A 72,089-nucleotide genomic window follows, 5' to 3' on the forward strand; every position below is an offset into this window, starting at 1 on the left:
AGTAGGCGTTGTGCTGAGTGCTTTACTTGCTAACTCATTTCCTTGTTGAGAAACCAAGGTTCCAAAAGATCAGAGAGTGTCAAACCTAGGTGTGCCTGACTTCAAAGGTCATGCTCTCAACCACTTGACTACATAGTTAGGTACTAGATGTGTGTACAGTTAGTGGTTTGCAACTTCTCCCCAGCAAGTACTCCTTTTTGTCTTTCCCCACAAGAACCATATTTTGAAAAATTCTGTATGTTAATTTTTTTCATTAACCAAAGATAATTGTAACAGCTGATAGCTTTGAGCTAACCTCTTTGCCTCTTTGGATTTATATAGTTCCAGCCAAATAATGCAACTTAATATTTTATTTAACATATTTTGGCATCATTTTGGGATACTGAAGCATAACCCACTTTGTAGATGCCTAGGAGTTCAGAGAAGAAGGAGATCAATGGGGGTGGGTGGAGCAGTCAGAAGAAATAGGGTCTGACTTCAGTCTCAAAGAAGCAGAAATTTCAGATAGACTAGAGAAGAGAGAAGATCATGAATGAGAAGTGAGAACAAGTACATGTAGGAATGAGACATAGGGAGCTTGTTAGGAGAACTGGAAAAAAGAAATTAAAGAAGAATAAATAAAACATTGAGGCTTTGAAAGATAGGTAAATAAAGTTAAATTTAACCAGACAGGAAAATGCAGAAGCTGGAAAATTTCTGAGCAGGAGCCCTTGGGCTTGGGGAGATTAATCGGCTAGAACAAAGAGCATGAAAGGAGGAAGTGAGAGACTGGCAATTGTAATTCACCTTCCAGGAGGGAAATTGGTGGCTGGGAGGCATAGAGAGGGGTAGAGACTAACTTTTCACTATACCCCTTTTGATTCTCCTAAATTTTATACAATCTACATGTATGAACTAATGTAATATATAGATACACATGTAATACATACACACATGTAATGTATATAATGTATAAGTAACATATAGAAGCAGACATGTATGTAAGACTATCATTACTGACCCAAAATACCATATAATAAAACTACACATCTACTTTTAGCACACTTAAGAATTAAGGATAAACCACTCCTCAGTTGTACTCTGCACCCCGCAACGCCTGCCCTGAGTAGAGCAACTTCAGTGATTTTCTCATTGGTTTAAAAAATTGATCCTTTAGTCTCTGTCTACCTACCTCATCCTAAGCATCAACTCCAGGTTGGGCTGCTGCCCAAGCAATTATATATTGCTCTTACATGTTTGCCCAACTTGAACGAGAACCTACTTCAGAACTGACTCAGAAATCTCACAGGATGTTGTCATTCACCCCCAGGATCAATGATCAATAAGAGAGTTATAAGGTCTATTCCTCCTGACCCAGCTCAACATCCTGACTCAGACAATGCCTGCTAGCTGGCCTCATCCCCACACCCTAGGCTCCACTTCATCACCAGTGTATTGGCATCAATATTTATCTTTTCAAAGGAAATTTTTTATCTCATAAATCAATAGGTATCCTGTTGTTATCAGTTGTTTTGTTTTTAAGAGCTAATTAATGAAATAACTTCATCAACGATTTTGTGGGAAGATGTTGAACCTTTGTACTTTCTGAATAATCTATGTTTTATTTGTAGTGTTAGAAAGCTCAGCAGTGAAAGCAAGTACCCCATAATGCCCAGGCACACAACCTGCTGCATTAGTGCTCTGAGCAGTAACTGAGACAAATGGAGAACTATAGAATTATTCTAATGTTTTGAGGTTTAGGGAGAGTTGCATTAGAAAACAATTCCTTAGTCATACTGTGACTTCATTACATTCAAAGCCATAGTGGCTAGCTCTTATAGTTTAGAAGTTATACATGAAGATTACATAAATAAATACAAGATACAGCAGGCAGAGGAGAGAGATAATAAACCAAAACTGACTGACACAGCTAGATCCTAAAAGCCAGTTTGGTTACTCTTTGAACATTTTTTTGCAATTTTCATGTGTAAGATAACATGCTATATTGTACGAATGAAAGTGTTACATCTAATTATTTGATCTGCCTGTCTTATGTTAGTCAGTGGAGAAATATTTATTGAGCTCCACACAGATGAGTAATTTTAGAAACCATGTTAGTAGGGAAACATCCAAGGGTGGAATAAGTGCTAAGCCTCTAAAAACTGTTCTCTCTTTTCTTAAAACTCCTGGGAGGCAGGAAATACCCTGTGTTTTTCTATATGTGCCTTGTCCAGTGTTCACCCTCAAATGACACTAAACTAGAATAAAGAAAACCTTAAAGAAGAGCCATGATTCAAAACTAAAATTAATTAGTATGTCACAGTTCATAAAGTACTTCCCTTACGGATGAGGAAAGCAAGTTTCAGTAAGGATAAGCAATGCAGGTACTAAAATAGAGACTGGGGTTAAAACCAAACATGATCTTGTTAACGTGTTTTTATATGTGTGATTAAGGCCAAGCCTTTGCCCATCTACCCACAAATTATAGATAAGATGTTACAAACTCATATTATGGAACCTGACTCTTAAAACATTTTATTGCCCAGAGTGTAGTGAGGTACAGACTTCATTCACCATGCTATTGCTTCTTTGCAACATACACACCCACCAGTTGTCCTGGTGGGACATGGTTCTCATTCTTGGATTTTGTAGCCCTCTCTAAAATGTAACAAAAACTCTCTGGAAACAGCTAAAAATGATTCTCTCCTTTGAACTGACCTTCAGGTCACCTCTTTCTGTAAGTTTTTCTCAATCATTTACACTCTACAAAATAATAGTGATTAAATTCCTCATTCACTAACTCTCTGGTAACCTCCATACTGCAGCATGAATATAATTGAACCTCTTTACTGTGTTTCTGTTAAATATTTGTGTGCATAAACATATGTACACTCTGCTACGTTTCCAATGATAGCTTCTTAATAACAGATATTTCAGGCATTTAATTCAGATGTATGCACCATTTGAGTACTCACTAAATAAAAATATATACAATGCTTTTATTCTAATAAGTTCATTACCTCATCACAAAGCAAATATAAAGAAAGCTGCAAATTTATGATAGTCGGCTCTGACTTTTACATGTATAGGTCCTGGTTTTACTGTGATTCTAGGATACTATATTGTGTACCTCATTAATAAGGGCCCTCTGATAAACCTGAAATAAACCATCTGGTTTACTCCCAGTTCTATCACCTTTTACTTGTAATACTTGAAGCTAGTCAATCTACTCTTAGACTTAGTTTTCCCATCTTTAAAATGGGAATTGTTGGGGAGAACACTTACCACCATCCCCTCATTCCAGGTATTTTCTTCCAGGAGGAGTTCTTTCACTGGAATAACGTACCCAGGCTCTCGCTGTACCATCCATTCCCCTTCCCTCATCAGGCCAGTACTCCTTCCTAGGGGAAGAGAAGTATCTTACCTGACTTGTAGGTTTGGTAACATAGTACCTCATCTTTTTTTCTTTGGAATCTTCCTGCCTTTATAATAGCATTTATTAGCCCCATCATATCTTTGGAATCTTCCTGCCTTTATAATAGCATTTATTAGCCCCATCATATCTCAATAGGGGTAATAGTTACAACACAAGCTTGTCTTAATGATATTGTATTTGGTAGAATGTAAAACATTTTTATGCGTGAGAAGTTAGTATTTCAATTTTAATACTTCTTTCATCTATTTCATAATAAGTTTTTAAAGAAGATTGATATATTCATTCAATCAGATGACTAAGTTTTCACTAAATCTACTAAAAGGAATAAACTTAATACCTAATTATGCTTGAAATAAAATATCTTCCATCCAACATATTCAGTTGTACATGGTTTCTTTAATAATATTTTAATTTTCTAAATAGGTGAAAGAAAATACTACTGCTACTTAGCCTACAGTCTAAGAGTTTAGAGATACAGTTTTAGATTTAGAGAGTTATCAGAATATTGGCTGCAAAGATTTTTAAAAATCTGGTACTTTTGTCATAATTTTACCTTTGTGTTGGTGTATTAAGTGAGTTACTCTATGGAAATTGCTTAGAAGAGTCCCTGACACGTAGCAAGCATTATATAAGTGTTAGGTTGTTGTTTGTTTTTTTTTAATTAATTAATTTATTTATTTATTGGCTGCATTGTGTCTTCGTTGCTGTGCGCGGTCTTTCTCTAGTTGCGGTGAGAGGCAGCTACTCTTTGTTGCGGTGTGTGGGCTTCTCATTGCGGTGGCTTCTCTTTGCTGTGGAGCACAGGTACTAGGCACGTGGGCTGCAGTAGTTGTGGCACGTGGGCTCAGTAGTTGTGACTTGCAGGCTCTAGAGAGCTGGCTCAGTAGTTGTAGTGCACGAGCTTAGTTGCTCCACAGCATATGGGATCTTCCCGCACCAGGGCTTGAACCCATACCCCCTGCATTCGCAGGCGGATTCTTAACCTATAAGTCTTAGTTATTATTGCTGTTGTCGATATTGTTGTTGTTGTTGCTGTTTTAGAAATTCAGTACCTCATGTCCATATCTCCATAATCCACAAAGGACTTGAAGGGTGATATGGTCAACCAGAATCTCTTCCTCAGGAGTTCTGGGCTATGAAAAAGAAACTACACCATAGCTAAGTCCCTAGAGAAGTTAGAGGAGCCAGTTCTTTAACTGAAATGCAGACAGTGAGGGCTCCAGGCTGGGTAATAACTGCTCTATGAATCTGCCAATGTCTTCTATCCAAAGATCACCAGGAACACATCTGCAGTTCTATAAATCTGGGTTTACTGACTCATTGCAAGCAGGAGTTATGTGTACCATGAGGAATCAGGACATCTCAGTAAGAGGATGTTAGAAATAATTTATTATAGGATTTGGACTTCTTGTAGGTGATTCTGAGGAGCATTCAAGGAAACGGGTATCTTCCCTGCATTGGATGCTGTCTGGAAGCAGGAGTGATCCTCTGATCAGGTATCTCAATAATTTATATCTAGACAGTGAGAATAATGAAATTGAGATAAAGCTATAATTGGTAAAGAAGAAGCAGGCACTTATTATTAGCCAGGAAAGGGCAATGTTTGCTCATTTTTGTGGTTTGAACAATGTTTTTACCTCTGTCTGTTCAAACATGATAATGAAGTGGTCTTATTTTTTCTTGCTCCACTACAGTGACAAAATAGTCCTATCTGAGGTTGGTGTTCTATGAAAGTGTTTATATTGAACAGGAGAATGCCACAGATTCACTGGGAGTGCCAGGCCAGCTCCCAGCTAATAAGGGCTGCTTTTCTCTTTCTTAAACTAGGTAAGAATGTTGCTTGAAGGGCAGAGATGGCCAGGATAATAACTATTATTATTATTATTTACATAGATTGACAGGTTTATAACTTATAAAGTTCTTTTATATTCATTGTATAACTTGAGTCTCTCAGAACAATCCTGGGAGACAGGTAGGCTATAGGGCCTCCACATCGCACAATTCTCGGGGGCCCATTCATAATGTATTCCACGTGAATGGCACCTCCCCAGTGTGAACAGTGTCCTTGGCAGGAGTTGTGCAACAAGGTTTCCCTGGCAGGGCAGACATTTCTATTCCTTTTTACAATTATAAAAATTAAGTCAAAGAAGCTTCCTGAGTGTTCCTTAGTTCCCAATAAACCTTAAGAGTTCTCTCTGGCAACCTGTTCAGCTGCTGACATTGGATCCCTGCTTCAGTCATGTTTCTGATTCCAAATTGCACCAGCTGGCACTGTTATGACCTAGACCAGTGGTCCCCAACCTTTTTGGCACCAGGGACCGGTTTTGTGAAACACAATTTTTCCCCGGACTGGGTGGGGGGGATGGCGAGCAATGGGGAGCAGCAGATGAAGCTCCGCTCGCTTGCCAGCCGCTCACCTCCTGCTGCGCGGCCCAGGTCCTAACAGGCCTGTGCACCTGTACCAGTCTGCGGCCCGGGGGTTGGGGACTCCTGAACTAGACTATTGGCTACTACAATAAGAAAAGCTCTGCCTTCTTCCACAACTTTGTCTATGCTTGCCCAAAAAAGGATACTAAAAATGGTACTGAACTTATAATCTCTTTCATATAGCCACTGCCTAAAGCAGAAAAAAAAAAGTGTGTCTTTGTGTGTGTGTGTGTGTGTGTGTGTGTGTGTATGTGTATTGCCTAAAAACTATATCTTAGTATATTTTGCCTACAAGCTAGGAGTGACAGATGGAGAAAATGATTTTGAGTTCTGAAGACATTTGAAAAAGCAATATCCTGTTTAATTCAGGAGCTAAAATTTTTAAATGCAGACTGAGTTACTGGTAACACATCTTTCCACACTCTTGGAAACCTGCCAAGTAAAATGTCAAAAGAAAATGGAATTTCCCACGAAATGTCCATTAATAATAAATTTTTGTCCATCACTGTCTTTTTGTAGCTGGGAAATTCCCTCTTGCTACTAAATTCCTCTCCTGAGACATCATATAAAGTGAAACTGAAAATGTAATACCCTAGTGATACAGCAAGCACTTCCCGGAAAGAATATGAGCTTTAATTCAAATAGATTTGTGCAGGAATCATGTCTCTGTAGTTCAAAAACTCTATGACTTTGGGCAGTTTGCCTTACCTCTCTTCATTAAATTACCATGCAGTCTTCTTTCCCCTAATTTCTGAGTGTGCCCTGGACTTCTCTATCAGAACATTTATCACACTCTACTGTAATTGTATGCTTAGGTTCTCTCTCCCTTAGAACATTAAAAGCATTTTAAGGACAGAGACCATGTGTCTTTTGTTATCCCTGTATTTCCAGCACCTAGCATTATGGCACATAATATTTGTTAAGTTTATTTATTGTCTTAGGGAAGGTGAACTGGAGATCTGAAGAATCAGGAAGCCTTACTTCTCATTTACATACCTTTTTATAATTCTTGTGGTTCTTTGTTATGGCAGTCCCTGGAAACTAATACACCCAGGTACAGCTTTTTAAAACTTTTTATTTGGAGATAATAATAGACTCACAGGAAGTTGTAAAAATAATACAGAGAGGTCCCACATATCCTTCACCCATTTTCCCCCAATGGTTACCAGATGCTTTCAGACCAAAGAATAGAAAAAACTAGAATATGAGATGTTTTAAATTCTTGCATTTGTACTTTTTTAAGTGGTTTATTTTTCAACTTTTCTGTCTTGTTTCTAATTTAAAAGACTATGAGATATATCCCCTCTTTTTTTGGATTTCCTTCCCATTTAGGTCACCACAGAGCATTGAGTAGAGTTCCTTGAGCTATATACAGTAGGTTCTCATTAGTTATCTATTTTATACATAGTAGTAATAGTGTATATATGTCAATCCCAATCTCCCAATTCATCCCACCCCCCCCACTTCCTCCCTTGGTGTCAATACATTTGTCCTCTACATCTGTGTCTCTATTTCTGCTTTGCAAATAAGATCATCTATACCATTTTTCTAGATTCCACATATAAACGTTAATATATGATATCTGTTTTTCTCTTTCTGACTTACTTCACTCTTTATGACAGTCTCTGGCTCCATCCACGTCTCTACAAATGACCCAATTTCATTCCTTTTTATGGCTGAATAATATTCCATTGTATATATATACCACATCTGTTTTATCCATTCCTCTGTCCATGGACATTATATGTATACATATAGCTGATTCACTTTGCTGTACAGTAGAAATTAACACAACATTGTAAAGCAACTATACTCCAATAAAAATTAATTTTTTAAAAAATTAGAAAAATAAATAAATAAAAAGAACTTACAGGAATAAAAGGCATTGAAGTTAAAAAAAACAAGCAAAACAAAAAAACAGACTATGAGAGATTTCAAGCATGCCATTTCAAGCTACCATGTCCCTAAAACAGCACATGCAGATATAAATAACCTTTATTCTCAGTAAATGGAAAATATGACTTAATATGATTCTACAGAATTTTGAATAGATGAATTCAACATATAGGTGTGAGGCTTGTTTTTTAGCCTGATTTGCATAATTATTCTCATGTTTTTTGTTTCTCATTTAGTTGATGTAGTTTAGCATCAGTAATCTTTAGGTTTCCTGTCATTAGCCATTCATTATGGGCATTAATTAAACAATGTACATATCACTAAGAATACATATTTTTTAAGCTGTATAATGGTGAAACTATCATGAAAGCTAAAGTTTGAGGTTGTGATAAAAAAATTGAAGCCAGATATTTAGAAGGTCTGCAATAAAAAGAATCTTAGCATTTAAATGAGTTTAGAAGCACTGAAATACAGGAATCAGCAGATCAATATTATACTATCTATCTCGAAAAGAAATGAAAGAAGGTGTGTGGAAAAACAGCACTCTCATTTGTCTGCAGAAAAAGAAAACTGGAACAACCTCAGTGAAGGTCAATTCAACAATACAAACCAAAATTACAAATGAACATAACTCTTTTGTCCAGCAGTTCAGCTTCTAGGGCATATATATGGATACACTTACACATGTATGAAATGACATATGTAATGATTACTTATTGCAGCATAATTTGTAACAGTAAATATGTGGAAACCAGCTAAGTGTCCACCAATGAGGGGTAAATTATGGCATATCCATCATTTAAAAAAAAAAAAAGTTGAGAAAGCTTTTTATGCATTTGTATGGAAAGATATCTGAAATAGATTACTAAGTGAAAGACAAGCAAGTTGAACAGGTATATACTGTAATACTAATTAAATAAAAGTAAGAGACATAATATACACCCACATGTATTATTTATTTTGTATTTAAACCTATTAACCTTTTATTGAAGTATAACATATATATATATACAGAAAAGTGCACATTGTGTAACCTCAAAGAATTTTCATAACTGAACATACCCATGCAACTGGCACCAACAGTCTAGGTCCTAGATAAAGAAACAGAACATTTCTATCACCCCAGAGGCCTCATCCTGTCCCTTCTAGTCACTATGACCACTCTACAAGAGTAGACATTATCCGGATTTCTAAAAGCATAGGCTAGTTTTGCTTGTTTTTGTACTTAATAGGAATTGACTCATAAAATGTATACTCTTCTGTGTCTAGCTTTTTCATCCAGTATTGTATTTGTGCAATTCATCAATATTGCACACTGCTCAATATCATTGCTGTTTAGTATCCCACTGTGTAAAAAAATGGGCCACAAATCATTTACCCATTCTACTATTTATGGATATTTGGGTAATTTCCAGTTTGAAGCTATTATAAATAGCACTACTATGAACTTTCTAGTATATGCATATGCATGTCCATATACCTAGGCAAGGAATTGCTGAGGATCTGCATATCTGCAATTTTAATAGTACTGCCATACAGTTTGCAAAATTGATTGTACCAATTGACACGCCCACCAGCAATGTGCAAGAGCTCCAATTGTTACAAAACCTCACCCACACTTGCTATATTCTGTCTTTTTAATTTTAATTATTCTTGTATTTGTGTAGTGATACTGCACTGTGGTTTTAACTGGCAGTTCTCTAATGACTGATGAGGTCGAGCACCTTTTCACATTCATTTACTATTTGCTATTTAGATATACCTTTGTGTGAAGTATCTAGGTGTTTTGCCTAATTTTCTATTGAATTATCTGTCTGTTACACTTTTAAATTTTGAACCATGTGAATACTAATTTTCAAAAATTTTAAAGTAATGTAATTAAAAATATATATAAATTTTATAGTGCTCTATGCTGCATGTTCTCTCCTTCGAGATTTATAATATACTAGTATTTCAGAAGCTCTAAAAAGTCTTAAAATTTTCACCACACAACAGTCGGAGAAACGCTGTTTCCATTCTTGTCTAATTTTTAGTTTTCATGGAATTAATAATTGCTTCCTTTTTTTACTTGCTTATATTTTTAAGTTCTCTCGAATTTTATCACGTATTTCATTAGATCTATCAAACATCTATCAATATAACTACCCAAATACTCAAAATTAGTAATCTAAATAAATTCAATTACACTAACCAGTCTTTCTTCTTGGAGTCTGCCATCTTCCTTCTCCGGTGAAAATGACTGCTCTCTAATTCTGCCACATATCTTTCACCCTGGAATTTCCCTTCACATTCTCCTGGTCCTTTTTTCTGGGTCCCACGTCTTTCTCTTTCTTGTCTTGCTCTCATGTTTCGTTGGAGCACATCCTCTAGTAACTTTCCCTTAAAAAAAAAAAAAAAAGGCGGATGGATGGATGGAAAATAAATGTTTTCATCCTTGTGTATGTGAAAATGTTTTTATTCTACTCTTACTCTTGATGGATAGTTTGACTATAGGATTCTAGGTTGGAAGTTATTGTCTTACAAAACTTGAAATTTCACTGTAGTGTTTTAGCATAAAAGTGTTATTGTTGAGAAACCCAATGCCATTCTAATTCTCATCCGTTTATTCCTGCTTCTTCCCTCTGAAAACTTTTATTCTTAGTTTTCTGATCTTTTTAATGGTGTGCTTTAACATAGGTCCTTTTTCAGTCACTGTGGGTAGCTGGTGGGTCCTTTAAATATGAAGGATTTTATTTATTCATTATTCTCTTTATTCTTAGTGTTCTCTTTATTCTTAGTGTTCTGATCTTTTTAATGGTGTGCTTTAACATAGGTCCTTTTTCAGTCACTGTGGGTAGCTGGTGGGTCCTTTAAATATGAACATCTTTGTCTTTTGGTCCTGGAAGAAATTCTTGAATTATTATTTTGATCATTTCCTCCCTTCTTAATTTTTGTTCTCTTTCTCTAGAATTCTGTTTGTAAACTGACTGGATGAATGAATGAATGAATGGGAAAAGTTTTCCGAGCACTCTGTAGCAAAAAGCTTATTAAGGAATGAACCACAGATTATCAGACCATATGTTTAAAGCTAAGTATTTTATTTTAAATTATCAAATTTTAAAACACACTCTTTCATTACAGCTTCCATTTATTGTAAAATATAACACTGCTACTCTCATTTCAGGCAATACAAAAATACAGGAAGCACTGATTTTCTGTAGGCAGAAATCCCTGATTGAAGTCAGGCATTCCCTATTACTTTTGCTTTAGAATTCATTAAATGCCTAGCATGGACTTGGTATTGTGTATAATATTGGCACCACACTTTGCAAAATAGCCATTTCAGGTGTAGAAAAGTGTTTGTTTAAGGTAAAAAGATCTTTGCAGTCTTTTTTGGTTGGCATTAAACACCGCATTCTTCCCAGATCTATAAGAAAGAAATGTTTGCAGTCTTACCTGGAATCAAGGGAGGGACTCTCTCAAGGTTACTTTTCAATCTCTGTCTGTAATTATGGACGTCAGGAGAGAAAAAAAAAAGTCAGAAAAATAGGTCCCTAGTAGAGAAGCACTCAACAGGAACTAAACATCTGAACGTTTAGACAGGATTAAACTCTGACAGGGCTTATCAGCCACCCCCACACGACTGAAGTAGTTGGAAGTGAGGTTAGACTGGAGTCCAGGTAAGCAAGTGAATCTACACCCCTACCTGACTCACCGGGCTGAGAAGCGCGGAGCCCTAGTAAGTCACCACCGCACGTCCTCAAAGGGCTTTCCGCGCAGGAAATGGCAGCTGCCACACCCACCCCGCTACCTCTGTCTGGTGTTTGGCGACTCCCGGAAGACGCGCCGATGGGACCAGGGGAGATTCCTCCTGGGTGGGAGGGTCCGCTGACTGGGTGTGAAGCTGCGGAGAGGAAATTTCCCCACAAGAAAACCTTTCCAACCTTGTGGGTTGCGGGGAGAGAAGACAAATTGAGCGCCCCTGGCTCACTTCCCCACTCCCAAGCCCCCGCCCGAGCCCCGCCGGTGTGGCACACGTCGTCTGGTCGCCACAAGGCGGAGATCTCGGGCCTGAGGCCGAGGCCGGAGCCTTGCTGGCAGGATCGCGGGCCAGTGGCCCTCATCCCCGCCTCGGCATCCGCCGCTGACGTCGCGTGAGAAGCCTGGGGAGGGAGGAGCTCCGAAAGGCGGGCTCGGGTGGCTGGCAGCGCCTGGGAGGGCCAGGTCGGAGAGAGGAAGCTCCTCCCCTGTGCGCCCCGCCGCCGCAGAGTTGACCAGTCTCTAGAAGAGAAGAGTCCGCTCCGGCTCCGGATAAGCAGCGGCTTGGCGTGCGCTGCGCGGAGAATGGACGGCCTCGTGACCTCATGTCCGGCAGGCTGTAGTGCCTGCCGAGCCGGCTCGCGCAGGGGGTGGAGCCGCGGGAGCGGCGGGCACTTCCGGAATCGATCGGCTGCTTGAGTGCCCGCGCCACCCGCTACCATGAACGAGGAGGCCATCTGCAGCGTCCTGCCCACCATCCCGTACCACAAGCTCGCCGACTTGCGCTACCTGAGCCGCGGCGCGTCCGGCACCGTGTCTTCTGCCCGCCACGCAGACTGGCGCGTTCGGGTGGCCGTGAAACACCTGCACATTCACAGCCCGCTGCTCGACCGGTAGGGCGCCCTGGCGGCTCCACCGCGGAGCCCCGAAATCTGCGTTCCCCACCCCACTGGCTCTAACCCCCGGCAAGCGGGCTCTGAAGCCCAAGCGACGGTGACCACTTGGGATCGGCCGCACACCTCGTCACCTCTAGGCAGCCGTTCAACGCTTGGGCTAACATGTTGGGGAGAGCAGGCTTCTCTGGAGATGCAGCAATCACGCTTCTTTTCACTGCCCTCTCCTTTTTTTCTTACTCCTGGGCCTCCTTTCTCCAGACACCAAAAATCAGCAATCACAGCCCAACTCTAAACGTCCTCTTTATTGAAGTTGGGTTCTGTTTGCTTTGTTTTTCCCTTTTTTTTTTTTCTTTTTTGAAGTCGAATTCTAGGGCTGCACTGCCCAATAGGTAGCTCTTAGCCATAGGTGGCTATTAACTTTTTTTAAAAGTGGCTATTAGAAAATTTCAAATTGTATATGTGGTTCACATTATATTTTTATTGAACAGCACTGCTGTAGAGTCTGGGACATTTTGGTTTGGGCTTTTTGTTGTTTTTGGTTTACACGTGTAGGCATGAAAGTTTAGATATCAGACTCAATTTAGTTTCTCCTCTTACCGTCACAGGGAAGGAAGCCTGTCTCTAGAGGAAACTTGTATTATTTTTGCTAACAATAAACTGAAATCAGAAAGCTGTTAAATGACCAAAACTTTTGAATGTCTCTCCCATCCTGGACCAAGTTTAGTGCAATGTCCAGATTTCAAGGGAAGGCTAGATTAGTTCCTGTTTTCAGAAAAACCTTTCAACCATATATATTAATCAGTGAGTCTAGTCACTAGTCTTGTGTATTTTCCTTCCAATAGGAATTTAACTAGGCCCTGCATTCAATTCTTAGTGAGTTAACATCCATGACTGCAACATTCTCCTCTCCTCCCCCTATATCTAAAGTGAAAATACATCATGCTAGATGCCTGATTAGCCAGAGGCTGTCAGTATCCAACAGCAGATAAATTCCTCAGCTTCAGCCCTGCTAATGGTATTGACTTTCATCTGCCTGTGGCTTTTACTTGCTCTCTTGCTATCAGGCTTGGATGGGCTAGATCTCACAGTAAGTTTGAGACACCTCTAGAAATTGTTCCCGCTTCTTGTGTACCATAATCCTGATTTAGTGATATACAGGGTATATTTACCCTGGGTCTTGAATTCTGTGGAGCAATTACTGGGAAATTATGTGTATGTAGTCAACTTTGAAGGGTGGTGGTTGATTAGAGAGGGTAGATGTATTTTAGAATCAACTATTAAAATATGTGGAAATCTAGCACTGATGGACTCCTTAGGTATTTTAAAGGAGACTGATCCTCCCATTTTGGATGCTGCTTCTCAAGATTTTAATTTATCTAAGTTTTGTGCCATTTGGGGCCAAGAAATGAAGGGAGTTCCCTCTCGTGCTCATTAACAATTTCATCATCTAAAATTCTTCACTAAATCGGGTAGGAAATTAATTCTGCCGTCAAAGACGCCATAAGGACCAGTGCAACACTCTGGCATTACTGCATCACATTTTTTCTTCCACTTGTTTCCTAGAATGTTAACATTAGCTGTATTTATGTAGTCTGAGCATAGGACTGGGCTCTGCAGTTGACTCACAGGATGTCTTATGTCCTCACTTAATGAAGTGGGAATAACAGATACATGTACTTCTTGGGCTCTGGTGTGGATAATGTTTGCATTGTTCTTTGAGATCACAAAAGAAAACTAAGTTTATGTGCTGTAACATGTTCTTATTTTAGTGATTGGTGAATTATTCTCTGTAACCTGACTTCTGCCCATGAGAGGACCTTCCCCAGCAATCTCCCAACGCCTCATGAATAGGTGAGTCTGATAGGTTCTTCAAATACCTTGTGTAAACAGTGTAACTGTTTTGTAACTGAAATTTGTTATGGGTAATTTTGGTAATATGTCTGTAAAAGCTGTTTTACATTTTTATTTTTTTAATATAAAAACCTAGTTTTAAAGTGTTCTGGCTTTTTCTGTTTTCCCACTCATTCTTCCTGAAATCTGACTTCAAGAATTTTCCTTCTCTGATTAAGCAGTGAGTGGAAAAAACAAAGGCTTTAGCGGCCCACAATTGCAATTCAAATCTGACTCCAAATCTGCCACTTATTGTTGGCATGACCAATAGAAATTATTAATTTATGTGAGCCTTCGTGCTCTCATATATAAAGTAGGGATAATGAAACCAACTGTAGTAAAGTGGCCAACAAATAACAGGATCACAAGAGAAGGAAGAATGCATCATACTCTTCATGGGAGGGGGAATTAGTACATTAAGTATCAATAAGATATCCCCTAGCATGCCCTCTCTATAATTCTTTCTCAGAGTATCCAGGAACCTTCCCAGCAAAGGTGCTACTCAATAACTGTCTTGTTGACCTACATTTCATGAGGCAAATACAGACCTGTTTCAGCTTAGGAAATATAAATTTAATTAAAGCAGGTCTCACAAACTGGTAAAATGGGTTGCCTCACAGTTGGGATATTAAGTGGCTGAAGAGCAGGGAGAAGAAGAGAAACTCTTTATGCATTCTTGAAATTCTTGAATTTTGAAACATGTAAGTATATTACCTCTTCAAAACATAGATGACTAAGATGTTTTTGCTTTATTTTGCTTATTGTTTGTTTTTAAAGGAGGCTTCATAGTCTGGTCTGGAATGTCTGTTGCTTTTCTTATTTCAGCAGCCATTCATCAAGAGCTTGGGTGGTTTAAGCACCAACTAATCATCATTGTTTACCTAATAAGCTTCTCCTAGAGACAGTTCTCTTTCTATCACTGCTGCTACCAATACCAAATCATCCATGGAAAAAAATTGGTGACAAATGCAGTTCCCTTCATATATATGTACACACACACATATGTACACACACACATACATACACACACATATACACATATATATATGTATATACCTCCCTTAGTCAATCAGGTCAATCAGTCAGCCACCAGAGCCTGGGTATTCTATTCAGCTAGTGTTTTTCTTTCTATTTACACTGCAACCTTTATAGTTTCAGACTCTCATTGCTTCACATCTTAACTAGTATTATAATCTTCTAATACCTGGCTTTCAAACTCTACCTCCTTCTGCTGATCCTACACCTTGCTGCCAAGTTAATCATCCTAAAAGTTTGTTCCACTCCTGTCACTCCTGTGCTCAATAACCTGTAGTCATAACTCAGTGACTACCAAATCAAGTGTAAATGCTCTCACCTGGCTTTAAGGCTCTGAGATGAGGCCCTACCCTACCCTATTCACCTTCACTCCCTTTACACACGCTGTTACACATCCTGATTCATATTAAACAATTTGTCATTTTCCAGATATAGCCTGTACTTTAACTTCCTTGAGTTCATTTGATACACATCTATTAGACAAATTCTGTGTGCCAGGTACTGTTCCAGATCCTGGGGAGACACAGATGAAAAAGAAAGGCAAAATCTCTCCCATCTTGGAGAGGGACCACATATCTTGGATGCCCTTTTTCCAGTGGTTGAAATTCTATCCATCCTTAAGGTACTGTTGACATCTCTCTCTAAAGGCTGTAGCAACTCCCTTAGCCCAGATTTACTAGTTCTCTGAGCTCCCTATATTTATTTATTTATTTGCTTGCTTATTTACTTGTTTTTGATGGCGCTTATCATATTCTGCCTTATATTTTAAGTATTTGGTTTTCTTTTTTTATTTGCTTTTCTTATTTTTTAACTTTATTGAGGAATAATTGACAAATATAATCGTATATATTTAAAGTGCAAAACATGATTATTTGCTATACATATACATCATCATGGAATAATTACCAATATCAATATAATTAACACATCCAAAGACATACAAGTGACCAATAGGTATATGAAAAGGTGCTCAACATCACTAATCATTGGAGAAGTGTAAATCAAGACCACAGTGAGTACTTATTTTTCTTAAAACGATTTCTGGACAGTTTGAGGTCACAGACTATGTGTTTTGTTTTTTGGTTTTTTTAAACTTACTAGTCTCCATAATGCTGAGCACAGTTCTTTATTCATAATAAATGTTCAATATTTATTTGTTTTATGAATGAAAAATCAAATGAACCTGGGATCCAGAGTTAGCCCAGGGATCCATTATAAGCATTTACCTGTTCTCAGTGTCCTTTTCCTGTGTTCCAGTATATAATTTCTAAGCATTATTGACCCTTATGCAACTATTATCATCTAGTCATTAAAATCTACAACATTTAAGTGTTTTAATATTCAGGATATTTAGAAAATTTTTACATGGTATGCAACCATAAAATTTAATATAATAGTCTAATCAAATGTGATCATTTTAATACAACATAAACTTAATGTAATTAGTTCAAGCACCTATCATTCTAATATAGACTTTATAAACTTAAACATGGTATTCTTTCCCTTTCCTGAGAAGAGCACAATAATAATCTGTATGTAGCACTTTTTTCTGTCAGTGGCTTATACAGGTATTTTGGTCTCTAAACAGACCTATGGAATATATAGGGTAGATATTATCCCAACTTTAAACACGAAGAAACTAAGAGAAGCTGCATAATTTACATGAGGTCAAAAGCTAATGAATGAAAAAATCCAGGATTAATTAATATTTATGGGCTTGATAATTGTGTATTTTTCCTTACTTTGAAATAATTACACATTTTCTTTCTTTAGTGAAAGAAACGATGTCTTAAGAGAAGCTGAAATTTTACACAAAGCTAGATTTAGTTACATTCTTCCAATTTTGGGAATTTGCAATGAGCCTGAATTTTGGGGAATAGTTACTGAATACATGCCAAATGGGTCATTAAATGAACTCCTACATAGGGTAAGTATTATACATTTTCAGTCGTTATAATTCTGTTATTCAACCTATATAGTACTTTCGTTTTACAAATGATCAGATTATTTGGGGATATATAGATGAATCAAAATAAGAATAATGAAAAACTTCACCATTTATGGCTTCTTTTGTGTTGTTAAAACTACTGTGGGGCTTCCCTGGTGGCACAGTGGTTGAGAGTCCGCCTGCGGAGGCAGGGGACATGGGTTCGTGCCCCGGTCCGGGAGGATCCCACATGCCGCGGAGCGGCTGGGCCCGTGAGCCATGGCCGCTGAGCCTGCGCGTCCGGAGCCTGTGCTCCGCAACGGGAGAGGCCGCAACGGTGAAAGGCCCGGGTACCGCAAAAAAAAAACAAAAAAAAAAATACTGTGGAGTCAGACCCTGCATTCTAAGTGATCTAGATTATTTTGCTTAGGTTACTGTTCCTGAGGTTTACATTGAATTCGAATATCCACATGTATATATATGTAAGAGAGGAACAGGAGAGAGAAAAGATAAACTCGGCACACCATACAATTTATTGTTAGTTTAAGCCAGATTTCATTTTATGTTAAAGACAATGTAGGGTTCAAATTAAATGTTAATAATACCAGTTCATAAAGTTCTGAATTAATAGACCAAATAAATCTGAGTATCAAATACATGAGCTTTTCCAATAATAGACAATGGCATGAGCCATGTATCTTTTTCCCAAGGTATCAGTTATCTGGCTTTAATTGTGAATCCCATCAGTAAACAGATATGGCCCGGTTGTGGGGGGTGTCCAAAATATGTGTATCCATCTATTGTTGTTTGCTTGCTCTCATATTACTAAGATTATCTCTAGCCTGCAGTTTCTGTCAAGAAATATTTTTAAAGAACTCGGTCTCTTTTGTGAGGGGTGCTTTAGTTAAAACTGAGTAGTAACATAATCTGTAAAATCTAGTCACTGAACACTCCTAAATTCTGATACATCTAAATTCTGATACATCACAAACAAGAGAGAATGGGTGCCACTGTCACCACTCATGGAGTGACTTCCTCTGTATTTCGGGATACAACACATTCTGTTTGTGACAGGACCATCTGAAACAAGGGCAGAGTAAAGTAACTAGTGTCAGTGTATAAGATTTGTGTAACCAACACAGCAAGTAAGATACAAATACTAATTAAACACAGTTTCCTTTTGTTAAATGAGTATAAGCATAAATTCTACTGTTGTCTTCCCATACCCCAGCACCACAGTAGATGCTCTGGTACCCAAATTTGGAGCCCATTAGAAATTCTAGAGCCTCCTACAGGGGGATTGCTGACTCCTGGAAGGAATCATAAAATACATAGTGAGCACTCATCTACCTTCCTCTCCATGATCAAAAGCTTCCATATAGCACTATACTGCAGAGAGGCCTTGTTACTTCTTTAAACTATATAATTTTCAGAAAAAGTTACCTTTTTAAAGATTAAAAGATTCAGTTACTCAAGGGGATGGGAATCTGTGTATACAAGAGGAAGTAATGTTGAACATTTGTGTTTTGTGTTTCTTTCGGTGTCCTGTATTATTAGGTCAGGATTTATCTTGAAGCACGTTCCCCCGACCTCACAAAAGATTGTTGAAAAAAATCAAAATACTATGTAAAGACAAGTATTTTGAGCCACTCCCCTGCCAAGTTAGTTAATCAATGAACTATAAGCTGACCCATTTGCAGAAAAAAAATTCCTAAGAACAGTTTTGAGCTCAGTGGAAGCATACTTTTTCATATTATTTAGTAAAATGTACCCAGTGGCATGGTCCCTGATGATTCATAGTTGGATATTCCCAAATTATCTAATTTTTCTGAGTATGTTCATTCTCCTGGGAAGCTGTATTAACTTTTATGTTCAGAAAACATTTAAGAAAGTTCAGATGACTGTCACTTGTAAGTACCAGGAAATAGAAAACATTACATTTTTAATGTTTCTATGTTATATATACTTAGAAATGAAGATGATTTTTGTCTCCTTCACAAAAGCAAAACTCCCAAATGCTAATTTTTCAAGCTGAAATGCAAGTAAATATATGATTTAAAAATATGAAGTATTAATGCTTAGTAAGTAAATATATTACGGTCATAATTTTAATTGATGCAGTGGTTATCATCGTAATCAAGTATGGTTTTATATTAATAGGAAACTTAAAATATAAATTTTGAATAGAAACAAATTGTGTGTGTGTGTGTGTGTGTGTGTGTGTGTGTGTGTGTGTATACACACTCATGGGCACAAGTTATTTGATAAGAAGCCATAGAATGGGAAGATGGGTATGAGTATAAATATATGTCTGGGTATTATACAGATAAAAAATAATTTAAAACTGTCTCAACTGAAGAAAGACCCCATACCATGTAGTTGCATTACCAGTATAAACTAAAAGGAAATATCAGTACTGTAAAGTCATTATTTTCTCTAATAATTGAGGAAAGTAAGATACAAGGATGTTAAATAACGTCAAATTGATAATATAAGAAAATGAGTATTTTTTGCCCTGAATTTAATTATACCAGATATTTAGTTTAATACTATATTTCCTCATGGAATATTTCATTTTCTAAGTGGAAATAAATTTGGCCACTAATTTTAGTTTTGTTTCTTTCCACATATATGAAGAAAAATGAATATCCTGATGTTCCTTGGCCATTAAGATTTCGTATTCTGCATGAAATTGCACTAGGTGTAAATGACCTGCACAATATGAATCCTCCTCTACTTCATCATGACCTGAAGGCTCAGAATATCTTATTGGATAATGAATTTCACGTTAAGGTAGTTACTTTTTTTAAAAAAAAAAGCTTATCTGCATCCTTGTGTTTAATAGTTTTAAAGACTTTTTAGTTATTTCTTCTATCTTACCAATTTAATATCTCTGCCTTTTCCATAGCCCCTAATTCAGTGCCACTTCTTCCTGCTGCAGTGAGTTAGTTATTCCTAGACTACAGACATTGGTAAAATTATGGTTCAAAATACAGTCATTCTATTCTTAATTTAAATTGTCGATTATACCTTTGTTAACTTTTTATTTTGAAATTATTATAGATTCATAGATGGTTGCAAAGATAATACAAAGGAGTCCCATGTACCCTTCACCCAATTTCTGCCAGTGGTTACATCACATATAATTATAGTACTATTTCAGGACCAGGAATTTGGCATTGGTACAATGCATGTATATAGTTCTGTATCACTTTATCATGTGTAAATTTGTGTAACCACCACAGCAATCAAGATATAGCACTACTCTGTCACAAGAAAGATATCACTTATGCTACCCCTTTATAGTCATACCTTCTCCCCTCCATCATACCTAACTACTGTCAACCACTAACCTGTCTTCCATCTCTATAATTTTGTCATTTCGAGAATACTACATGAATGGAATCATACAGTGTGTGATATTGTGAGACTGCTTTGTTCACTTAGCATAATGCCTTTGAGATCCATTTAAGTTGTTGCTTGTGTCAACAGTTGGTTCCTTTTTCATTGGTGAATAGTATTCCATGGTATGGGTGTACAAAAGTTGTTTAACCATTCAGCTGTTGAGAGATATTTTGGTTATTTTTAGTCTTTGGCAATTACAATAAAGCTCCTATGAACAGTCCTGTGCAACTTTTTGAACAAACGTAAGTTTTCATTCCTCCTAGATGAATGCCCAAGAGTGTAACTGCTTGGTCATATGGTAAGCATATGTTTAGCTTTTTAAGAAACTACCTAGCTACTTTCCACAGTGGCTGTACCGTCGTATATTCCACCAGCAATGTATGAAAGACCCAGCTTTTCTGCACCCTCACCAGCATTTGGTATTATCTTAGTTTTTTATTCTAGCATTCTAATAGATGTATAGTGATATAGCACCATGGTCTTAATTTTCATTTTCCTATAATGTTGAATATTTTTATTTATTTATTTGCCATCTCTATATCCTTTTCAGTGAAACATCTCTTCATATCTTAAGACCATTTTCTACTTGGATTCTTTGCTTTTATACTATTGGGTTTTAAGAGTTCTGTATATTTTTTAGATATAAGTCCTTAATCAGATATGTAGTTTGCAAAAATTTTCTGCCAATCCAAAGTTTGTTCTTTTCATCCTTTTAACAGGGTCTTTCACAGAGCAAAAGTTGTAATTTATTTCTTTTATGATCATGCTTCTGCTGTCGTGTCTAAGCACTCTTCACGAAGCCACAGGTATTGCAGATTTACTTCTATGTTATCTTCTAAAAGTTCCATAGATTTATGTTTTACATTTAAATCTGTGATCTGTTTTGAATTAATTTTTTGCATAAAGCATAAGATTTAGATACCTAAAGGCACCAGAGCAGTAGTGATTTCAGTTACCCTATATGTAACTGATGACAACAAATAAAAAGTAGTTGCTGAGAAATTAATACTAAATGTAACTCACTTTATTTTTACATAGTATTTTGCTACACTTCAAATAATATACATAATTGAAGATTATTATAAGTATCCAAAAATGTTCAAATAAGTAATAAGGAAGTTGGAACAATAGAAAAATAAATATAAAAAGTGTGAGAAAAGTTAAGTGAAAAAATAAACCTTTATTGAAGGCACTCCCTCTGCCTAGAATAAAATGGAAGGTAAAGGAAGAGAGAAGCAAGCTGCTGCCTCAATACTACTTAAAAAAAAGAGACAAATCTATTACATCAGTTATAGAACCATACAGGTAGAAGTGACCTATTCTAGTCCCCTAATCAGCTGGTCCTCTGAATCCTCACTACAACAATCCCTCATCTCCCAAGGCAGTTACCCTGTGACAAGAGAGTGTTTAAGCTCCGTAACTGAATGACTGTGACATTTTTTTATGCAATCAGTCAAAACTCCTTCTCTGTTGCTTCCACTCATCGGTCCTAGTGATAAAGTGAGTTCAAAGTCCAATTTTATTTCCACCTGACAGTCCTTCTGAGATTTGAAGTTAGCTATAATCCCCTTACTTCTCACATACACTTTTCCCTTATACACATCTTTAGTTTCTTCAGCCAATTTCCTTATTACATAGGTTTTAATCCCAGGTGCTATCTAGATGCATCTGTGTTTAAATCTCTCTTAAATTTTGATCCTCAAAACTAATCAAAGTACCCATATATACCTAACACAAGTTTGTGTGGCCAACACATTAGTGAGGTCAAACAAACCAAAATGTCAGAGTTTGGAGCAGAGAAAGGTTTATTGCAGGGCCAAGCAAGGAGAAGAGGTAGCTCATGCTGAAAAAACCCTAACTACCCAAAGGGTTTCAGCAAAGCATTTTTAAAGGCAAGGTGAGGAAGGGACACACCTTGGGTATGTGGTCAGCTCTTGCACAAATTCTCTGATTGGTTGATGGTGGTCAATCCTTAGGTGCTAGAAGGTCTGGGGATTACGTGCCCATGATCATCAAGTAGTTAATTTCTTCCATTTGTTGGTGGTTTTAGCATCTGAAAAACTCAGGAAATATGCATCAGATACTATTATCTAGGTACTTTAGAGAGGAGCTAAAGCAGTAGATATGTGGGGGGAGGTCTGTCCCAGGAAGGCCTCATAGGGTCCTGGTCAGTTACACCCTTGATGTGGTGTGATAAATGTAGAATCGTCCTTAAATACTTTACTTCGTATTCATAGTTTCTTACTAATTCGTCTTTTGGGGGGCAGTCCTATAACAACATTCAAGTTGGGCTCAGTGTCAACAAGAAACACTGAGAGATTTTCTTTCTTTTTTTTTTTTTTAATGTATTGTTAATTAACTCATGTCTCCTTGTCATGTACTTCACAGGATATTTTCTGGACATCATCAAAGTTTATCTTGTTAGATTTGGGTGATAACTTCAGCTCTTAAGACCTCTTTGAACGTTTTTTCTGTAGCCCAAGGATTTTTAACTTTGTCCTCCAGCTTTGTGTCATCTTCAAATTTAATTAGCTGCTTTTTTGTATCTTCAAGTCATGATTAACTATTAAGCAGTACAGAGCTCAAATCAGAGCTACACAACATGGTCTGAAAACCTCCTTTCAGGTCAATATCAATCCTTTTATTAATTAGGGCTTTTGGAGAATAAGCATTCATTTTGTTTGGAATATTCCTAAAAGAGCTGTTATACAGCCCATATTTCTCCATTTTTTCCCATTAGAATATTACAAAAGTCCTTGCTTGACTGCTTTCCCAGGTGTCCTTGTTACCAAGTCCAAGTTCATACTGCTCACTGCAGGACAGGGCCAGTAAATCAACAGACGAGTTGTTGGGGCAAGGAATAGCAACTTTATTCAGAAAGCCGGTAGACCAAGAAGATGGCGGACTAGTGTCCCAAAGAACCACCTTACCCCAGCTAGAATTCAGACTAAAAGGGGAGAGGGTGTGGTTGGTTGTTGCAAATTTCTTGGACTCCTTTGTTTTTGCAGCAGTCCATGTAGGTCAGATCTTGATGTTCCTGTAAACGTCCAACAAGACAAATGTAATTGTCTGTTCTGTAACTTTTTATCTCTGTATGAATAGAAAAGTGTTATACCCTTAAAGGTCAGAGCCTTGAGAATGGGCTGTCTTGTATATTTCAGGCTATAGGCAACATTCTTAACTTGTAGCAAAAGCAATAGAATACGAAGGTTAAAGTAAAAGAAACAGATCCAATACGGAGTCAGATTTATTCTTCCTTGTTACATACTCATGACTTACTCCCTTTCCTTTTCTTCCTCATTATCAGAGTGGCTTTCCCTGACAACCTGCCTAGTTCCTCTGTATCCTCATACCTTGATTAATGCTTCTCCATAGTATTTTTCACCATCTTACAGAACATTTTTTATTAATATGTTTATTGACCGTCTTCCCCAATTATAATATAATAAGCTTCACAAAGACTAAAGTGTAGTCTGTTTTATTCACTGCCACCTGCTTAGCATATGCCGTATAGAAGCATTCAATAAGTAGTTGTTGAATGAACAAATGAATGAATTCCAGATCTTCTATATATACCCGATAGGTCTGATAATTTAATAGTCAAGGATATTATTAAAGTACCTCAGAATGTTTTATAATATACAAACTGTTTTAACATTTACTCTTTGACAGTAGTACTACTGACAAAAAAGGAAATGAAGTCTGTCATTCCTTTATTAAGTATTTGTGGAGCAACAGTGTTGTGCTAGACATCCCAAGTACTTGGGATATGTCGCATGAGGTCTGAAATTGATCACTGGGCTAATATAATTTTTCATTAGTTCTTTCTGGCTCTTTTATCAATTACTCATAAAGTAACCCTTTCATTAAATTTTTAAACCTGGGATTAAGGGTAGTCTCTGCCAATATATAGATTTGCAAAATCAATATTATTTTCCCTTTTTAAAAATCAGAATGACATTTGCTTTTCTCGTATCCTGTAATACCTTTCCATCACCATGGAGGTATTTGCGAGTATTCTAACTAAACCTGAAATATATGTAAAATGACCTGAGATTTGTACTTTATAAACTTTTCAACCTCCTTGGACTTTATTTTCTTCATCTCAGTCCAGAAACTATTCTTGATACAGAAAACAGAAGCAAAGTAATAGGTGATGATGATCCCTACTTTCTCTTTTTCATTGATCAGTAGGGTACCCATGGTCTTTCTTTGAAATAAATAGAATTTAAACTAGTTTGGCTTTGTGTGTTTTTTTTTAACTTTTATTAGCTTTAACACATACAAAACTGTGACCTTTCTAATACTATTCTTACAAATTATGATACTCTTTTATATGCATCTTGTGTGTCTCTACTTTTTATTTTATAAATGTCCCTTAAAAGTCAAAGTTTATCAGTGATTCATGAAAAAGTAACAGTTACCTGATCTACCTATCTTCTTGGAAGGGCCTTTAAATGAAGTGCAAAAAATCTTTTAAAATACTTAATGAAATTAAATGGAAACACACCTTGCTACAGTTTTTTGAAGTAAATTTTTATACTGGAATGCTAACCAGAAACATAGTATCTAAAAGAAAAACATACTACCAATTAAGATCAACCAGGACTTTTCTACTTTAAAAAGAATACATTCAATTTGTTTATCTGCTGGTCAGTATCAATTAGTGCACCTTAAATACAAATGAACCTGTGGTAGGCTTATTTGAAATAAATGTTTATATGTACCATGTTTGATTTCTCAGCTATTCTGTCCATGATGTGTGGAACTTCTAAGAATACTTAAAGTTATTCCTCATAGCTTCTTACTGATAACTTTATAAATTTACAGACATGGATAGTATTATATAAATGAAAATAGCTATTCTGGTAGGGTAATAAGATTATGGATGAGTTTTATGAATAGTGTGTTTTAATTTCCTCTAGTTTTTTAATCTTTTTTTAAATTGAAGTATAGTTGATTTACAATATTATGTTAGTTTCAGGTGTACAGCAAAGTGATTCAGTTTTATATATTTTTCAGATTATTTTCCTTTATAGGTTATTTTGAGATACTAAATATAGTTTCCTGTGCTAATACAGTAAATTCTTGTTGCTTTTATCATCTTTTTTAGCTAAAAAGAACCTTTACCTTTGAAATGCATGTTAATATCTTGTATAGAATAGAAAAGTTCCTATCCTCTGTCTTCATTGCTGAATGATACCAGGACCCTCAAGAAATCGTGGAACTTGTATTCCTCTCATCATATTCTTCACTTTTTTTTCTTCTCTGGAAGATCCAAATTTAATGAATCGTGTCTTTGGTATATGGTGTTTGTAATAGAGAAGGGGGACAAATATGGTTCCATGTGAAAGCCAAACTAAATTAGCTGATAAAGGGAATTCTGATTAAGTTTTCTAGGTGAGATTTAAGAACATAGATGAAGACCTTAGGTGAAGTGAAAGGAGCACATAAGGAAGCAAGCTCAGAATACATTTTCTCCAGCACTGTATTCAAACCAGTATTTAGCCCAGTAGTTTGCAATTTGTGGGTCAGGTATAAGATGGACCACATCCCAGTTTTTGTTTTTTTTTTTTAACATTTCTCACTGTGGCACAGAAATAAACTTTGCTTCTCATAGTAATGCTTATTATCCTAGCAGATGTGCAGCTGGAGGACTGTTTTCGCTTTTAGAGAATGAGTGGGAGGAATAAGAGTTTGTAGTGGCAAGTAGAAGTAAGTAGGATATACGGTTCCCCAGAGTCTTAATACCACCTCAAAGTGTATTAAAGGCCCTGAAACTATGTACTGTGCTTATTAGTATTGTATGAATAAGAGCAATCTTTAGAGGCTTATTCCCATGTACAAAACATTAATAATACTAACACACAGGGGTCATTTACTATGTGTCAGATACTGTTCTGAGTGCTTCACTTAGAATAACTAGTTTAATATCCTCAGTACAACCCTGTGTTATGTTATTATCCCCAGTTTAAAGATGGGTAATCTGAGGCACAGAGAAATTAGAAAACTTGTCCAAGGTTGCACAGCTAATTAAGGGGTAGAAGTGGAATGTAAATCTAAGTAATCAAGGCTCTAGAACCCATGTTCCAGAACACATATTATATTGCCTTTAGAAATCAATCCAGCTTATCTTCATGTAGTGGCACCATGTTTCCTCTTGGTCTTTTCTAATTATTTTTCTTAGACTTACCCTTTTATTATGATAATGTATGAAAGATTCATATAGGCTACCCCCTCCCTTTTTGGAGTGGGGCCATAATTTTTTTTAATCTCAAATTCATCTAAACACTAAATAACTTATTTCTTCTCTTAAAGCTAGTGAACATTTTAAGAGTTAATTGATTGAACCACAAATGGTGTGCTGGATAGAGCTCGAGCTGTTCCACTCTGTTGACTCCTAAATTGTGCCATGTGAAGGTCTAAGTGATTTAAATGTCTTCAGAGTTTTCCTATACTCTTTTGTTCACTAAATATTGTTTCTGTTCTTACATTTTTGTCTCCCTTTTAAAAAAAACATTGGAACGTTTTAGATACTTAGTTATAAGATATTGTGTATTGATAGCATCTGCACAAAATTTACAAGTGAAGTAAAACTGTAAAGGACATATCAAAAGTACAGAATGTTTGTCACTGATAATGCTTTAGGCACTCCTTGTCATGGACATAAATATGTTTTTTTACTCTTTTTTTTTGGTGGTACGCCGGCCTCTCACTGTCGTGGCCTCTCCCCTTGCAGAGCACAGGCTCCGGACGCGCAGGCCCAGCGGCCATGGCTCACGTGCCCAGCCGCTCCGCGGCACGTGGGATCCTCCCGGACCGGGGCACGAACCCGCGTCCCCCGCATCAGCAGGAGGACTCTCAACCACTGCGCCACCAGGGAAGCCCATAAATATGTTTTATATGCTAACTATACTATTGTTAACAGATATTCTTTTAGTGGTAGGCATAAATCATATAATAATGAGTTATACTATATTGGAATTTTACTTATTTCAAAATTTAAGGATACTATTTTTAGCACATTATAAATAAGAACATATAAACCTGAGTTGTAAACAATACCCAGTGACAATCGTATTAGATATGACTAGTTTAGCAGTTTTGTGAGGTATAGGTAAATTTTGAAAGCACATGATATAAAGCTACTTGTCACAAAAAGTGAAGTGTATATACTCATTCAGAATAAAAGGCAAAAATACTCCTGTTTAAGTTTCCAAAACTTAGTCTCTTAAAATTTGTAATATTATGCTGAACTTCAAGTCAGTTTATATTGCTTTTAGAGTTGTTGGGTTCAGCACTATGGAATCCAATTTGTTAAGAAACTAATAGACTATTATAGAAATAAAATATTAATATATATAGCATTTACTCTGGTCTCATGTCTAAATATAATAAATATAAACAAAAACAATTCTTGAATTTTTTTAAAGAGAAAATATAAAAATTCAATTACTCTTTTCCCTTCCAGATTGCAGATCTTGGCTTATCAAAATGGCGCATGATGTCCCTCTCACAATCACGAAGTAGTAAATCTGCACCAGAAGGAGGGACAATTATCTATATGCCACCTGAAAACTATGAACCTGGACAAAAATCAAGGGCTACTATCAAGCATGATATATACAGGTACAGCATGTTACTTTTGCTCCGAGTTAACCTTGTCTAAAAAACAAGATTAATCAATCCGAATTTTGAAGCTACATTTTAAAAGTATGATTTTTATGCTTCTCTCATAAGTGTGGTGAAAATAAATTAGAGACAGTGGTTAATGTTTTTCATATTAAAGATGCCTTGCTTTGGGAGTTCCCTGGTGGCCTAGTGGTTAGGATCCCGGTTTTCACTGCCGTGGCCCAGGTTCAGTCCCTGGTCAGGGAACTGAGATCCCACAAGCTGTGTGGTGCAGCCAAAAAAAAAAATTAAAAATTAAAAATGTGAAAATAAAGATGCCTTACTTTTTTTTTTAATATTTATTTACTTATTTATTTGGTTGCGGCGGTGGGCTCCTTAGTTGCGGCACATGGGCTCCTGGGTTGCAGCATGCAGGCTCCTCAGTTGCAGAATGCATGTGGGATCTGGTTCTCTGACCAGGGATCAAACTCGTACCCCCTGCATTGGGAGCATGGAGTCTTAACCACTGCGCCACCAGGGAAGTCCTGATGCCTCGCCTTAAGCTACTTTTACATCCTTAAAAATTATTAAAGCATATCTTGTTGTCCTATCAATTTATAATATTCAAGGGTTTTTATCATATGTGACCTTGATAGGGGGAGGGAAACAGTGCAGTTAACATTTAACACTACCAAAAGAGACAGTACTTACACCAGAAAAAGAGTCAATAGAATAGGGCTACATGAGACAGCCTTTTTTATTGCTCTTTATTTTGTGTGAATAATAGAATCATGTAATTAAAGGGCATAGCTTATCTAGGTGTTAGAGAATCATCCACAAGTTATCCTTGCCTATAACTTCAAGTTCTTATTACAGTAATTTCCTAATTTTTCAAATTGAATTAATTCCCTTTCAAAACAAAACTGTATATGAATATTCATCATCTTGGTTCTATATAGTGATTCTTTAAGCAGCATTTCACTACATTATTACTTTAAAAAATGGTATCTCACAGTCAGCTTTTAAAATCAGTACCATTTTAGTTTATTATGAATAGTTTATAAAGTACTATATGTATATTTTTATCTTAAACAGCTATGCAGTTATCACATGGGAAGTCTTATCTAGAAAACAGCCTTTTGAAGGTAAGTGTACTTTGACTTCCTTATTCTAGGTGACATCATATTGGTAAGTCATACTCAGAACTATCTGAATAAAGATCACTTATTTTAAATCTGCCTAACAGTCATTTTGTGGAAAACACACTAGAAAAACAACAATTTGTCATTGTGAATCCACTGTATGATGGAAAGTACTGGATTAAGGATCAGAAAAATGTGTAGATTCTTCTTGTTCTGATAGTAATTAACTCTATTATAAGCCACTAAATCTCTTAAGTCCTCATTTTTTTTATCTGCAAAATAAGAATTTTGAATTCTTATTTCTAAGATTCATTCCAGCTATAAAATCGTTTGTATGAAAATTTAACTAGTGCTTCTTCTAAAGACCAGCAAATACTGAAGAATACTTTTAAAATTTTCTGATAATATTGTTTCTTTCTTTATTTTGAGGTTCATTTAGGTCAGTTTGCTGTGTAACAACCTCAGAATCTCAGTAGTTTACAAACTAAATATTTATTTTTCATTCACGTTGGGTTATTAGTTGCTATGGCCCTTCTTGGCTCTGCTAGGTTCTGCTCAGCTCTGCTGAGCTCTGTTTTACTCTGCTCTCTTCATACTCCATTGGCCAAATCAAATCACATGGCCAAGCCCAGAATTAAACAGGTGAAGATATAAACTCCTCCCACGAGAGGCAGCAAGTCTGGCAATAGCTGGGATCTAAATATTCCTTTGACAGAAAGGGAAGTAATGAATTATTCCTAAGATTTTAAGATTCCCTCACGTTCATTTGGTTGGCTTTAGAATGTATTTAATATATTAAATCATAATATATTTCTAATGAATGAAATATATTTGTTTTGACAGAAATCACCAATCCTTTGCAGATTATGTATAGTGTGTCACAAGGACATCGACCTGATACTAATGAAGAAAGTTTGCCATTTGATATACCCCATCGAGCACTTATGATCTCTCTAATAGAAAGTGGATGGGCACAAAATCCAGATAAAAGACTGTCTTTCTTAAGTTAGTGTACAGTTTTAATCTGGGCCTTTTGAATTACAAAAATAACAAATACACTGTAAATAAAATATTCCTTGAACAACTACGAAAGTTAGCTGACAAGCTCAACGTTTTTTTTTTCTAATTCAAAGTTGTTTTTATTTTATGAGATGAGATTGAAGTGGTAAGGAGAGGCTGTTGACTATCATCATAAAAAGGTTAGAAATTTATTCCAAGTACAATGGAAAGCCATTAAAGTGAGTTTTTCAGGGAAATAACATGATTAAATTTAAGTTTAGGAGATATCACTCACTGCTATGTATAAAATTGATTGGAGAAGGGCAAGAGTAGAATTTCCAGACCAATCCTGGAGATCGAAAAATCAGATAGAATTAAGATTTATTTCAGAAGTAGAATGAATCATCACCTAAATGTAAACATAGAAGAAAATCTTCATGATCTTGGGTTAAGCAAAGAGCTCTTATATATGACATCAGAAACAAGACCTATTAAAAAAATTCTTTGATAATTGAACTTCAAAAAAATTGAAAAATTTTACACTTCAGAAGATGCTATAGAAAATGAAAAGACAAGCTGTAGACTGGGAATCTTCTTTCCAACTAAAAAAAGAAAACCAAATATATTTTCCATTCAAAACTTATGTCTAGTGCTCATCAGCATTGTATTTAAAAAAAATCAAAAGTTGCTATAATAATGGATTAACATCTTATCTCTTATCTCCCAGAACCATGTAATAGGGTGTGTGTGTGTGTGTGTGTGTGTGTGTGTGTGTGTGTGTATGTGTATATATATGTACATATATGTGTGTATGTATTGGCTTGGCCAAAAAGTTTGTTTGGCTTCTTCTATAAGATCTTACAAAAACCTGTACGAACTTTTTGGCCATCCCAATACATATCTCCTTTGTCCCCAGTGCCACTTCCAAACTATAATTTCTTCTCCATTCCCTAAAGACTCTAGCTCTTCTGAAGATCATGCCATTAGGCAGTACTTCTCTACAAACTTCCTGGTTTTTCCCTATTGTTCATTGCAGAACAATGGCTTTTGGCTTACTTACTTCTACATCCTGCATTGATCAGTGCTGCTGAATATTTGAGAGGAGCGCTCTGCGGATCTCTGGAGTTCTCTGTCTGTGTACTTCTCCTCTTTGGTGCTCTGTCCTATAAACTCTATCTGCCTCCGTCTACCCTAACTCCCAGCCCTGTCTCTTCAACTCTGAGCTTCCTCTGGGCCCCACCTTACTTCTCTACCCTGTAGTATAGCTGGAAACTCTCCCAAGGCAGTAAGCTTGGGTAGTCAGGCTGTCATAAGGCTGACCTCAGTTGTTTCCTATCACTTAGAGATCACTGTCCTTTGTTGCCTGATATCTAGTGTCTTGAAAACCACTGTTTCATGCATTTTGTCTGGCTAATGGTTGCTTAAGGCAGGAGGGTGAATTGGTCCTTGTTTCTTCATCTTGGCCAGAAATGGAATTCATTGGTTTCTCTTTAAATTAATGGCTAAAACTAGGCACTAAACTCTACTTAGCAATTCTGTTATGTTTCTCAAATACATCTACTATTCCATTCTCATATATCACCTGTTGTTAAGTTGTGGTGCAGGGACCTCTGGAGGTGGGGTTGGTTCCTGAGACTTTTCTAAGTGGTTCACAAAATCAAAACTTTTCAAAATAATAAATATTAAGGTATTATTTTCCCTTTTTACTCTCATCCTCTGGAAAAATCTTTCCAGAGACTAAATTAAGTATGATGATATCATTGCTCCAACGGATAATGGAATGTGTTTTCATTTACTCTGATGTGTTAAAATTTTCTGTTTTAATCTAATGTAGTAAATATCAATAGATATGACCAACGTATACAACAGCTCTTAATAATTTTGAAGAGTTCTGAGACCCAAAAGTTTGCGAATTACAGACTTAGATGATCATCTTGTACTACTGTAGGAGATGCATAAGTCCCATACTTCATGTTTCCAAAGGGAAGATGAAATTCCATTTCAATCCCTAAGAAGGAAAGCATGGGAGGAACATTTCTAGTCCTATCTGCCCCTCAGCACTCCTCCTCCTCATTTGTTAGTTTTAGAGAAAAAGCAAGCGTACTCATCTAGTCCCTTCTCAGTTTTCTCCTCCTTTTAGAAGTAAGCTTGTCTAAAGGATGCACACATTTTGTGCTTCCCCATATGGAAGCAGGTGAGGCCTGTAGCTGAGTGAGTAAAACTGTCAACTGAAGGGACAAAGTGTTACTAAGCCCATATGCTACAGATCTAAAAAGGGACAGATTCCAATTAGCTTTATCAGTAATAAAGGTGATGTTTTGATCATCATCTCTCATTATTGTGTGGCTTTTCTTAATAGATTCTGAACTTAGGAAGACAAGACAGGGGTAATGCATATTGTACCTTATCTTCCCTTCTTAAACCTCCTACACCCTATGTTCTGTATTTCTTTTGAGCATTGAGAAAGTAGAAACCATGAGAGAGAACTCCCTTGTAGTTCCACTACCAGATCTATAAACTTAGTTGTACTTGACCTGTCTTTCCTGCTTTATCTCTTTTACAGTGGGAAAAAAGTGTTCTTACACAATTGTAAACAGTATTACTTGTGCTCTGGATGCCATTCCCTTACTCTCTTCAGCATTCTGTTCTTTATATTCTCTCTCTGCTCTTGCATTGCCAATCTCTGCCTGTCTACTGGATCGTTCATCTGTCATACAGATCTATGCTATTATTATATCCTGTCTTTATATAGGAAAAAAATTCTTGACCCCATATCATCCTTCAGCTACCACCTCATTTTTCTACTCCCATTTAGATCTAAACACCTTGTAGGAATTGTCCATACTTATTGTCTCTACTTCTTCACCTCTAATTCAATTTTTAACAAACTTACATCAGTCTTCTGTTTTCATATCTCCACTAAAGCTGCATTTGTTCAAGTTACCAAGGATGGCAATTTTGGAAAATACTGCTTATCTTACTTGGCCTCTCAGCAGATTAGATATGGCTGACTCTTCCCTCCTTGAAACGTTCCCTCTGATACCTTCCAAGACACAAGAGACCATACTCCCTATTATCCTCTCTTCCTCTACCTCTTTTTTTCTTCCTCTGCTCAATTTCTAACTGTTGGAATGCCTCAGAGCTCTAATATGGGTCCTTTACTGTTTGCCATCTGTACTTTCCCCCTAGATGATCCAGACCAGATCATGGCTTTTATACCATCTATATGTTAGTGATGCTCAGTTTTATATCTAGAGCCCTGGCCTCTCCCTTAAGCAACAGGTCCATATATTATTGTAGTAATAGTGGTAATTATGATTGTTTCTACTCATTGGCTATTATGAATCATGCTGCTATGACTGTTCATGTGCAAGTCTGTGTGTGAACATATATGTTTTCATTTCTCTCAGGTAACTACCTGAGTGGAATTGCTTGGTTGTATGGTTGTATGGGGACTAGTGCCTGTGTTCTGGTGGATGAGGCTGGATCTTGTCTTTCTGGTGGGCAGGTCCACGTCTGGTGGTGTGTTTTGGCGTGTCTGTGGACTCATTATTATTTGAGGCAGCCTCTGTGATAATGGGTGGGGTTGTGTTCCTGTCTTGCTAGTTGTTTGGCATAGAATGTCCAGCACTGTAGCTTGGTAGTCATTGAGTGAAGCTGGGTGCTGGTGTTCAGATGGAGATCTCTGGGAGATTTTTGCCATTTGATATTATGTGGAGCTGGGAGGTCTCTTGTGGACCAGTGTCCTGAAGTTGGCTCTCCCACCTCAGAGGCACAGCACTGACTCCTGGCTGCAGCACCAAGAGCCTTTCATCCACACAGCTCACAAGAAAAGGGAGAAAAATTAGAAAGAAAGAATTAGTAGCAGTACAAAGAAAGGAGGGAGGGAGGGAGGGAGGGAGGAAGGAAGGAAGAAAGGAAGAAAAAAGAAAGAAGATAAAATGAAATAAAATAAGATAAAATATAATAAAGTTATTAAAATAAAAAAAATTATTAAGAGGAAAAAAAAAACGGACGGATACAACCCTAGGACAAATGGTGGAAGCAAAGCTATACAGACAAAATCTCACACAGAAGCATACACATACACACTCACAAAAAGAGGAAAAGTGGAAAAAATCATAAATCATGCTCTCAAAGTCCACCTCCTGAATTTGGGATGATTGGTTGTCTAAAGGAGGGAAGGAAGGAAACAAAGAATGAAGATAAAGTAAAATAAAATAAAGTTATTAAAATAAAAAGTAATTATTAAGAATAAAATTTAAAAAAAAACAGACGGATAGAACCCTAGGACAAATGGTGGAAGCAAAGCTATACAGGCAAAATCTCACAGAGAAGCATACACATACACACTCACAAAAAGAGGTAAAGGGGAAAAAAATCATAAATCTTGCTCTCAAAGTCCACCTCCTCAATTTGGAATGATTCGTTTTCTATTCATGTATTCCACAGATGCAGGGTACATCAAGTTGATTGTGGAGCTTTAATCCGCTGCTTCTGAGGCTGCTGGGAGAGATTTCCCTTTCTCTTCTTTGTTCTCACAGCTCCCAGGTGCTCATGTTTGGATTTGGCCCCGCATCTACATGTAGGTCGCCGGAGGACATCTGTTCTTCGCTCAGACAGGACGGGGTTAAAGGAGGAGCTGATTCGGGGGCTCTGGCTCTCTCAGGCCGGGGGGAGGGAGGGGCACCGAGGGCAGGGCGAGCCTGTGGCGCCACAGGCCGACGTGACGTTGCACCAGCCTGAGGCGCGCCGTGCGTTCTCCTGGGAAGTTGTCCCTGGATCCCGGGAACCTGGCAGTGGCGGGCTGCACAGGCTCCCCGGAAGAGGGGTGTGGATAGTGACCTGTGCTCACACACAGGCTTCTTGGTGGCGGCAGCAACAGCCTTAGCGTCTCATGCCCGTCTCTGGGTTCCGCGCTTTCATCTGCGGCTCGCGCCCGTCTCTGGAGCTCCTTTAAGCAGCGCTCTTAATCCCCGCACCAGGAAACAAAGAGGGAAGAAAAAGTCTCTTGCCTCTTCGGCAGCTCCAGACTTTGCCCCAGACTCCCTCCAGGCCAGCCGTGGCATGCTAAATCCCTGCAGGCTGTGTTCACGCAGCCAAACCCAGTCCTCTCCCTGCGCTCCAACCAAAGCCCGATCCTCAGCTCCCAGCCCCACCCACCCCGGCCGGGGAGAAGAGAAACCTCTCGGGCTGGTTAGTGCCAGTCGGCACCGATCTTCTGTGCGGGAATCTCTCCACTTTGCCCCCCGCACCCCTGTTGCTGTGCTCTCCTCCGTGGCTCCGAAGGTTTCCCCCTCCGCCACCCACAGTCTCTGCCCTCGAAGGGGCTTCCTAGTGTGTGGAAACCTTTCCTCCTTCACAGCTCCCTCCCACTGGTGCAGGTCCCATTCCTATCCTTTTGTCTCTGTTTATTCTTTTTTCTTGTGCCCTACCCAGGTACGTGGGGGGTTTCTTGCCTTTTGGGAGGTCTGAGGTCTTCTGCCAGCGTTCAGTAGGTGTTCTGTAGGAGTTGTTCCACGTGTAGATGTATTTCTGGTGTATCTGTGGGGAGGAAGTGATCTCCCCATCTTACCATTCCACCATATTCCCGGAAGCCCTTTGGCAACTTTTAAAAGTGAAAAAGACAACTGCGGTTGAACACAAAAGGAAAAAATGGGACTTCCCTGTTGGCGCAGTGGTTGAGAGTCCGCCTGCTGATGCAGGGGACGTGGGTTCGTGCCCCGGTCTGGGTAGATCCCACATGCCGTGGAGTGGCTGGTCCTGTGAGGCATGGCCACTGAGCCTGCGCATTCGGTGCCTGTGCTCCACAATGGGAGAGGTCACAACAGTGAGAGGCCCACGTACTGCAAAAAAAAACCAAAAAACAAAAAACTCTAGAATGGATGAATAGCAGAATAACTGAGGCAGAAGAATGGATAAGTGACCTGGAAGATAAAGTAGTGGAAATAACTACTACAGAGCAGAATAAAGAAAAAACAATGAAAATAACTTAGGACAGTCTCAGACACCTCTGGGACAACATTAAATTCACTAACATTCGAATTATAGGGGTTCAAGAAGTAGAAGAGAAAAAGAAAGGGACTGAGAAAGTATTTGAAGAGATTATAGTTGAAAACTTCCCTAATGTGGGAAAGGAAATAGTTAATCAACTCCAGGAAGCACAGAGAGTCTCATACAGGATAAATCCAAGGAGAAATACGCCAACACACGTATTAATCAAACTGCCAAAAATTAAATATAAAGAAAAATTATTGAAAGCAGCAAGGGAAAAGCAAAAATAACATACAAGGGAATCCCAATAAGGTTAACAGCTGATCTTTCAGCAGAAACTCTGCAAGCCAGAAGGGACTGGCAGGACATATTTAAAGTGATGAAGGAGAAAAACCTGCAACCAAGATTACTCTACCCTGCAAGGATCTCATTCAGGTTTGATGGAGAAATGAAAACATTTACAGACAAGCAAAAGCTGAGAGAGTTCAGCACTACCAAACCAGCTTTACAACAAATGCTAAAGGAACTTCTCTAGGCAAGAGAAGGAAAAGACCTATAATACCCAATGCAAAACAATTAAGTAAATGGGAATAGGAACATGCATATCGATAACTACCTTAAATGTAAATGGATTAAATCCTCCAACCAAAAGACACAGACTGGATGAATGGATACAAAAATAAGACCCATATATATGCTGTCTACAAGAGACCCGCTTCAGACCTAGAGACTCACACAGACTGAAAGTGAACGGATGAAAAAAGATATTCCATGCAAATGGAAATCCAAAAAAAGCTGGAGTAGCAATTGTCATATCAGACAAAATAGACTTTAAAATAAAGACTATTAGAAGAGACAAAGAAGGACACTACATAATGATCAAGGGATCGATCCAAGAAGAAGATATAACAATTGTAAATATTTATGCACCCAACATAGGAGCACCTCAATACATAAGGCAAATACTAACAGCCATAAAAGGGGAAATCGACAGTAACACATTGATAGTAGGGGACTTCAACACCCCAGTTTCACTAATGGACAGATCATCCAAAATGAAAATAAATAAGGAAACACAAGCTTTAAATGATACATTAAACAAGATGGACTTAATTGATATTTATAGGACATTCCATCCAAAACAACAGAATACACATTTTTCTCAAGTGCTCATGGAACATTCTCCAGGATAGATCATATCTTGGGTCACAAATGAAGCCTAGGTAAATTTAAGGAAATTGAAATTGTGTCAAGTATCTTTTCCGACCACAACGCTATGAGAATAGATATCAATTACAGGAAAAGATCTGTAAAAAATACAAGCACATGGAGGCTAAACAATACACTAATTAATAACGAAGTGATCAATGAAGAAATCAAAGAGGAAATCAAAAAATACCGGAAACAAATGACAATGGAGACACTGTGATCTAAAACCTATGGGATGCAGCAAAAGCAGTTTTAAGAGGGAGAGGGAAGTTTATAGCAATACAATCCTACCTTAAGAAACAGGAAACATCTCGAATAAACAACCTAACCTTGCACCTAATGCAATTAGAGAAAGAAGGACAAAAAATACCCCAAAGTTAGCAGAAGGACAGAAATCATAAAGATCAGATCAGAAATAAATGATAAAGAAATGAAGGAAATGATAGCAAAGATCAATAAAACTAAAAGCTGGTCCTTTGAGACGATAAACAAAATTGATAAACCATTAGCCAGACTCATCAAGAAAAAAAGGGAGAAGACTCAAATCAATAGAATTAGAAATGAAAAAGGAGAAGTAACAACTGACACTGCAGCAATACAAAAGATCATGAGAGATTACTACAAGCAACTCTATGCCAATAAAATGGACAACCTGGAAGACATGGACAAATTCTTAGAAATGCACAACCTGCCAAGAGTGAATCAGGAAGAAATAGAAAATATAAATAGACCAATCACAAGCACTGAAATTGAAACTGTGATTAACAATCTTCCAACAAACCAAAGCCCAGGACCAGATGGCTTCACAGGCGAATTCTATCAAACATTTAGAGAAGAGCTAACACCTATCCTTCTCAAACTCTTCCAAAATATAGCAGAGGGAGGAGCACTCCCAAATTCATTCTACGAGGCCACCATCACCTTGATTCCAATACCAGACAAGGATGTCACAAAGAAAGAAAACTACAGGCCAATATCACTGATGATCATAGATGCACAAATCCTCAACAAAATACTAGCAGACACAATCCGACAGCACATTCAAAGGATCATACACCATGATCAAGTGGGGTTTATTCCAGGAATGCAAGGATTCTTCAATATACACAAATCTATCAATGTGATTAACCATAATAACAAATTGAAGGAGATAAACCATATGATCATTTCAATACATGCAGAGAAAGCTTTTGACAAAATTCAACACACATTTATGATAAAAACCCTGCAGAAAGTAGGCATAGAGGGAACTTTCCTCAACATAATAAAGGCCATATATGACAAACCCACAGCCAACATCATCCTCAATGGTGAAAATTTGAAACCGTTTCCACTAAGATCAGGAACAAGACAAGGTTGCGCACTGTCACCACCCTTACTCAATATAGTTTTGGAAGTTTTAGCCACAGCAATCAGAGAAGAAAAGGAAATAAAAGGAATCCAAATTGGAAAAAAAGAAGTAAAGCTGTCACTGTTTGCAGAGGACATGATACTATACATAGAGAATCCTAAAGATGCTACCAGAAAACTACTAGAACTAATCAATGAATTTGGTAAAGTTGCAGGATACAAAATTAATGCACAGAAGTCTCTTGCATACCTATACACTAATGATGAAAAATCTGAAAGTGAAATCAAGAAAACAGTCCCATTTACCATTGCAACAAAAAGAATAAAATATCTAGGAATAAACCTACCTAAGGAGACAAAAGACCTGTATGCAGAAAATTATAAGACACTGATGAAAGAAATTAGAGATGATACAAATAGATGGAGAGATATACCATGTTCTTGGATTGGAAAAATCAACATTGTGAAAATGATTCTACTACCCAAAGCAATCTACTGATTCAATGCAATCCCTATCAAACTACCACTGGCATTTTTCACAGAACTAGAACAAAACATTTCACAATTTGTATGGAAACACAAAAGACCCCGAATACCCAAAGCAATCTTGAGAATGAAACACGGAGCTGGAGGAATCAGGCTCCCTGACTTCAGACTATACTACACAGCTACAGTAATCAAGACAGTATGGTACTGGCACAAAAACAGAAAGATAGATGAATGGAACAGGATAGAAAGCCCAGAGATAAACCCACGCACATATGGTCACCTTATCTTTGATAAAGGAGGCAGGAATGTACAGTGGAGAAAGGACAGCCTCTTCAGTAAGTGGTGCTGGGAAAACTGGACAGGTACATGTAAAAGTATGAGATTAGATCACTCCCTAACACCATACACAAAAATAAGCTCAAAATGGATTAAAGACCTACGTGTAAGCCCAGAAACTATGAAACTCTTAGAGGAAAACATAGGCAGAACACTCTATGACATATATCACAACAAGATCCTTTTTGACCCACCTCCTAGAGAAATGGAAATAAAAACAAAAATAAACAAATGGAACCTAATGAAACTTAAAAGCTTTTGCACAACAAAGGAAACCATAAACAAGACCAAAAGACAACCCTCAGAATGGGAGAAAATATTTGCAAATGAAGCAACTGACAAAGGATTAATTTCCAAAATTTACAAGCAGCTCATGCAGCTCAATAACAAAAAAAGAAAACAAGCCAATCCAAAAATGGGCAGAAGACCTAAATAGACATTTCTCCAAAGAAAATATACAGACTGCCAACAAACACATGAAAGGATGCTCAACATCATTAATCATTAGAGAAATGCAAATCAAAACTACAATGAGATATCATCTCACACCAGTCAGAATGGCCATCATCAAAAATGTAGAAACAATAAATGCTGGAGAGGGTGTGGAGAAAAGGGAACACTCTTGCACTGCTGGTGGGAATGTGAATTGGTTCAGCCACTATGGAGAACAGTATGGAGGTTCCTTAAAAAACTACAAATAGAACTACTGTACGACCCAGCAATCCCACTACTGGGCATATACCCTGAGAAAACCATAATTTAAAAAGAGTCATGTACCAAAATGTTCATTGCAGCTCTATTTACAATAGCCAGGAGATGGAAACAACCTAAGTGCCCATCGTCGGATGAATGGATAAAGAAGATGTGGCACATATATACAATGGAATATTACTCAGCCATAAAAAGAAACGAAACTGAGCTATTTGTAATGAGGTGGATAGACCTAGAGTCTGTCATACAGAGTGAAGTAAGTCAGAAAGAAAAAGACAAATACTGTATGCTAACACATATATATGGAATTTAAGGGAAAAAAATGTCATGAAGAACCTAGGGGTAAGGCAGGAATAAAGACGCAGACCTCCTAGAGAACGGACTTGAGGTTATGGGGAGGGGGAAGGGTGAGCTGTGACAGGGCAAGAGAGAGTCATGGGCATATACACACTAACAAACGTAGTAAGGTAGCTAGTGGGAAGCAGCCGCATGGCACAGGGATATTGACTCGGTGCTTTGTGACAGCCTGGAGGGGTGGGATAGGGAGGGAGATGCAAGAGGGAAGACATATGGGAACATATGTTTATGTATGACTGATTCACTTTGTTATAAAGCAGAAACTAACACACCATTGTAAAGCAATTATACCCCAATAAAGCTGTTAAAAAAAAAAAAACCTACCAAAAAAAAAAAAAAGGCAACAAAAATGTACTGGCTTTAAAATAGAAAGAAAATTGCAAAGTAGGAATTAATAAATGATATTATTATATCTAAAAAAAAACCAAACAAACCAAAAAACAACAACAACAACAAAAAAAAAAACTACAAATAGAACTACCATATGACCCAGCAATCCCACTACTGGGCATATACCCTGAGAAAACCAAAATTCAAAAAGAGTCATGTACCAAAATGTTCATTGCAGGCCTATTTACAATAGGCCGAAGATGGAAACAACCTAAGTGCCCATCGTCGGATGAATGGATAAAGAAGATGTGGCACATATATACAATGGAATATTACTCAGACATAAAAAGAAACGAAATTGAGCTATTTGTAATGAGGTGGATAGACCTAGAGCCTGTCATAGAGTGAAGTAAGTCAGAAAGAGAAAGACAAATACCGTATGCTAACACATATATATGGAATTTAAGAAAAAGAAATGTCATGAAGAACCTAGGGGTAAGACAGGAATAAAGACACAGACCTACGGGTGAACGGACTTGAGGATATGGGGAGGGGGAAGGGTGATTTGTGACAAAGCGGGAGAGAGGCATAGACATATATACACTAACAAACGTAAGGTAGATAACTAGGGGGAAGCAGCCGCATAGCACAGGGATATCAGCTCGGTGCTTTGTGACCACCTAGAGGGGTGGGATAGGGAGGGTGGGAGGGAGGGAGACGCAAGCGGGAAGAGATATGGGAACATATGTATGTATGTAACTGATTCACTTTGTTATAAAGCGGAAACTAACACACCTTTGTAAAGCAATTATACCCCAATAAAGATGTTACCGAAAAAAAAAAAAGAAAATATATAGGTGAAGTGTAAAAGGGTTGGAATAGATATACCATAACAGTAAAAACAAAACAAAACAACAACAACAAAACTGGAGTGGCTAAGAAAATATCAGAAAAAAATTACATTTTAAGACGAAAATTTTTACTAGCGACAAAGACATTTTAAAATGATAAAATGATTATTCCATTCCACGCTCAGAAAAAGAGGTAAAGGAAAAAATGATAAATCTTGCTCTCAAAGTCCACCTCCTCAATTTGGGATGATTCGTTGTCTATTCATGTATTCCACAGATGCAGGGTACATCAAGTTGATTGTGGAGCTTTAATCCGCTGCTTCTGAGGCTGCTGGGAGAGATTTCCCTTTCTCTTCTTTGTTCTCACAGCTTCCAGGGGCTCAGCTTTGGATTTGGCCCCGCCTCTGCATGTAGGTCGCTGGAGGGCGTCTGTTTTTCACTCAGACAAGACGGGGTTAAAGAAGCCGCTGATTCGGGGGCTCTGGCTCACTCAGGCCGGGGGGAGGGAGGGGCACGGAGTGCGGGGCGAGCCTGCGGCGCCAGAGGCTGGCGTGACTTTGCACCAGCCTGTGGCTCACCATGCGTTCTCCCGGGGAAGTTGTCCCTGGATCCCGGGAACCTGGCTGTGGCGGGCTGCACAGGCTCCCCGGAGGCGGGGTGTGGATAGTGACCTGTGCTCGCACACAGGCTTCTTGGTGGCGGCAGCAGCAGCCTTAGCGTCTCATGCCCGTCTCTGGGGTCCGCGCTTTTAGCCACGACTTGCGCCTGTCTCTGGAGCTCCTTTAAGCAGCGCTCTTAATCCCCTCTCCTCGCGCAGCAGGAAACAAAGAGGGAAGTAAAAGTCTCTTGCCTCTTCGGGAGCTCCAGATCTTTTCCCGGACTCCGGACTCCCCCCCCGCTAGCCGTGGTGTACTAACCCCTTCAGGCTATGTTCACGCCACCAACCCTAGTCCTCTCCCTGCGCTCTGACTAAAGCCCGATCCTCAGCTTGCAGCCCCGCCCGCCCCCGCGGCTGAGCAGACAAACCTCTCGGGCTGGGGAGTGCCAGTTGGCACCTATCCTCACGGGCTTAGTTGCTCCACGGCATGTGGGATCTTCCCGGACCAGGGCTCGAACCCGTGTTCCCTGCACTGGCAGGAAGATTCTTAACCACTGCACCACCAGGGAAGTCCCTAAAGCAATTATTTTTTTAACTCTATGGCTTTAAATAATCCTTGGCTCTGAAATTCCCTGTACCCCTCAGCTATGTAACCACAGGCCCCTCTGCCCTAAATCCTTTTCTTACACTTTGTAGCTTTTTAAGCAACGCCCCTCTTTAGGAAGGCATAATCCCTTCTCTGTAGAAAACATGAAAGACTTGAACAAATCAAGATTTCTCCATGGAGAATTCAGCTAGTCCTGTGCTTAGCTCCAAACAAGGAAATCCATGTCTACACCAAGCACGCCATTACCCGGACTAATGCCTGACTTGAATAACAAGCAAATTATTGTGCTTTTAATTGTACCCTGCTCGGTCACAAAGCACCTGTGAGAGAGGAATGTGCCCAGCTTCTCCAGGAGAAACAGGTCAGGCCTCTAATCCTCCTTTTCTGTCACCTTCCCCTCCCCCTTTCCAATCCTTTCTCTTCTCAGCAGAGCAGAGGGAAAAAAAAGAGACAGCTAAATTATGTTTAAAATGGAAGAGTCTAAAAGAAGAAAAACGGCGGTCAGTACTGACTTGGGAGAGGATGCATTATCTATCCACAGCCTCTGCAGTGTGGGCCATTTGAGGACAGTGTTCCAACCGGCTTGCTGGAGGGTGATATCTGCGAGCCTAAACCAGGCTTTCTCAGCCTCAGCACGACTGCTGGGTGGGGTTGGATGCTTCTTTGCTGTGGGCCTGTCCTGTGATGGAAGGACTTTGAGCCTCGCGTAAGCTGTGACCATCCAAAGTGTCCCAAGACACTTTCAAATGTCTCCTGGGTGCAAAATTGCCCCTGGTGGAGAACCACGGCCCCAAGCCCTTCCATATTGGGATGTACTTGCTCTCTCCCATTCTCTCCCCCCCCCGCACATACACAAAACCCAAGAAAATCATGGTTCCTGTGTTAAAACTGGGGAGATCAACGTGCTCTTCATGTAGGTAGAATGAGTGGAAAGGAAAAAGACGCTGACTTGTGTGTAGTCAGGGGACAGAGTGGGAACCCCCTCAACGCCAAGACTGAAAAGAGTCTTAGGATGTGGGTGTGTTTCTGGCTCCCTCTGGGAAGTGGCAATGCCCCTGGTTGAACAAGCCAACTTTTGAACGCCTCTACTCTGTGCACTTTGGAATCGGGCTTGCTGTGGGCGAGATGAGGAGTGATGGCGAGGCTGCAGAGATGAAGGCGTCTGTGAAGGTGCTGACTGTCTCCTCCCACACTACTTGGGACAGGGGAGAACTACCCAGCTTCGGAGAGATACCCATTGCTCAGACAATGACGATCCTGTCTTGGACCTAAACATCGGGATGAAAGAGGGCTACTGACAAGACAGACGTTGTGCAAGCATGGGGTTGCACTTTCATTACAGACATTGAGGCAAACATTTCACTCCTGGTGATATAAGACCTCACCTATTTTTAGGAACTTACAAGAAGCGTTATTGCTTGTTCTTACCGGCAAGAAGGAAAGGCGGGAGAGCGAGCACACTGCAGTGAGCCCCCATATCCACTAGATGGCGGTGTACATCTTCCTCAGAAGCCAGGCGGGCAGCGCTCTGGGCAGCTCGTTGGCCTAAGCAAGACAAGGGCCACTTTTCTTTCCGGAGACAGGCGTCTCTTCTCATTGTCGGCACAAACAGCCCCAAACAATTGCACTGACCACACAGCTCTAAGCCACGTTCCAGGGCACTGCCGTCTGTTCAGGAGTGAAGGCTGGGAAAATGAACCACGCTGCTAATTTGCTTGATTGGGGGGAAAATAAGATCTCAAGTGACAGTGGGTGTAATTTATTTTTCCAACAAGAATAGGGGCAAAGCCATTTCATCCACCACTCCCCCACACAACTGCTACCATAAATGAAAGCAATCACCTAATTAGTCCTGAATTACTAACTGGCAGGGTAAAGATCTGCTGGAAGTCAAGCTGAAGTGGGGAGTCTGGAGAAAGGGATGTGATTTCTGCAGGGGAAGAGGGGAGGGGTAGGGTGGGGTGGGAGGGGCGGGAGGGGAGGGGAAGGCCTGAAGCCCATTGTGAGGTCCTGCACCCCTGTGGTCTGGGGGCCGTGCTGGCCCTGACCCTGGGAGAAAAAGAGGCTCAGTGATGTCTTCAGGCCGTTCATTTTGTGCAGGAGAATCACTTTATAAACTGAAGGAAAAAAAAACCTGTTGGAGGAAACCTATCCGAGAGTTTCTCTGAAAATGCTACAGATGGAGATGAACTGGCTTGGGAAGGAGAGCACAGCCCTGTGGCGCCTGGCCACCCCGCTGCTGGTGGACCCCCCCCCCCCCCCCCGGGAAGGTTCTGTCACGGAAACGACAGGCAGATCTGAAACCAAGTTGGGCTTTACGTCATTAAGAAATCCTCCAAAGGAATGGAATAAAGGCCTCCTTTCACACTTTGGGTTTTGCATGTGTCCTGAGGAAGCGCCTCTTCCCCAGCTGAGACAGCGCGCTGTCCCCGCGACCCAGTGAGCGGCCCTCGTCCTGCGGGGAAAGCAAAACAGCAGCGGGGTGGGGGCGCGCCCAGAGCTGCCCCTCTCGCAATTGATTTGTTCAGGGATGACTTCTTGCGTTCTAGTTAGATGTGACTTTAATCGAAGTGCTTTCCTAAGGCGATTTATCACAACTGTGAACAGTCAGTCTGCACAGCTGCTGCTCTTTTAGGGAAACGCACAGGCTCGGGAGGCGGAGGGGCCGGCGCGGGCTCCCCTCTTTCCCACGGACCGGCCCGCGTGCCCCTCCCCACCAGAAATATGTGCGTCGCGTCCTCAGAGGCCTCCGCTTCTGTGCTCTGGCTCCTCTGCTGTTTCTGGCTTCTGAACAGCCATCTCCTCTCTCCTGGGAGGGGCAGCTGGTTTCCTTCTGGGGCGCTCCCCTTCTCCCCGTCTCAGCTCCTGGAGCGGAGACGAGGCTGCCCCTCTCTCCCTGCACGCTGTGGGCTGGGTGTGCAACCCGGCTCGGGCCACAGTCCCCCACCGTCCCCGCCGACCCAGCGCGGCGCCCACCACAGCCGGCAAAGCCCACACGGGGCGCCCAGTTAAAGCTGAACCTTAGGTGAAAACCACGACTTTTTAGGGTGTCTTCAACATTGCATGCAACATACTTCTACTAAAAAAATTACTGTTTATCTGAAGTTCAGCTTTAACGAGGCGGGCATCCTGTATTTTGTCTGGCAGCCTTCTTGGTTCTAAAGAAAATGTTTGTCCAGAGCAGGTCAAATTGGAATCAGCCTAGGACTTTTAACTGGAGCTTTGGGGAAAAAATACTTAAAAGGTATCTTTTGGGACTGCTAGGCTGGTAGGATTCATGCTTGCAACTGCTGGGAGCCAGCTTTGCTATCATGTGGGGAGAGCTGCTTGAACTAGAAGCCAACACCACAGAGAGCAGACCTGTTTCATTTGAACACGTGGATCCAGCTGTTCTTGAAGCTGGCCCGGTGGGTGGTAGAGGTCAGGGTGCTGATGGCCAGGAGGGATAATAATTTCCTACCCCTCAAATCTGGGAAGTGAAAACAGCAGGGCTGAATGTGCCCACGGGGCATGGCTTCTGTTCAACTGGAAGAGTGGTGAATGGCTATTGGGTGACCAAAACAGTCGGTCTACTATATTCTTACTTTGTTTGCTAATTGTTTTGCTGCATGTAAACTCTTTGTTGCATTAGCTCTTGTTCATGACATCATGTCTGGAAACAGGGTCTGATAGACTTACATGTGGAATTGGAGACTTCAATTTCAAATCTGCCTCTGCCTGGTTGAGTGGCTTTAGGGTCCTCGTAACCTCTACAAAGTTGAGTTTCTGGGTCTGAAACCTAAGGACAGAGGTGATCGTAATCCATTTGGACTGCTATAACAAAATACCAGAGCCTGGGTAGCTTATGAACAACAGAAATTTATTTCTCATAGTTCTGGAGGTTGGAAGTCTAAGATCAGGGTGCGAGCAGATTCACAGTCCGGTGAGTATCCTCTTCCTGGGTCACAGTTGGCGTGTTTTCTCTGTAACCTCCCATGGCAGAAAGGTCGAGGGACCTCTGCGGGGTCTCTTTTATGAGGGCACTAATTTTGTTCATGAGGGCTCTACCCTCATGACCTTATCACCTCCCAAATGCCACACCTCCTGATACCATCACTTTGGGGGTTAGGATTTCAACATATGAATTTTGGGGGAGGCAAATGTTAAATCTATAGCAGAGGTACTTTCCCCATAGGATGGGGGAGAGGGAAAGTATGTAAGCACCTGTCATAGGGCCTGGTGTGGAACAGGTGCCCCATACAGATGTTATTACAAAATATTGAGTATAGTTCCCTGTGCCATAGAGGAGATCCTTCTATCTATTCTATGCCTTCTTTGAATGACCGTAGCACTTGTTGTATCATTTTTATGTCTGTTGTTGCTTTGTGACTGAAAATGAAAAATTTCTATTTGTCCATGTCCTGGCCCTTACATAAAAATGTGTTCATTTATCTATTTCATATTTATTGACTACATCTTAGACACCGTGTTAACTGCTGGTTCTAGATGTTAGTAAAATATAGACCTTCCTGCTCAAAGGGTCACGGTATTTGTGGGAAAACAAAAAAATGAACCACGTATGTCTCAAAGAGCTTTGTACTTCCCAAAGAGAGCACACCTCGTAGGTACAATAAATACATGTATCATACGTAAATGTATAAATAGTTAATGGGATTATACACCTGAGATAACTGCTTTTCGATTCTGAGGAAATGATGATTATATTTCACCAGGAGCTCAATACCACTCTGAGAATGAGGGCTTAACCCCCGACTTGACTCACTGCATCGCTTTCCTATATAAAAATACACAAGTCTGTACATACACTCTAGAAAAAGGCATATCTGGCATGAATTTCAGATAGCAAGAAGAAAACTTCAAGAGGTTCAGAGAAGCATCCAGAAGCTCAGATGACTGTCTGGCACTAATACAACATGCCTGACAGGAAAATAGAGCTGTAAATCTCACAAAATTAGATGATCTTTTAAGAATTTCAAAACCTCCTGCTATTAATTGGAAATCCTAGAAGAATAGCTTCTTTTAAAATGTACTGATATTATGCTTTACAGCTTAATATTCAGAAGCCTATGTTTTGGCTAAGTGAGCTTCAGGAAGGAAGGAAATGTGCGGTTTACCTCCACTTACTTTGGAACTGCTGGTTCCAAACATCTACTTCTATGCACAGTCATCTTATCATCTGTAAAATGGAGGCAACTCTAAGACAACAGAGTTACAGAGATGTTGCACAGCTCCATGTGTCATTGTCTTCATTTGTTTCAGAATACCAATAACATCTAAGCGACTACTGAAAGAGGGCTATATTATTTGGGGTCATCTAGTGCAGCTCTGTCAAAGTAAAGAAAAGGGACCTAGAATGACTATAATTTTCCCAAGAGGACACAATTATTTTATGGTAAATCTGGGACAAGAACCCTGATCTCTTGGATCCCATTCCATTGTTCTTTCATTGCGTTCTGAACAACCCAGAGAAATAAAGAGAAATAAAACTCCTGTGTGCTGTGTCACTGGTACAGGACATGGAAAGACTGGAATTGGAGCACTACATATTAAGAGGTATCTGAGAAATTCTTCAAACTAATTGAGATATATACCAGGTACATAGAAAACAGTATGTTTTATGAAGATGATTCTGTGCAATGAACAGAACTGGTAACACACACTGGAAGGTGAATTCTCATTTTCTGGCACCTTGGAAACGCCACCTCAACATACACGTTAAAATAAACATTTGAACTGGGTCATATTTAATTCTGCATGCTCTTGTAAGTCAGCAAAATATTCCATATATCATTTAAGTCGTCACTCACTTTTTAACTTGACTTTCAATTTCTAAAAGTCTTTCCAAACATAAAACAGAGGTGGGAAAATGGTATATGGGAAGCTGCAGAGATGAAATAACCTTATTTCATTAGGCATAAAGATGAATATCCAAACAACTTCTTCATGGCTGAAAGTGTCCAAATCTACTGTCTTCATTTTGTAGTCAAGGCTTCCGGAAAAATATGCTAATGGATTCCTTATTACCCAAATGCCCCATATCAGTTTCAGTAGTTATCATTATATATTATGGAAATTTTTCTCAGTGACAGTGAAAGACATCCTGGCTGAACATCCCCCTGCCCATGACACAGAGATGATGGTCTCAAGCTATCTTGAAGGCATTGGAGCCCACACTATCTGTTACTAATATTAATGGAGGATAAAACTTCATAGTCTGTTTGCTCTATATTTGTTCAATCACTTCTTCCCTTCATTAAACTGGATGGCCCATAATTGAGTCTGTAGTGTCTATCATTGGAAACTGAACAAAGTTTTGTTCGTTTTATTAATGCCATACGTTTCTAGGGAGGGTCTATTCAATAACTAAGTCTAGTTTCACAGTTACAAATAAATTATGATGTAACTTTGAATAAATTAAGCTCATCATAAAGGAAGGATACAGAGAGTTGCTACTACCCCTTCCTTGAGGGGCTCTCGTAAAGCGCTAAGTAAAGTAACAGAGGTGTATATGTATGCATATATTTTCAATGATATTTGTACAGACTTAAAAAGAACTCTACAGAATGCATTATAAAAACCTTAATGCTGTGTGTCCCTAGTTCCCAGCTCTCTCATTAGAACTACTTAAATGAACACAATCTTATCTGTTAGGATAGCTATCAGAGTACTCCAAATACTACTTCTTGCAGTACCCTGTCCCAACCATTTGCCATCCTCTTCCCATTAGTCCTCAAGTCAGAAGCCCCGAAGATCTGTTCATTAATTTATGAACACATTTCTTCATCCAGCCAAGAAAACTGATTGATCCCTTACCAAATTTCAGGCACCATTCTTCAGTATGATGTAAAGGCATGTTCAGGAAACACAGCAGTGATTAACACAGATGAATATAGTCTCTCTTGAGCTGAGGGGGGAGACAAAAGTAAATAAGCAAATATAAAATCATAAGTATAGGGCTTCCCTGGTGGCGCAGTGGTTGAAAGTCCCCCTGCCGATGCAGGGGACACGGGTTCGTGCCCCAGTCCGGGAAGATGCCACATGCCGCGGAGCGGCTGGGCCCGTGAGCCATGGCCACAGAGCCTGCGCGTCCGGAGCCTGTGCTCCGCATTGGTAGAGGCCACAACAGTGAGTGGCCCGCGTACCGCCAAAAAAAAAAAAAGCTATGAAAACAAAACCTATGGATGGAGACCTCCATGAAAGATGGAAGAGTATAATAATGGCCAGAGTACATTACTGTGGCAGAAGCAGCAGCCCTTAAGGAGGACAACTTTATAAATTACAAATTGGATTTAAATAGACAGGGAATTGAAAGTGGAGACATTATTTTCTGCAGAAGATGATGGACAGGGGAGAACAAAGAAAATAAAACTGAGATTGTTAGCAAAATACAATGCTAAGCATATAAGATAGGACTGAGTCCTTAACTTTCATTTTTACTAATGAGTGGGTGAGTATAGATTACTGACTACACAGAACCTGTGCGGGGGTCCGTGCTTCCTCGCGGTGGAGGGCTGGGGTTCTCCGGGAACGCCGGGTTGCTCCGCGTTGCCAGGTTACCGAGCGCGTGCCCCGCGCCCGCTCTTCCGCCCGGGCCGCCCTCGGCGCCGCCTGAGCCGCGGCGCGGGCTGCGCGGGGCGCCGGTTCCGCGGAAGCCTGGGTCGGGCGCTGCGTGCGGGACTCTCGTCGCTCGTGGACGGGGCGCGAGCGCGCGGGGGACGTAGGGCGCCGACCTGGGCCTCCCCGGCGCTCCGGCTCCGCTCAGGGCGCCCGCTCAGGGGCCTCTGGCGCGAGGCCCCCTTCGTGGTCAAGATGGCGGCGCCCAGGCGGGCCGCGGCGATGTGAGCTGGAGCCGGGCCCGGAGAGGGGCGAGTCTGCCACGCCCAGGACTTGGACCCCGGGCTGGTCTCCCGTCTCCCGGGGAGCGGCGGGTGAGTGGGCGCGGCCGCGCGTAGGTCCCTCTCGTGGGGTGGTCAGCTCTCCGTGCGTACGCAGACTTCTGTCGTCTTATAGTCAGATCTGGGGTGGCCCAGGTTGGAGGCGAGAGTGCTTCATTGGGGAAACCTGAGGGGTTTAAGGACTCTATTGGGATCGTTTCAGACCCCAGCAAGAAGCTGAGCAAGTTTCCTCCTGACTCTCTTCCCGGCTAAGTTTTCTGCCTTCTCTGAAGGCGCCAGCTTTTCTGAATCACCTTGTTCCCCGGGGGGATACAGTTGGTGGTTCTGACCGTGGAACGTAGGACCCGGCGCGGGGAAGCCTGAGCTGGTTCTAGTTACTTTGTTTGCAAAGCACTTGTCTTGTCTTTGGAATCTTTGTGTATGTAACCAACGTTGGGAAGAGCCAGCGTTTTCTCCTCCAAAACACTGCGAGGGGTAACTTTATACGTAAGAAACAAGTGGGTTTTGGTTGTGTTTCCTTTCTTTAAGTTTGTCTCGTTCTGAAGTGATAACAAAACAAAAACAAAAACAAAAAAAAGGCCATAGCCAATTACCCAAAGTATACTCTAGTCTCAGTCCTGCCATTAATTAGCTTAAGTCATTTAATTTTTCTAGGCCTCATTTTTCTCATGTGATGTTTTTTCTTTGAAAAAGTATAGTTTCTGGAAGTCTCTAATCTCTGTGTCATAGTTCAGCTTGGAGAAAACCTGTCCTTATCCAAACTCCATGACATTGTATTTCCAGCTCCAACTTTGGACTTTGAGTGAGTTGGGGGCAACTTTTTAAGGATATTTTCGCACAGCTTTTTTAGTTAATATCAGTCTAGCTGACTTGTCATACTCAGACTTTCTCCCATATTCTTTTACCAGTGTGTTCCTTAGTCATATATATAAAGACTGTTGTGGGAAAAATGACCTCCTGGGTCAGCTTACTGCATGGTCATCGACACAGGGCAGGGAGTAAGATTCTGTGGATTTTACAGAAGCAGATACAGGTTTCATTATCCATGTCCTCTCCCCTTTCATCTTACAAAAACAGCAGGCTTTTCTTGGAGCACTGCCAGATAATGCCATCCTGCCTCCTCACGAGCCCCGGGGATGAGTTGCCCAGGGACTGAACTCCAGTAAAGCAGGTGATTGGCTCATGGGTAGGCATCTGACCTCGGCTAAGTCTGTCAGACTGCTCCCCAGGACTTTTGTCTCAGAGCAAAATGGAAGAATTGTCTTTTCTCTCTGGAATTTCTAAGCTGGGAAGATATGACTCTGGGACTCCCAGTGACCATCCAGCACAAGAAGAGACTTTCTGTAAAATAAAGTCTTGCAGAGGTAAGCAGGGCTAAGCAATGGAGAGAGAGCTGGAACCCTGCTGATACTCTGGAACTTCCAGATCCAGCTGTATCTGAATATGGCTGCATCCCTGAATTTCTAGTACTTGTTTGTTGAGGTGGTGGTTGTTGTTGTTTGGTTTTTGTTTTTAAATTTCCTTTGACTATTTTGAATTTGTTTTCAGCCATGTGCATTTGAAAGCATCATAGCTAAAAGAGCTAATTTCCTACATTAATGTCAGGTTTGCTGACTGGCATTCCTTAAGTGAAAAATAATATCCGCTATTTTCTTTAAATAAAATCCTTCTAGCTCAGGTTTGAGATATTCAAAACTCTGCCTCCTACCCCCCTCTTTTCCAACATTTACTATATCACCTTGAAGCATTTGTGACCACATCTTTCCCATCTAGATGCAGTTGAGAGAGAAAGCATAGACTTCTGATATAAACTGCAACCTATACGCCTCCTACCTGGAAGCTTTAGAACATACTTGATTCTTGTCATTAAAGCAAATCTTTTGTTGTTGTCTCCAGGGCACAGAAGCATTTTCATGGCATAATGGAGTACAAAGTACAATAAGCCTAACTCTACTTCTCATCCTCTTTTACTTTAAATAGGCAGAAAAGAACAACCTCAAACACATTTTCCCAACAAATAAAATACATATACGATTATGTTTAGAAGACGTTTATGCAACATATAGTTAGACTGATTAATTAATGGACCTTTCGCCAATTGGCACAGTAAATATATATGTTCAATGTGCTTAATTAAAAAGAAGACAATAACATATTTTTACAGGTTAATTATCTGAGAAGAGTATTGTGCCAGCACACTTGATACTACAGTATTTCATGCTTGACAGGTAATCTTCTTTCAATTATATTTACTGCTAAATGTTTCTTGGATCAAGCTATTAAATTATAAGGTCAAAAGTAAAATGATATGAAATTACAATGATAAAGGGACACATATCCCACTTTATGAGAATAGAAGTTCTAATTTCTTTTCAGTACTACTAGTCGTGACCACAGTACTAATTTGAGCCCTTACTATGAGCCACTGTGCCCATATACATTTAGTTCTTACAGTAGTTCTGCAAAGGGCATATAATAATCCACAGTGTAAAGCTGAAGAAAGTGATTCTCATAGCTGAAAGTCACATAGCTGGTGAGTGGCAAAGTCTAGATTCAAACTTAGAGTCGTCTGACAATGCCCAGGTTGTTGACCACTATGTACACTGCTCAATTGTTGCACCAATAAAGAAGTGCTTGAAATAATTATAGATTTGCCTACCCTGAAACTGCAGTGATTTAAAGACATCAAAGTTGCCAGTTGCTTAACCACATCTACTTACAGTAAGAAATTACATTTTATTTCATTTCTAAAACAAGATTAATTCTGCAGGCCCATCGAAACTTGAGCCCACAAATCCTACCTCCAAATGAAAGATGCTTGTTTTCCATTATTCAACACATGGCCCTGTACAGAGGCAATAAATATATAGTAGAATTTTCATTCAAATAAATGAGAAGAGAGGTTTCTTCTTGTCCTGATTCAGTGCCCATCATTATGGATTATGATGGCTCTTCCCAAACTTTACTTCATTCACTCCACTCTTTCTACAAAACTCCAGTAATGGAATCCATCATTCAGATATATGTGCAAAGCTAAAGGACTGTATTAATACAGTTGCTGAAAGTCAAGTTGATAGAGCACAGGAAATACATCCTAATAAATGCAACATTAATGTTTGTGTGGGCCTTGGAGTGAGGGGTAGAAGAATTTTCAGTTTAATGGAATATTTTGCCTCTTGCTATGAAAGTGTGGCTTAATAGTCTTGTAATTGGTCATTTACAGAATCCTCCATCTCTGGGTTTCATGCTTTCTTTACTCTGCAGCTGTTGATTCCTTCTCTTGTTCTGGATGGAAGAGAGCAACGAAGCCACTTCAAAGGGCTCAGCCTGCCTTTTTGTGTTATTGTTTAGATGAAGATATTTCCATTTATTAAAGCACACTATTTAAACATTTTTATCATGTTTCAAACTTGACTGTGTCCTGAAGGTATGAGCACAGGCAGACATAATGGGGGATGTTTTCCAGGAGAGAACATACCCTTATCAAAGGAATTATCAGAATTTTCATGTATGGATTGAGAATCAAATTCTGGAGTTAGACCTGAATTTAAATTCATACTCACAACTTACTACCAGTCTCATCTTGATCAAACGGTTACCACACTTCTCATCAATTTCCTTATCTTTGAAAGCGGAATAAGAGAAGTATGCCTGGTGGAGTTATACATAAAGCTCATTTGATAGAATATTCATAAGGATTTTGCACAAAATATACATGGAAATATTTTAGCACCGAGTTTAGCATGCGATTCGTCTTCAATACATTTAAGAGCTATTATTTTATTATTATGCTATCATTAAATATCACTATTACTTAAATATCATTATTGCTAACATTGCTGTAAAACTACCGCAATAACCCATGATGAATTCCCCTCTTCTGTTTCTTTTGTTTAAATGGAAAATATATATATAAATGTAGACAGAGAAGACTTTAGTGATCCTATTCAATGGCGTGAGAATTTCCATGGCACTGATTAAAACAAATCCTGAATTGCATGGACTTAAGATAGCAGAGAGGGGCTTCCCTGGTGGCGCAGTGGTTGAGAGTTCGTGACCCGATCCGGGAAGATCCCACATGCTGCGGAGCAGCTGGGCCTGTGAGCCATGGCTGCTGAGCTTGCGCGTCCGGAGCCTATGCTCCGCAACGGGAGAGGCTGCAACAGTGAGAAGCCCGCGTACCGCAAAGAAGAAAAAAAAAAAAAAGATAGCAGAGAGGCTAAGAGATTTGAAGTTAGACATCCCCAAGTGTGAATTCTACTGTGACCCTCTTCTAGCTTTAGAACCTTGAGGAAGTTACTTAAACTTTCTGAGCTTTACTACTAGTTTCCTCATCTGTATCTTTTTCAGGACTATTTATCAAGCATCTTCCTGTTCTCTATGCTTGGACGTATCAATGAATAAATTAGACAAGAGCCTTTGCCTGCGTGCTCCTTCTTGCATGCTTTCTCCCTCCTTACACTCTCGTGTGGAAACGGATGTTATAAATAAATTCTATGCTTTGTCACAGGTTGATGGGCGCTACGGGATAAGGAAAAGGATGTGAAGCTCACTGAAGAGGCTTGGGTTGGGAGTGCTGGAGGAGTGTACAGGTAGGTTCTGATTTTAAATAGGGTAGTCAGGGTGGATTTTATAAGTTGACATTTGAGCAAAGACTTGAAGTGAGGGAGTTGTCAGAATGTATGATGGGGAGACCACTCCCTGGGAGCAAGAATAACCAGTCCCAAAACTAAGGCAGAAATATGCCGGGCAGCTTGGAGGAATATCAAGGAGGCCACCCTGGCTGACTTAGTCAGTGGGGAGGAAGAGACAGCAGGAGGGCTGGAGGTCGGATATGTGATGGGATGGATTGGGTAAGTCCTGGGAGGCCATCACATGCATTGTGTCTTTTACTCTAAATGTAGGCAGCCAGGGGCAGGATTTTAGCCGAGGTGTGGCATGAACTGTCTCTTGTTTGAAAAGCATAACTCTATCTGTGGTCTTGAGGATGTGGGGAGAGAGTGGAGTCAGGGAGAATCTCGGGAGGTGACTACAGGATCCTCGAGGTCTATGTTGGTGGCCTGCACCAGGCTGCTAGTGGCTGGTAATTCTCAGAAGTGGCACATTGGGAAGGTTGTGACAGCATTTCGTGGTAGATTGAATGCAAGAATGGAAAGGAAGAGGGGGTCAAGGGTGAATTCGAGATGTAGGGCCTGGGGAACTGGAAAGGTGTGGTTACTGTCACCTAAGATGGAAAAAGTTTTGGGTAGAGCATGTTTGGGGGATTAAAGACCAGTTTTGGAGGTATAAGATTTGAGATGTTTTCGTGACGTCCAAGCAGAGATGCTGAGTACACAGTTGGATACACAAGTCTGCAGTTCTGAAGAAAGGTCTAAACTAGAGATACACTTTAATACAATGGAGATATTAAGAATAATTACATGGAAGCGCTATTTTAAAGATAAAATGAAGTAATGCAATTAGCACTCTGTCTTCTCAAAACATTTAATAACTGTTAGCTAAAATAATTACCAGAAATGAAAAAATACCTATAGTTTGTTTTGTTGTTTGCAGTAAAAGTGAATAAAATGTCACAATTATTTTAATAGTATTTGTGACATAGTAGTTTTAGTTAAGACACCATGACTACAAACATTTACAATAAACCTTTCAGTCTCCTCCTTTTCACTGATAGGGTACTTGGAACCATATTTTGTAAGGTTTAAGTTAGTTGTCATAGGGTACCTCTTTAATTAGAAGTAATTCTGAACTGTCTAGTTCCATGCAGTTTTATATACATATATGTATAATTATTATTTTATGATTTATCAAACTCAGGTGAAAATTTGCATCACTGATATACATTAGAATTTAAGCATTTACCCAGGTACTCAAGTGTACTCAGGTACACTGTTTTGAAATGATTGACACTCACTGAAGAGTGGCAACTCCAAGCTTGCTCTCTCTTGATCTTGGACTATTTAAGTCTGGAGTGCAGGAGTGGGTTATGGGGAAAGACCATTGGAATTCTTATGTCTTCAGCATAATGGTTATAGCATAATGGTTAGGAATGTAGGTGCTGGTTCAAATCTCTGCTTTCCACTTGCTAACCATATGAGCTTGGGCAATTTACCTGATTACCTGAACCTCAATACTCCTGCCTATAAAATGATGTTAATAATATTTCATCCCCATAGACTTGTTTTCAATGTTAAAATGAAGTCACTTACACCAAGCACTTAATACAATGCCTAGAGCATAGTAAAGTCTATTATTATTACTATTACTACTACTACTACTATTATTATTATTACTATCACGATGCCAGGTGCTGTTTTTCGTATGTGCCTTATTCCATTATCTTCTGCCCTGTCCCCCCATTTCTGTCTTGTTTCTGTACAAGGGTAGGTTTGTCACAAAGCATTTTCTTTCCCTAGTGTCTGACTCTTAGTCATCAAGGTGACTGATCCACGACTCGGCATTCATTGCTGCTCGTTGAAGCAACCCATTTTGAGAAGGGGAGTTGGATATTGATGCCAAGTTGGGTCAAGGAGAGAGAATTTTCTCTCTTCTGCACTCAGCTAAGTGAAATATTCAGGCCTCAGAAGGAGAATCAGGCAAAGGGCAACATGCTTAATTTCATACCTTAGTGATTAAGAACAAGTCAGACAGGCTGGATTTGAACTCATTTCCGTCATGTACTGACAAGGGGATCTTAGGTGCTTTTGTAACCCGTCTGAGGCTCAGTCAACATCTGAAAGAGACGAATAACATTATCAGGACCTAGCGTATAGCCTCCTTGTAATAAGTGAGTAAATCCTTTTAAAACGTTCAGCACGTTGTTTGGCATATAAACACTTAATAAAATTTAGCTTCTTTGACTACTACCACTGGTAATATTATTAAGTAGCTGAGCAGATCCAAGGCCCATTTTTTTCTTAGATTGCACATAATCGTTTGGACAACCAGCTCACATTGATCAACCGTTGCTTATATATAAACCCCCATGAACCCAAAGGTGCTTTAACTCTCTCCCAGTCAGAGCCTGTTCTGGGGGCAGAAGCAACACCGGCACTACCCCCGTCATCTTTGCCTTTATTGTCACTACACTCGCCTGCCGTACTGAGCACTTTCTGTGTGCCAGGCACCAAATTTAGCCCTGCGTATGCACTATATCATGTAGTTCTCACACTCAGGTGGGAGACATTATCATCATCCCCAATTTTCAGATAAAGACGCCGAGGTGTTGGAAAGGTAAGAAACTTGACCCACAGCAAGAGATGGAGCCGGAGTATTCAAACCCTTCTCTGTGACCTCAAGAACCCTTAAATATTAGCATACTACTACATCCTGGTAAGAAAATCTGCTTCCAGCCACTCTGGTGAGAGTAGAAATGATTCTCAGTCCCCACATTCCTCTATTGCCCATGCCACCCTAGCCTAAGGACTAGGGGGGAAAGGAAGTGATCTCTTCAAAGAGCAGCCAAAGGGAACCTACTCCCTTCTGCCTTTTCGTAATCAACTAACCAATATTTTATTTCCTTCTTAAGAGTCCCCACATGTTCCTTTTGGTACTTAGCTTGGCCTTTTAGAATTCTGACATTCTGTACATGACTCATCCACTGTATTTCATGTTAATTTATTGAGGTCAAGTATAGGGTCTTACTCATCCTGAAGTCCAGTTATCCCCTGTCACATCTAACTCTGTTCTTTTCTTCTTGTAGGACATCTGCAGATATTTATTTGAATTTTGTTGAATTGTTCTCATCAATAGTAAGTACATTAAAAGTTATACAGAAAGTGCTTTCTTATAAGGAAAACCATCTAAATAGATTTCTAGCTCTTTACTTTTTATAGCACTATTGTAGAGATTATAGATCTCCAGGTAATATTTTTTAGATTGAGTTCTTCATATCATCTTATTTTTACATATAATGATAAATCTGAATTTTCTCTATCAAAGCTCCGAGACTTCACTGGCTTGTAACTTAGCGTGTTGATTATGTGTGGTTGACTTTTCCATTTACAATGATGTTTGATCCTGGTAAGGATGGGGCTGGATAGGAAGGTACATCTTAGGGCCATCAATTGGTTTTGTAGAGAACTAACATAAAGATCTAAAGTCTCATCATATTTCTGCAGAACTCATGAATCATTTTATTATAATTCCATTCATTCAGGGAGTATAAAACCATTTTCAAATTGTTATTCCTAATTTGTTCATCTTCTCTTCCTTAGTCTTAGTGAGAAGAGAGCAGGGTGAATGGAAGAAAGTCATTATGACCACTGGGGCCACTAGGGTAGGCATCAGTCCCAGAGTTTTGTTTTCATCTCTCCGCTATGAATATTGGCTAATGTCTTGAGTGCTTACTTGGTGCAAATTACTTAGCCGACCATGGCAAATGGATTGTGTCATTTCATCCCCTGATAGTCATACAAGTAATGTATGTATTATTATGATATCCCATAATGCATACATGGAACAGAGCCTCAGAAGTAGTTATTTGCTCACCAAATTATGGTAGATGTGGAATTTGGACTGAGGTCTGATAGACTCCTAAATCACTCCTAGTGATTTTTACCACGAAATTAAAGTTGTATACCTCTGGAGAGTAGATAGTTTCTAAAATTTCCTCAGCTCTAACGTTTTATAATTAAATTTTTGTCTGATGGCAAGCTTAACAGTTAAGATGGGTAGGAAGGAATGCCAGCCTGTTGAATGGAATTTCCCTGAAATAAACCTGTTTTATGACACCAGTTCACTCATTCATTCACTCAGCATGTATTGAATGTTTGCTCTGTGCAAAGGCATTTTAGGCATCACAGTGGAGTGAGTGCCCCTTCCATAGACTCTCCTGCAGCACTCAGAGAAGTCTTGGACTGGTTTGCCTGTTATGGAATGGGGCTTGGTGATAGAAGCCTGGTTTGTCCTCCACTGATAAAACTAAGACATACTCATATGAGTTTATAGGCATCTTGAAGCCGTGGGATAGTAACACACATGAATCTTACCATTTTTGCCTGGGATTAATGATATAAAGGCTTTGGATTTGGGTATGGAAATTCGGTGCAATTATGGGTGTGTTGGTTCTACATATATATGGACATCATGTGTCATCAGCCTGCAGCTACCTGCCATTCTCACTACTCCTTCTTTTCACAAACCAAACAAGTACCTTCTTATCTCTCCTGTGGATAAGCTCTTGACAGTGGCACTAGGGCCTCCCTCAATAAGTACATCATTGGCTAAACCAGTGGTTTCTCAGATATGCTCATTGAACAACCCTTAAGGTGGATTGACATTCCACTGCCAAGAATAGAATATGGTGTTCTTTAGAAATCGGGGGGGGAAAAATAGGCCACCAGATGTACTTTCTTTAATTTAAATTGTTTATATATATATGTATGAACAATTGTTATATATGTGTATGTATACTTGTTCATATATATGAATGATTTAAAATTGAAGAGGTAGATATATACACACATATATATATGTATATTTAAATTTTGGCTTCTGTTAGCAAGTAGTAAATTAAATTATTAGCAGATCCATACTGCAGGGAAATAACCAATCAGATTTCATTCAATAGCTTGCTTTTTTGTAGATTTATGGTTGTGATTTTATATCTGCAGGTATGTTTGCTGAAGAAAATATTTCTACTACTTTACACAAAATTAAATTCATTTAATACCATTGCGTCATGTCTCAAATGTCTTAATACAGTTTTAATCTTGAATTGCATCAGAAGTATGAAATTAGAAACATACCCCCAAATCATTTGAAGATACCATTACTTTCATTTCCCTTATACTTTTGAGACTTTTGAAAAATAAGTATTTAGTTGTACTTATCTGTTTCTGTCTCTCTAAGGATAGCAAACACTGAAACACAATTCTTTTTAAAAGTCAATATTAAAACTGTATTGTCCAAGATGATCAAAACTAAGGAAGTGGCAAAGAAATTCAAAAATTTAAACTTTCAAAGGGTGCTTTTTTTGTGAATGTGTAGTACTTGTTCTTCTGAAGGAATTAATCTTTTTAAAAATTCAATTAACTTATTTTTTATTGAAGTATACTTGGTTTACAGCGTTGTTAATTACTGCTGTACAGCAAAGTGACTCTGTTATACATATGTATATACATTCTTTTTCATATTCTTTTCCATTATGGTTTATCACAGGATATTGAATATAGTTCCCTGTGCTATATAGTAGGACCTTGTTGTTTAGCCAATCTATATATACCAGTTTGCGTCTGCTAATCCCAAACTCCCAGTTCATCCCTCTCCCACCTGCTTCCCCCTTGGCAGCCACCAGTCTATTCTCTATGTCTCTGATTCTGTTTCTGTTTCATAGATAGGTTCATTTGTGTCATATTTTAGATTCCACATATAAGTGGTATCATGGTATTTGTCTTTCTCTTTCTGACTTACTTTGCTTAGTATGATAATCTCTAGTTGCATCCATGTTGCTGCTGCAAATGGCATTATTTCATTCTTTTTTTTATGGCTGAGTAGTATTTCATTGTATATATGTACCACATCGTCTTTATCCATTCATCTGTTGATGGACATTTAGGTTGTTTCCATGTCTTGGCTATTGTGAATATTGCTGCTGTGAAGATCAGGGTGAACGTGTCTTTTTGAATTATAGTTTGGTCTGGATATACGCCCAGGAGTGGGATTGCTGGATCATATGGTAGGTCTATTTTTAGTTTTCTGAGGAACCTCCATAGTGTTTTCCACAGTGGCTGCACCAACTTACATTCCCACCAACAGTGTTGTAGGAGGGTTCCCTTTTCTCCACACCCTCTCCAGCATATGTTATTTGTAGACTTTTTAATGATGGCCATTCTGACTGGTGTGAGGTGGTACCTCATGGTAGTTTTGATTTGCATTTCTTTAATAATTGGCAGTGTTGAGCATCTTTTCATGTGCCTATTGGCCATCTGTATTTCTTCTTTGGAGAAATGTCTCTTTAAGTCTTCTGCCTATTTTTTTGATTGGGTTGTTTGCTTTTATTGTCATCAAGTTGTATGAGCCGTTTGTATATTTTGGAAATTAAGCCCTTGCTGGTCGCATCATTTGCAAATATTTTCTCCCATTCTGTAGGTTGTCTTTTCATTTTGTTTATGGTTTCCTTTGCTGTGCAAAAGCTTGTAAGTTTGATTTGGTCCCCTTTGTTTATTTTCATTTTTATTTCTATTGCCTTGGGAGACTGACCTAAGAAAACATTGGTATGATTTATGTCAGACAATATTTTACCTATGTTCTCTTCTAGAAGTTTTATGGTGTCATGTCTTATGTTTAAGTCTTTAAGACATTTTGAGTTTATTTTCGTGTATGGTGAAAGGATGTGTTCTAACTTCACTGGTTTATATAAGGCTGTCCAACTTTACCAACACCACTTGCGGAAGAGACTGTCTCTTTCCCATTATATATTCTTGCCTCCTTTGTCAAAGATTAATTGTCAAAGATTAACTGAGGTGTGTGGGTTTATTTCTAGGCTCTGTATTCTGTTCCGTTGATCCATATGTCTGTTTTTGTGCCAATACCACGCTGTTTTGATTACTGTGACTTTGAAGTACTGTCTGAGTCTGGGGTGGTTGTGCCTCCAACGTTGTTCTTTTTCTTCAGGATTGCTTTGGCAATTCTGGGTCTTTTATGGTTCTGTATGAATCTTAGGATTATTTGTTCTAATTGCGTGAAAAATGTCATGGGTAATTTGATAGGGATCGCATTAAATCTGTAGATTGCTTTGGGTAGTATGAGCATTTTAACAATGTTAATTCCTCCAACCCAAGAACATGAGATGTCTTTCCATTTCTTTGAATCATCTTCACTTTCCTTTATTAATGTCTTACAGTTCTCAGCATATAAGTCTTTTGCCTTCTTGGTGAGGTTTATTCCTAAGTATTTTATTTTTGGGGTTGTGATTTTAAAAGGCATTGTTTTTTTACATTCCCTTTCCGATATTTCATTGTTGTTGTAAAGAAATGCAACCAATTTCTGTATGTTAATCTTGTATTCTGCTACCTTGCTGAATTCGTTTATCAGTTGTAGTAGTTTTCATGTAGAGTCTTTAGAGTTTTCTCTATATAGTATCATATCATCTGCATCTAATGACAATTTTACCTTCCTGAAGGAATTAATCTTGAAGTTCTACTAAGACTTTTGGGATACCTGTTTTAATGAGCCACTACTTCCTGCCTGAGATTGCACTATGCACCAGAGATTCTAGAATTAGCATAGTAAAACTAATAATGCAAACAACAGCAACAAATCTTCACAAACCTTCCTTGCAAGGAAGTAAAGTCCACTGGAAAAACAGACAAGTGAAACACACATTCAAAATGGCAGTGATTCTCAAACATTTATGTGCTGAAAATCATGACAAGCATGATAACCAGGGCAATTACTAGACCCCTTCTCCAGCTGGTCAGGTGTAAGGTCCTGTAACTCTATTTTTGGTGAATGCCTCCAGGAGAGTCTGAGACAGATGTTCTCAGTTGTCGTCAACATTTAGTGTGCATCAGATTTGCCTGAGAATATTGTTAAAACACAGATTGCTGGGCTCCAGTGCCAGAGTTCTAACCAGTTCCCAGGTGTGGCTGATATTGCTGGCCCAGGGACCACATTTTGAGAACAGCCTTTCAAAACTCTGCAGTATGCGGTAATGTGTGTTGTGAATGCAGTATGCAGTTGTGTGTGTTGTGAATGAGACGGGCCCAGAGAACCAAAGGAGGGCAAAGGGACTCTGCCCTAAATTAGCCAAAGGTAACAATAGCAGCTAGAATTGATTGACCCAAGAAAAAATTATAAGAACTTTACCTGCATTTGCTCATTTAATCCTTTCAGTAAGGTACATAGGTGCTACTTAGTGTTCCTCTTTTACAGGGGTGTCCAGAGAAGGTAACTACTTTGCCCACGTCCTAAACTGGTAAGTAACAGATTAAGAATTCAAGTCTAGGAAGTCTGATTCCAGAGCCCACACCTCTATCCTTTCTGCTTGTAGAGAGGAGTAAAGGGTTGTCAGTGAAGCCTTCCTGGGGGCCCTGGCCTCTGAGTGTAGATAGAAGGATGAGTGGACATAAAGATCATTATTTGTGTGTGGTGGGGGTAGGGGAGGAAGTATGAGGGCTTCCAGAAGAGCCCGCCCTCCCCATACATCTGCTGTAAGCAAGTCTGATGATCAGGAGTCCGGAACATGAGTATGACTATGGGATACTGAGAAGGGTTCTAGAACCCTGAGGTTAGAGTTCTGGATCAGTTAGTAGGTAACAGAAAGTGAATGAGTGATTTACCTTACTTTCCACGGGTAGCAGGAAGTTTGGAGATAGTCCCTCTAGCGTTAGTCCAGCTGCTGAAGGGCATCACCAGGGGACTGGGTTGCTTTGCTCTTCCAGCTTCCACATCTCTAGCACGTCCACATAGCTTCAAAGTGACCCCAGAATCTCCAATAGTGTTCCAACAATTTGGGCAGGAAGAAAGAAAAGGAAAAAAAAAAAAGAAATTAAGTAAGAAAAACCAGGCAGTGTCTAACTCAGAGAGCAAATTTTTTACCACAGGTGGTCAGCCGACTTGCACTTAGATCTCATCAGCTCGGATTTTAAACTGGCCACCTTAGCCTTAAGGATAATGGGGTCTCCTAAACCAGGGCTCTGATAGTAAGGAATAAGGAGAGAGTGGTACTGATTAGCAGTGCCTGCTGTCCCAAACAAATATTATCCCCAAACTATTTTTTTTATCCTATATTTTACTTTAAAGAATGGAGGGGAAACATTATGTATCTGTAAATAGCCTTTTAGAAAGGGTACAATTATATAGTTATACAACCCCCTGGAGGGCTCCTTTCTTCTAAAATCTCTTTAAAAACTGTTCAAGGTTAAGGACATTTTTATCTTAATTTAGTCACTTGCAGTCGATTATCTTGGAATGACATCCTCTCTCTGCAGATGTTCTGTAAAGAAAATTCTAGAAGTGGACAGAGAAGTGTTATGGTACATGTATTTGCAATATGCACGTCTTTGAAATGAAATCCATTTAGGGACCAAAAGGCATTTCATGTCTTTGCTATACATTTTCACATATTTACCTTTCCAGAATTCCTTTGAGCAAATCTGTTAGATGTAACCCATCCGTTTCTCCCATCTGAATTCTTTATTACTAAACATTCTTCAGTATGCTCTCACTCCCCTCTGTCAAAGGCGTTTCTCTGGGTCCTCACCCTTCTCATCTCATACGTGAATGCGTATCTTAAACTGAAGCAACAGTCTGCTATGACTTCTCCATAACTTGAAGAACCCGTCTTTGTGGGAAAAAAAGTAGACTTACTAACTTAGAAGGTAAAATGCGCGCAATGTTTCTGAGAATTAAAAACTAAGATAAAAACATAAACAATGGAAAAAGCTTACAGTGGATCCTTTTCAAAGACTTTATTTTACAGAGAAGGCAACTGAGGTTTAAAGAAAAAATGCATTAGTTAAACACTAAATAATAAACCTTAAACCTCAGTGGAGCAACACATGGACAGTTCATTTCTCACTCACTCAGGAGTGTAGTATGGACTCTGGTGGTCTGAGGGTCAGTTTTCTGCTCAGTTATTCAGGGACCCACCACCTTCATCAACTGGCTCTACGTTTGTCCTAAAAAGGAAAGGAGAGAGGAAGCTGCAAGCTACAATTATCAACTCGTTATCCTTCAGACATAAACTCTTCAGGTCACCTCTGGTCACATTCTTTGGGATAGAACCATACCCAGATGCAAGCGGAGATGGAGAATGTTGTTCCTATCTTGATCCTAGTGATGCCTCTACAGGCTGGAGGAGCTAATTAAAGTGTAGTCAACAGCTCGTTGTTTCTGCCACAATGAGTGATTAGCCTAAGGCTGTGGATTAATTATGTGTGTGTGTCACATATACATATAATACACACAAACATATATATGTGTGTGTATATATACATTTTTTAGCATGAGTTGACACATGGAGCTTCTGCCGTATCAAAAGAGTACAAACTGCCTCTTATGCTTTTTCTTAATTGAAGTTGACTACTACTATCTATTTCCCTTCATTTTGCTACCTCCCCCCCGCCTTTCAGTATTATATGAAAATTCTGAAAGAAATAATTTCAAAGTTTCCAGTGCTTTTAAAGGTAATAGAATACTCAGACCTTAACAATTTTCCTGTGTGAAACTTTTGCCAGACTAAAATAGTTAACTTATGAAAGTAAATTTAGATTGATACAAAAGAGAAAATAAGCTGATTTTTTTTCTTTTACACAAATACCCTGAGCCAGGGTAGAAAATAAATGGAAAACTGGAGGAATTTAGATCCTTTTGTTGTAAATTTAAATATTTTTAATTGTAAAAATAATACAGGCTCATTGCAGAAACTCCAAAATTGAAAGGATTTAAAGAAAAAAGGAAAAATAACTCAAAATCCCATTTCTGATAAATCATCTCTGTAACATTTTTGAGGGTATCTTTTGAAACTTTTTTGTGACGGGGTGCATATAAATACAATGCAAGTATAAAATACCTTTAATTATTATATCAAACTACAAAACAGTTCTATAACATTTTTATTTAGTAATATAAGTATGATTACTCATCACCTAATAAAAATCTGCAGCATCATTTTTAATGGTTGAACAGCATTCTGTTATTTATTTAACCAGTCCCTACTGTTCAACATTTAGATTATTCCTGTTTTGCTCTGCTAAACAATGAGACAAGCATCCTTGTTCATATGTCTTTGAGCATTTGTTTATTTCCTTAGAATGGACTTCTAGAACTTGAATGGCTGGTTGTCAGTTCTGGTACATACTGACATATTTTCTTCCAGAAAGGTTACCGTGCTTTTTATTTCTACCAAGAATTTAACATCCAGTGTGGTTTCTTACACACACTCATCAGTACCAGTATTATCAATATCAATACCAGTATTATCAAGTTTTTTAAAACTTTGTCATTCTAGCTCAGTAAAATATGACACCTGAATTATTTTATTTGTATTTCTTTGATTAATAATAGCAAGGTTGAACATATTTTCATATCTTTATTGGCTGTTAATACTTTTTAGTTTGTGACTTTATGACATCCATTTTTCATCGATGTATAACAACCTTTTATATATCAATGTGTTTATTTTGTTGTTTGTTGTAAATGCAATTTTTTTCTCTTCATTTATTAATTTTTATTTTGTGTGTGTTGAACTTCTTTAATACTGTCAAGTCTATTCAAAAACCCTTTAATGAACACAACAAATGTGGAAAATCAGTCATTCTCCTGCATTTTGTAATCAATGTATTTCCTTTTGGGCAGTATGGAAATGTAGGTTCTTATTTCATCTTATGGTTGGAAAGAATCTATTCCCTCGGAAAGGGATTATAGTCTCCATGATGCAGTAATAGGAGATTTTATAGGGTAGGCAGGGTCTACAGAAGAAAAAACCCTAAATCACACTCCATTGGTGGTTGCCTTATTTATAAAAATGGCATTTGAGGTTGTGTGACTGCCATCAGGTAAGCAAAATTAATTTTTAGCATGAAATACTCCTATCAGCAAGAACAGCCTAGGATAGGCTAGCAGTAAGAAGTGAGGGGTTATGGGATTGGGGCATAGCCTCTGTTTCCTCCAATGCAGCTGGAAATTTAAACTCTGGGGCTCCTGCTTGATCCAGTCAGCCCAGCTAGTGTGTGTTGCCAGGTAGGGTGAATAGACTCAGAAGTACAAGAGCTCATCCTTGGTCCCCTCTGGAAATGAGCAGAGAATACTGTGTCAAGCAGAGGTGATCAGTCCATGGTCTGGAGACTTGGATCTCCCCACATAGTCCTTAAAGTCAGGGTGAGACAAAGTGCCAATACAAATTATATTGATGACAGTATCAATGAGGTGACATTGAGTCCTTTGACCCAACGTGTGTCTGCAGTGTGCCATCCATTAGTAAATGGGCAAAGCCATTTGACAGATCTATCTGATACAGTGAATGAATCTGACACTCACATTTTGAAAACTGAAACTGTATCCATTTGTCAAGAACAGTGGCTACTTGTTCTGCTTTATTCTCCCTGGTAGATCTAGGTAACATTGCAGGCAGTAAGACGTTCCGGCATTTCACCCTGGAGTAGCCCCAAAACTGAAGAAGCTGTCTTATCAGTAGTTAGCTCCTTGTCACCAAGAATATTAAAGTAGATTTGTATGATTAGCAAATTAAAGAGACTATAGTGCCTACCACTACTGTATTCACTAAGGCACCCAAGTTATTCTAAAGAAATCCTAATAATACATTAGGACCGTTTTGAATATTTTTATTTGATTAGCCATAATCTTCTAGTTATAACATCCATCACCATTTTGACCACTGAAACTTGGCCTTCTTTTCTTACAGCCTAGCCCTGTGGTCTTGGGCTAATCACTAACCTGCTTAGATACAATTTTCTTCTCTATGAAATGGAAACAATATTATATGCTTTGAAGGACTGCAGGAAGATGAGCTGTAATGTTTATCAAGTGCCTAGTAAGTAGCCTGACCCATAATAAATACTTGGCTAATTGTAGATGTTTCATTTTTAGTTTTATTTCCAAACATTGCTCTTTACTTTTGGAACTCTAAAATTTGTTTTGAGAGTGGAGGACTTGTTGTTTGGATTCCTCCAACACACTCTGTATATTCTGTACTTCTATCCCTACATCATTTATATTAATGGAATAAATGATCTTTGGTCTGGTGATTCCAAGGTGACGAGGAGCTAAGTGGAGGTTCAGTATACACCTAGAAGTATGGATTTTCATGCCCAGTGCAAATGTGGGAAAGGCATTATTCCCACATTATAAAGGGGGTAAAAACCTCCAACTTGAGGAGACTCTGGGTTGAGAGATGAGAGATTTACAGGTACTGTGTTTATCCTACAGGGTACCACAGGGGCTTTTATGTTCTGTAGCAAGAATTTGCACCTTATACCCTTGTAATTAGAAGTAAAGCATACCACATAAGTAATATCTAGTAAGCATTAGAGTTAGAATAAATACCATTATTTAACGTTTCCTTTGTGTTAAGCATTTTACAGTTACAACATATGGATGGATACTATATTGTAATGGTTAAGAGTGTAGTTTTTTGAGCTAGATAATCCTGGATTGGAATCTCATCTTTATTACCTCTTTTTTTCCTGTTTTATCGAGGTATAATTGACAAAATTGTAAGATAGTCAAAGAGTATATCATGATGATTTAATATACATATGCGTTGCAAAAGGATCCTTCCCATCACGTTAATTAATACATCTAACAGCTCATGACACCTTTTTCCTTTTTTTCTTTTTTTGGTGAGAACACTTAAGTTCTATTCTCTCAGAAAATGTTATACAATACAGTGTTATTGACTGTAGTAACTATGTTACACAGTAGATCCTCAGACCTTATTCATCCTGCAGCTGAAAGTTTGTACCCTTTTACCAGTCTTCCCCTCTTTTCCCCACCCACACCCCAGCCCCTGGCAACCAGTTTTCTACTCTCTGTTTCTATGAGTGTGGCTTTTTTTCTTTTTAGATTCCATATATAAATGATATCATTTGCATTTATCTTGTCTGGCTTATTCCATTAGCATAATGCACTCCTGTTTCATCTATATTGTCACAAATGAAAGGATCTCCTTCATTTTTTAAGGCTGAATAATATTCCATTACCTCTTAAATATTTGAGTGACTTTTGGTACATTGTTTACACTTTCTAAGCCTCACGGTTTCTTTTCTTTAAAAAAAAAAAAATATATATATATATTAACAGGTTATTTTCTGATATGTGGAATGTTTGTTGAATCAACAAATAATTAGTTGATCATAAATGTGACACTTAGCACTGTATTAACATTTATTAATACTCTCCCTGTTAATTTCTACAATAAATTGTATAATAAGTAACAATAATAATGGTACTAGTAGTAGTTTTAGAAAATGCATAGGATGTGCCAGGCATCATATCCTGTACTACCCTCCTTCATGTGTACCACAAGTTACATGTGGACATCATCTTCCATGTTGTTTCCTTTAGAGAAAATTGAAGCTCAGCAAGATTGAGTAGCTTGCTCCAGATGTGAACTCAGGTCTGAATCACTCCACATATAGGTTCTTAATAATTTCATGTCTTTAATTCCACATCTGCATTTGTTTGTTGTTGTTGTTTTTAACTTTCCAAGCATCTGATCTGAAATTCCTTTCTCTTTGGGGAATTTTCCACTTTGTGGGTCTTGGTGAGAAACAGAGCCTTCCTCTCGTTATACAAGCTGAACATGTCAGATACACTGTTTACTCACATGCTCAGTCTCCCTTACAGATGGAAAACAGTCGGGCGACCTCGGGTTGGCCAACTGCACCCCCTCTTGGTTTTTTTTTTTTTTTTTTTTTTTTGCGGTACACGGGCCTCACTGTTGCGGCGTCTCCCGTTGCGGAGCACAGGCTCCGGACGCGCAGGCTCAGCAGCCATGGCACATGGGCCTAGCCGCTCCGCGGCATGTGGGATCTTCCTGGACTGGGGCACGAACCCGTGTCCCCTGCATCGGCAGGCGGACTCTCAACCACTGCGCCACCAGGGAAGCCCCTCTCTTGGATTTTGAATTACAAATAAATGATGTAAAGAAGCAAGGCCAGCAGTGTTGGGTCAATCTTCTGTTTCCTGTTCCTGCTGGGTAGCAAGGCCAGCTAGGACTTATAACATTACTTTGGCCTGATCCTATAATTGCAATAGCATAGGCTTGGCTTTCGGTTGTTTAGTCTGCTTCTAGTTACTGAGACCTAACCATAAACTTCCAAAAGTTTCCTTTTCTGCTCAAATTAGCCATATCTGGTTCCTGATGATTACAAATAAGACCTTTCCTGATACACAATGGTGACCTACTTATCCAGGTAGATGTAACATCGTCCTGGCAGGAACAGAGGGCAGGCAAGTTCCTTGAACAGCTGAACAAGAAGAAAAAGACCTAAGAAGGAAGAATTGAAGCCAGTTCTGCTTGTGTTATAATTCTACCAGCAGCTACCTCTGTTTCACAGACCACGTGCTAAGGACTAGACGAGCAAAGTAGACCCAGGCCTTCCAACCCAGAGACCAGCTGAGCTGTACCGTGGACAATCTAGGATGTGAAAGAATTCACTCAATGTCTTTGTCACTTGACACATTGTTCCTCTCTTTGGGAAGTAGCTTCTTTGTGTGACAAGAATATGCTAAACCGACACTTAAGTGGACAGAGTTGAAAGATGCCAAAATTAGCTACAGAAAAAAAGGCGTAAAGACTTGTATTTTCTGTTATTTGAAGGTGTTAAGACCCCACATAGAATATGAGTCCTTCAAAGGAAAGTTGTGAATGGCCCAGGCAATGTTGAATTTCCATGTGGCAATATGTCCTTGATCGGTCATGATGATGATGGTAGCATCAGTAGCATTTATCAGTGTTTCCTGGGTGAGAGGCACTTTATCCTAATGACCTTTTATCCCCATGACGACCCTGTGAAGTAGGAAATACTGTTTCAGCATCTTCAGGGTTTTTTTTTTTTTTTTTTAATCAGGAATTTACCCTAGATCACAGTTGGGTGGTAGAACGATCAGAACTGGACACTAGCCTTTCCTGAATTCCCAGGGTGTGATCTTAGCAGTTGTATTGCCTGATGCAGAGCCATGTAAATGTTGCCAAAGCAATGAAACGTGTACCTATTTCTAAGAGATTCTAACTCAGAAGCTCTGGGGTTAAGTGCAGAGCAGTTGAGTGTGATTGTCTTTACAGACAGTAGATAACTTAAGAGAAGTTGTTTAAAAGTATATTTGCATATTGCACTACACTGTCATATCTGTGATTGGTTAGCTATTGAGTAAACTAACACAAATCCCAATCCCAACTCTAATCTCATTCATCTCTTGTATGATATTTGACCTAATTGAGGCAGTTTTTTTTTTGTTCTTCCCCACAAACACACATCGAACATCCAAAACATGCTTACCATTTGTGAGCATAT

General features: G+C 39.2%; 1 protein-coding gene and 2 long non-coding RNA genes across 6 annotated transcripts; 1 reads left to right on the forward strand and 2 right to left on the reverse strand.

Annotated features, from left to right (window-relative positions):
* Positions 1–3,281: 3,281 nt before the first annotated feature.
* On the reverse strand, positions 3,282–11,665 carry LOC132413109 (uncharacterized). 4 transcript variants are annotated; one of them, XR_009516596.1, is made up of 5 exons: positions 11,433–11,558; positions 11,174–11,220; positions 9,930–10,117; positions 7,448–7,613; positions 3,282–3,380 (listed from the first exon to the last, which is right to left on the reverse strand). It is a non-coding gene; the product is annotated as an uncharacterized lncRNA (long non-coding RNA). The 4 variants fall into 4 exon arrangements; XR_011246777.1 differs by lacking the exon at positions 3,282–3,380 and having other exon boundaries at positions 6,906–7,613; positions 11,529–11,665; XR_011246776.1 differs by lacking the exon at positions 3,282–3,380 and having other exon boundaries at positions 6,906–7,613.
* Positions 11,666–12,182: 517 nt separating this feature from the next.
* On the forward strand, positions 12,183–30,978 carry LOC138414320 (receptor-interacting serine/threonine-protein kinase 2-like). Its single transcript, XM_069541563.1, has 6 exons — positions 12,183–12,369; positions 17,071–17,224; positions 19,862–20,017; positions 28,101–28,258; positions 29,336–29,385; positions 30,226–30,978. The coding sequence occupies exons 1-6, from the start codon at positions 12,197–12,199 to the stop codon at positions 30,390–30,392; spliced, it is 858 nt and encodes a 285-aa protein (XP_069397664.1). The 5' UTR covers positions 12,183–12,196; the 3' UTR covers positions 30,393–30,978.
* A 10,989-nt stretch (positions 30,979–41,967) lies between these two features.
* LOC132440233 (uncharacterized) lies at positions 41,968–43,077 on the reverse strand. The gene is made up of 3 exons (XR_009522540.1): positions 43,035–43,077; positions 42,587–42,813; positions 41,968–42,336 (listed from the first exon to the last, which is right to left on the reverse strand). It is a non-coding gene; the product is annotated as an uncharacterized lncRNA (long non-coding RNA).
* Positions 43,078–72,089: the final 29,012 nt, after the last annotated feature.

The sequence above is a fragment of the Delphinus delphis genome, chromosome 17 (genome assembly GCF_949987515.2).
Source record: "Delphinus delphis chromosome 17, mDelDel1.2, whole genome shotgun sequence".
NCBI lineage: Eukaryota > Metazoa > Chordata > Mammalia > Artiodactyla > Delphinidae > Delphinus > Delphinus delphis.

Bases quoted from the DNA above. Each gene is read 5' to 3' on its own strand.
- LOC138414320 (XM_069541563.1), top strand. From the start codon at position 12,197: ATGAACGAGGAGGCCATCTGCAGCGTCCTGCCCACCATCCCGTACCAC. The intron at 12,370-17,070 runs GTAGGGCGCCCT...TTCTTTCTTTAG, and splicing joins CACAGCCCGCTGCTCGACCG to TGAAAGAAACGATGTCTTAA. The intron at 28,259-29,335 runs GTACAGCATGTT...TATCTTAAACAG, and splicing joins ATCAAGCATGATATATACAG to CTATGCAGTTATCACATGGG.